This window comes from Miscanthus floridulus, chromosome 8 (assembly GCF_019320115.1).
Source record: "Miscanthus floridulus cultivar M001 chromosome 8, ASM1932011v1, whole genome shotgun sequence".
Taxonomy (NCBI): domain Eukaryota; kingdom Viridiplantae; phylum Streptophyta; class Magnoliopsida; order Poales; family Poaceae; genus Miscanthus; species Miscanthus floridulus.
Window position 1 is genome coordinate 43841552 of NC_089587.1, and position 72089 is coordinate 43913640.

Genomic DNA, 72089 nt, shown 5'->3' on the forward strand with positions numbered 1-72089 from the left:
ATCTTTTTTTAGGAACTTGGGAGGGGAAGCGCCCCTACCTAATTTGAATTAATTTGAAATGCAAGTGGTACATATGCAAAGCCAAAGGTGGCAAAGAAAAGAGAAGGAGAACAATAGACAAAGAGAGGAAAACATGAAGAAGAAAAAGGACTCAAAACTAGAGGAAATGGAAATAAAAATAAAAAAGAAGAAGGAACAAGCTAGGTTGAATATTCAGCTCTTTGTTTATTTGTTCTTATCAACCTGTTGTCTCTCTTGATCTTTCAGCTCTTTGTTCCTAATTTTGTGTTCGTGCTTTGATAGCAATTTTCCTTGATTCCTTCTTGGTTTTATGTTCCCAAAAAAAATTTAATGTTTGCATGCATAGAGTTATCTTTGATTGTTGAACATGAGAGTGTAACATTATTAAAGACTTTTCTCTTTTTTGCCAGCCACATATTCCAGACGACTGCTATGAACAGACATACCTGGTTAGTTAGTTTATTGTTTTTATAATAAATATCAAGTAGAGCGCTACGATATGTTCTAAAGACCAAAGTTGACCCCTCCCTCTCTTTGGTCTACCGTTATACTAGAAGCCAATGATCCTTTCACTAACCCGAGCAAAATCTACCTCTTGCCCACCACAGGATTCCAATTCTTCTCCGGCGTGGGCCATGTTCCAGCAATCCAACTCATGTCCATTCTAGTAACATCTAAATGAAGCGAAGAGCCATAGACAAGATAAGGTTTGTATGGTTCAAGACACATAAGGTTTGTGCGGCTATGTGTTTTGACCGGCATGCACCACACAGTTGGCTACCAACAGTACTATCTTCAAAACTTAGGCCACGTTTGGTACGGCTTTTCCAGTAGTTATATGATCTATTTGAAGCTATTTTGTGCCAAACAGGTGTTTCCCAAACAGTTCTAAAAGTGAACTACCTAAAATTCTACACTCACAGAAGATGAGTACCGGTGGGCCTAAGCACGCACGGGGGCAAATTTTCCCTTAGGTCTGTGTGTGAAGGGACAACTACGCATCTGATTGCGTCGGAGAGGGCACGCGGGCGTGAAGGGTGGGAATTTGGGCATGGAAGGTTTGCTCAGATGAAGAAAGAGCGGCGTCGGGAGATGTGTGGGGAAGAAAGAGTGGCCATGGAGATGAAGGAGATGACAAAAAGATAAAGGATGAAAAGAAAAGATAAAGGTATTATGAGCATTTTATGTTTATCTACTATGAGAACCGATTTATCAAACAGCTTCACACTATGTAAAAAACAGTCATATCCACCAGCGCTACCTACAGACGTCGGACGAAAGCACGTCTGTGATACAAAGTTACAGACACGCGATAATAAACAAGCGTCTGTAGTAACTCGCCGACCGAGGACGCCGGTCAGGCGGGGTCAACACGCGTCTGTAATAACGGGTTGCTACAGATGCGTCTGAAATTATATCACAAACGCGTGTTACAGGAAGTCGTTTGTAGTTTGTCGGCTTATCACAGATGCGTGTTAATCTACAGACGTACTTAGTCAAGACGCGTCTGTAGTATCGCAATTAGCACAGACACGTGTTTAGTTTTAGACGCGTGTTATGAGAACGCGTCTGCAGTAATCATAATTAGAGCAAATTTGTCCTTCATTACACATGTCTGTGATATATGGCTGACGCTTGTTGTGGATGTGCGTCTGTAATATTTTTGGTGCATGCTTAGTAGTTGGCCGGTGCAAGCATTCAATTCATCAATCAATAACTGCGCTCTTCTCGCGCGCCGAGGCTCCTCAGCTCGGTCAAGGCGGTGCGACACGCGCTCCCTGGCCAGTGGCGAGAGATCACTCAGAGAATTCAGCTCATCTCAGGGCGGTGGCCGGCCATGGTGCAGTGCGGTGCGCGCGCAGTCCTCTGAGGCGGGCGGCGCGGGCGGCGGCCGGGGGTGCGCGCGAGCCAGCCGGCAGGCGGTGCTTGGGTGCGCGTGGTGAGGCGGGCGGAGGCCGGTGGCACAGGAGGCACACACGGGCGGCGGCCGGAGGCCCGGCGCACAATATGCGGCCGTGGCGGCCGCGACGCAACGCGACACCCGCGGGCAAGACCCATGCGGTGGCACCAGCGACGGCGGCTGGGGGTAGCCGGGGGCATGCCTAGGCGTGCTAAGGCCATCGACTGGCCATTCCCCTTCAGCTCTGCTCTGCTCTCGATCCATATCCATCCATCGACCATATGGTCTGTCCACCGATGACCATCCTTTCCTCTTTTTGGTCCCCGGCGTGCTCAGCTCAGCTCAGCTCAATCGGGTAGTAGTGACCAAATTCATTCCTAATAACAGCATCAAAATTTTTATGTGAGCATGATCAACTCAACTACCAGATGGAATCCATTTGCTTAATTCTATCTCGATCTCTGCAGCAGGGCGCGCTCGTGCCTACTCTTCTCAATCTCTGTAGTGCTTCGCCATCACCATCTATCCTCCAGCAGTGCTTCACCACCTAGCAGTGGCTAGAGGTGAGCTCAGCAACAACTTGTGCAACTGATTAACTTGCATTCTGAACTTTGATGAGCTTGTGTCAAACTATGATGATGAAACAGCTAATGATTGTGCCAAAAATGTTGTGTTGTGACAATTTTTAGAATTGATCGACTTATTCTTCCATTTTCAATTTTCTTTTTTAGACTATGGAGAATCGAAGCCGCTGGATGTATGTTCGGAACCGTACTTGTGATGACTATTTAGATGGTCTTAAATCTTTCTTAACTGCTGCAGAGACAGATATGTTGAATCGACAGAAGTCATCTGTGTGGTGTCCATGCGTTGACTGTAACAATGAAATGCAATACTCGAATTTGATGATAGTCCATGCCCATCTAATAATGAGAGGACTCATGGATGACTATAGATGTTGGAACAAAAATGGAGAAGAAGGTGTCAATGACCGAGATCAGGCACAGGCTGCTGGTCAGCACGATGGTGACGAAGGCCTCCATGAAACTTATGTCGGTGGCGAGGAAGCACCCTTTGGCGATCAGGAACTCTGTGATGATGATGTAGCAGATATTGCTGCCAACTATGATGTTATCCATCTTGCTGAGAATCTAGAGGAGATGGTGCGTGATGCCTTCGGCTTTGAGGAGTACACTGGTTTAGAGTTTAAGAAGCTAAAACAGTTGTTGAAAGATATGAAGACCCCACTCTATCTGAGTTGCAATGAGAGGCATACAAAGTTGTCCGCTTCGCTAAAGCTTCTCCAATTGAAGGCAGCAAATCATTGGACTGGCAAGGGCTTCAGAGATTTGTTAGAAGTGCTTGTGGATATGTTTCCCCACGGGAATGAGATACCTAGGACTACATATGAGGCCAAGAAGATTGTTTGTCCAATGGGATTGAAGTTTGAGAAAATTCATGCTTGCAAGAATGACTGCATCCTATTCCATGGTGACAATGAAGCTCTAACTAAATGCCCCAAGTGTGGAACCTCTCGTTACAAATGAAGAACTAATGAGGGTGATGACGAGGAGATGTGACATAGAGTTCCTAGGAAGGTCACATGGTACTTCCCTACAATTCCTCGCCTGAAATGGTTGTTTGCATCCTCCAAGGACGCACAACTGTTGAGCTGGCACTCGGATGGACGAACGGTTGATGATTATATATGACACCCAACAGATGGTATTTAGTGACAGGTCATTGATTTTAAGCATAAATCTTTTTCTAATGAGCCAAGGAATCTTTAGTTTGCACTGAGCACAGATGGCATGAACCCATTTGGTAACATGAGTAGCTCACATAGTGTTTGGCCTGTGTTGTTAACTATCTACAACCTTCCACCCTGGCTATGTAACAAGCGGGGAGAGGGTGTCTTGGGGAGAAGCAAAATTACCCAAGATTTAGATGCCTTCGAACGAGCCCACTTTCTAGTGTTACAGCACACAGCAGAAGTGGAACCTTACATCGAAGAGCATATGGAGATGTTGAGGCAACAAAATCCGCACCGGGGCAAAGCAAAATTTTTTATTTTTAACACTTCTTAAAACTATTTTCAAAATTGACACTGTTTATTTTTTATTTTCAAATCTAACACTTTTGGCAGCGCCTATTGCCATGGCATGGCCAAACCACTCTGCCACGCTATGCATGGCGGCGTGGCAGAGGGGGTGATGTGGCAATGGCCTGGGGCCTTAGCGGCTGACGTGGCAGGCGCTGCTGCGCTGCATATCTTTGCGCGGCAGCGCCGTACCACGCTGCATGGCACGACAAGGCCCACGACCTGGCGTCATCCTCTCTCCATTCGTTTCCAACTCTGTTTCATTCAGCCCACCGCTGCCAGCTGCGTCGTGCCTGTCGGTCTCTCCTACCACCGCCATCCGCCCATTGGCCCCTGCCTTGGCTCCTCCACCACCGCCTGTGCCTCTCTATCTACCTCTCTCCCCATTCCCCTATTGATAGGCTGGGGGTCAGCCCCTTGGTCACTCGTGCCCCCTCCCTTGGTGGCTGGCCATTCAGGCACCGCCACCACCGGCGAGGACGCTAGCGGCCCTCTTCATCGTCAGGGCTGACCCCCAGAAGCTCTCCGTGTTGTTGCTAAGGTATTCCCCTCCAAGTCCCTCATTTTGGTGATTAATTTTTTAATCAATTGATTAGGGTTAGTGATTTGGTATAGTTAGGTAGTTAGGTTTTAGGGTATGGTTAGGTAGTTAGCCTTTAGGTTTTTGTTAGTTAGGATTTTGGGTTTAGGGTTTGGTTAGTAATTTAGGGTTCAGGTTTTTGTTAGTTAGGATTTTGGGTTTAGGGTTTAGCTTTTTGTTAGTTAGGACTTTGGGTTTAGGGATTGGTTAGGTAGTTAGGGTTTATTTATTTTCAAGTAGTAATTGTAGTTAGTATAGATACTAGTTTTGAAGTGTTGGTACTTAGTAGTGTGTGATACGATGATTTGGACGACTTGATGAAGTTTCCTCAAATGATTTTGTAGATGGATTGTTGTGTCCATGTTTTTTACGGAGGAAATGTTAGGAAAGAAGATGGTATGTTTGAGGATATGGAAGAAGAATTAGAATGGTTTGATGAACCTCCTAGCTTCAACGACCTTTGTGTCCATTTGAATGCAAAGTTTGGCGGTGATTTCAAACTAAAGGGGAGGTGTGATAGTGGGAAGACTAGGGCACACTATGTCCTGATGCCCTTGCACGACCGTGCTCACTGGTCCCGCTACAATAGGGTGCAAGGTTTCTAGGATGGGCCATCCATTGATGGTGTTGGAGGCAATGAACAAGAATTGGAGGTCAAAAGGGGAAGCAACTCAGGGTAACATGGATTTGGACGGTCAGTTGATGCAGGAGTAGCTTCATTCAACTCCAATGGTAGTCGATGATTCTAGGTGGTTCTCAGTAGGCTGTATAAGCAATGACTTCGATGTGAATGAGTTCGAGCGGAAAGAGGAGGAGCGAAACATAATAGTACATTCGACCAGATCCTTACACGGCACAGAGCTTATGCAACTGAGGTCGATGAACATACCTTTTAGTGTCATTCCAAACTATAGGGATGTCAGCATGACGGATATGGCAGTTTGTGACACTGGTCTACAGATGTGTAGGAAATCATTGTATGACCATGAGAATGTAATCCTTAGCAAGGGGATGATATTCAATACAATGTCAGAGATGAAGCTGTTCCTTTAGGACTATGTTGTCCATCACCATAGGCCGTACACCGTCACACATTCGGACCATGAGTTGAGGTACCATGTGATATGCAAAAATGGTTGTATGTGGAGGTTAAATGCATGAAAGAGATAGAGTGATGGCAAGTGGAGGATAAGTCAAGTGATCCAACCCCACACTTGCCTATCAAATAAGGGGAAGGAAAATCATCAGCAACTCACTGTGTATTACCTTGCCCATCATATATTGGGGTTCATTGATGACAATAACAATATTTTGGTGTCTTCCTTACAATAGTCCATATCTAGATTCGTTAAGTATGATGTGAAGTACGGAAAGGCTTGGCTTGCTAAGCAAATTGCCCTGGCGATTCGTTGGGGTAGTAGGGAGGAAGCGTACAATAGGGTTCTTCGAATATTGTGTGCAATGAGTTACTACAACCTTAGCTTGAAATGGTTTATAGACACCAGAGGGATGTTTTTGTAGAACCCATTGAGGCATGTCCTGTATCGTGTGTTCTGGTCGTTCACGTAGACAGAACATGCATTCAAGTATTGTCGGCTAGTCGTACTTGTTGATGGCACTTTCCTGACCGGAAAGTATAGGGGCACCTTGATGATGGCTGCTGCTATTGATCTAGAGGACCAGATAGTACCCATGGCTTTTGCTTTGGCAGAGGGAGAGAATAATGAATCATGGTCATGGTTCATGCGGAATCTATGTGTACAAGTGCTTGGCCCATCTCGCACTATATGTTTGATCTTAGACCGTCACATAGGGCTTCTTAATGCTGCAGATGAACATATCGATGGGTTCCCGCCTCTAGTGCACAGATGGTGCATGTGACATTTTGCCACTAATTTCTAGCGGCGTTAGAGGAAGAAGGAGGTTTGTGACAAGGTAAAGGCTCTATGTTGTGTACGTATAGAGCACCAGTTCAAGGAGACAAAGAGAGAACTAGACAAGATGCTAAACAAAGCGAGGAAGGCTAGGTTAGAGGAGCAGATGGAGCAGAAGGCTAAGTGGGCGTTAGCATATGATGAGGGCGGTTTCAGGTACGACATCATGACCACCAACTCGTCAGAGTCTTTCAACCATGTATTCAAAGGAGTTTGATCATTGCCTGTGTCTAGAATTGTTGAGTTCTCGTTTCATAAGTGCAACTATTTTGTCAAGAGATGGGAACTTGCGCAGAGGAATCTAGCTGAGCTTGGGCAATTTGGAAAGGCCGAAATGGAACATTTGAAGGAGGCCGAGGAACTGGCCAAGCAGCATACCACCGAGCCATATGGACCTCACTGGCATGTCTTTAGTGTATGGGGGAAGGATGGCACAAGCTTGGGCGGCAAACATTATGGTGGATGAAACTACCGAGTTGATCTTGACAAAGTAGACTGCAGTTGCAATGTCCCTCAGATCATGCATGCCCCTTGCTCTCACATGATCATGGCCTATAGGGTCCATGGATATGGCTTCGAGGGTCTACCATATATGTCACCCTTGTATCTCCGTTCGAACACCATTAGTATTTGGGAGAAGAGCTTCGAGCCATACCTTGACCCGACACAGTGGCTCCCTTATCATGGTTATGACTACATGCCGCATCTAGAGCTAATGAAGGTAGGGAAGGGTATGAGGAAGAAGAAGCGACTCAAGGGGGACATGGACGCTATGAGAGGATAGGGCGAAGACATGTATAGAGGGGGAGACTTCAACAAGACCCGTGGCAGGAATCTTTGCTCTGTTTGCAAAAGAACCTAGTCACAAGGCTAGTAGGCACATAAGACAAGGGCAGCATGTCCATACATAGAACTTGCTTTTTTCTGAGTGGACTTGTTTGATATGCTTGTTAATGTTACTTTCAATATTTACATGTTCTTTCATATTTTGTCCATGTTGCATAGCATGTAGTTTAAAATTTGCAATGCTACATAATGTTAATTTCAATATTGTATTATTCATAATGTTTGTTCTAACACTTTGTTTATCAATTTGAACCATGATGGCTCAACATCGGCTGTACCTTCTTCTTGAGGTGGCCTACGATGAGGAGCACCGAGCTCACAAGTTGACCGACAGCAACGTTGAGGTGGTCTTGATTCCTTTGAGGCCACGCACACACAACAGGGCACACCAGTGGGACAAGCATTACGCGTCATACATACGGCGTGCAAGCTTCCTCGAACTTGTCCTGGTTGTGAACTCTGGTCTTCTGGCTCTTAACCCCGCACTTTTCACTGTAGCTGTTGATAGGTACGAGTCCCTTTATTCTCCGTAAGCATTCTTAAAACAAAATTGAGGTAACTAAGACTCATTCTATTTTCATAATGCAACCTCGTGGGTGGAGGCCTGAGACTCACATGTTCCACCTACCTTGCGACGAGATGACTATCACCATGCAGGACATGAAGGCTACCTTTGGCCTTCGGTTGGGGGGACTTCCAGTGATAGGTATAGTGGACAACGATCACTAGAGAGATCTGGTGGCTAAGTTATGTGGCTTTGTTCCACCGGACGACGAGGATGCTAGAAAAAATAAGTAAGGAATTGAACCATATTTAATACTTACATTACTTTCATGAATCCATTGCGTCCCATTGTGTTTTGTGAATTTTAGGAAAACTTCGGGTGTTTCGTCGTTGTGGATCACAGAGTGCTTTGAGAACTTGCACCCACAAGCTGATGATGCTGAGATCGAGAGGTTCACTAGAGTCTGGTTCTGGCGCTTCCTTGGCGCTTTCCTATTCCCCGATGTGTCAGGCAACACCATTAGCTAGATTTTTCTTAACATACTACACCAGCTGTGGGAGAACATAGCGACATATAGCTAGGGCAGCGCGGTCCTAGCATGTACGTATCGATAGCTTTGTGTTGCCTACCGTCGCACGTCGCCGAACGCGGACCTAGGTGGTTGCTCCTACGCACTCCAGGTTTAGTGTTGGGAAAGATGGCCCATTGGGAGGCCCCTTCTTCATGGTTTGCATGTAAGTACTTCGGTTCACTACTTACTTCAAAGCTGTTACATTTGATGAAATTATGATTGGCTAATTCATTTTTGCACTTCTCAATGCAGCAATGCAACGGCCAGGATACACTACCTACCGGTCTATATATCTAGAAGGAAGCAGAGTTAGTTAGAGGGAATCCACGGTGCAAGTACAAGGAGTACACAGACTTGCTCAACATCCTGACACAGCACCAGGTTACGCTCTATTTGGTTACATACATGTGTGCACTTGTTGAATCTACACTATATCACAAGCTAACTCAATTATGAAATGTTTAGGTGACTTGGTGTCCTTGGGATGCTATGGAGCTCTAGCACTATTTGAGTCATGTCACTAGGCAAGAGACCGACAAGTATCGTTGCAACATCCCTCTTATTTTCTTCTACGTGGTCGAGATCCACTTTCCCATCAGGGTTTGCAGGCAGTTTGGAAGAATTATAGGCTACCCACCACCGCTTTACTCCACCAACCAAAAATTGCACGGGTGCATTATCGATTCATAACAAAGTTACAATTGTGAGGTGTGTGTGGTAGAACTAACTATCATTTTGTTGCAGGTTTGACCGTAGGAAGAGGTACAAGGAGAAGGATTAGCGCGTGAAGCACTACAAGTACATCCAGATGTGGGAGACCAGGGAGCGACGACCGGTCGATGCAGATCCTCCACATGACCAGCACACCTTCAATGAGTACCTCCGGTGGCTTCACAGGTCTACGAGGACACATTCAAGCCCCCCTACACCAAGGACGCATTGACGATGACTCAGAGGAAGATGTCATCGAAGATGTCTACGACATTGCCACTAGGGAGGAGACACAACCAGAGAGAGCCCCACTTCAGAGATACGTGGCAAGATACTCAAATGGTATAATTTGTTATCCATTTGGCATTTAGTAAGTGTACTAAAACGGTCCAACCTCGTTTCTATACCCAAGCCATACAATTGTCAAGGTTGTCCAATGAAGAAGCGTTTTGACTTCATGAGGCTAGAGGGCAGGGGGCAGGTGTTCTATAGGCTTTTGTGGAGGTACACATAAACTTGTCCATTATGAAAATGTTCGTTTACTCTCAATGCGCTTGGGAAATAATTTTTCTTTAACGTCTATTGATGCAGAAAGTGAAGAAGAGTTGCAGGAAGCTAGCTTAGAAGTTGAGCTACATGGATACTCCATGGGAGGAACCCGAGTACCCGGCGCGGTCGAGTGGCATAGCTTTAGCCTCTTTGAGGACACCAGCCGGTTCTTCTGAGCCGATGATAGGTGCGACTTCTACTGTGTGTACACCACCCCACTATAGCGCTGGGAAGGGCCCTATAGACGAGGACGACGAGGACAATGATGCTGAGGAGGACGATGATGAGGCCCTGGGCTTCTGCATACACCACCACCAGAGGGACCCTTGGCAAGCAGATGAGATTGGCATGTCACAGCTAGGTGGTGCCCCGCTTGCTACCCAAGGAGACAAACAGGTACTCCTTTTATACTTTCAGATGTGGCTTGAACTAACAAAGCTTCAGTTTTCAAATGCCTATCCTGTCTTATATGAGCGCGCGTGATGTGATATTTTTACATAGTGTCAGCTAAAGCAAAAAGACTGCTCTATCAGTGAAGCACTACTACAGATAGACTTTGTAGGGGCGGCTCATGGGTATTTGTAGGGGCAGTTTGGCCAGCCGCCCCTACCAAAGTATGGCTACAAATCATCGATTTATAGGAGCGGTTCCCAGACCGCCCCTATAAATCGATTTATAGAGGCGGATGATGTTATAAGCCGCCCCTACAAATCGATTTCTAGAGGCGGCTGGTAACACCAGTCGCCTCTATAAAATCGATTTGTAGGGGCAGCTGTAGTACCAGTCGCCCCTATAATACCTATTTGTAGGGGAGGTTCAGTCTAGAACCGCCCCTACAGTATATTTTTCCGAAAAAAAATTTAAATTTATAATTTAAATTCGACCAGAACATATATATATATATATATATATATATATATATATATATATATATATATATATATATATATATATATATATATATATATATATGTTAAAAATAACTCAGGTTACTACTATCCTGTAGCTGGCTACAAAATAACTTATTCTGTAGCCACTTTGAGTTATGATAATTACTATGTTAATTTACGAGATTATATCAACTCCTTACTAAGTGGTTTACTATAATTTTATGGTAAATATCCCCATGTGTTATAGTAACCTAACTATCGTAAATATGTATTGACATTATCGTAAATTAGTATATAAAATTATCATAAATGGAGGTGGCTACAGAATAACTTATTTTGTAGCTGGCTACTGAATATACTCTCCCTATATATATATATAATTCAAATCTAACCACAAGCATAAGAGCACAAGGTGTTGGTAGTGAGGATTTCTACCAAAGTAAACGTTACAAGTATGTATACAAACATATAAGCTAATAAGGATTATCAATATGTATACGTCTTGACACATGATGCAACTCCTCTGTGTACGGTGTACCAAGAAGTGTGCAACTACTCAATGTAGTGATTGCATCTAACACCCCTAGAGCATTAGACTTTCAGACTGCAATATATTATTTTTCTCAAAATCAAATAACCGTTTTGACTCATGCTGCAAACTCAGGTTACATACTGAAATTAAACACTTAGAGGACTCTGTAGCAACTACTACAAATCAACTTATATCTTAGTTACTAATGCACATATGCAGTAAAATTTCAGGGGTAGTGACATTGTTTGGAGGCCCAACACTAAAGACAGTAGTTGAGCATCAGAAATTTGAGATATCTAAGAAGTCAATTGAGCTTACATTCACTGTTATTAGCTTACTACTTCCCATTCAAATAGGGTCTTGACTCCTAAAGACAGTGGTTCACTAGAAGTTTGGAGCATCCCCTGGGGCCTTATGATGTATTGATGTCCCTCATCAATATTAAGAGCTTGTGATCTAAATAAAATATTATAAGAAAATCTTAGAACATGAGGTAATGAATGTTATAAGAGATATTATTATTCAGATCATGACTTGCTAAATATACAGATTAGTATAATTCACATCAAGACTTGCTAAAAATTCAGATTGCAGCCTAATATATAAGATAGTATATATAAGTCAGATCCAAACATGCTGAAAATTCAGACTACAACTGAAACAATAAGAAAGTATTTGCTGTTAATTTAGCATAAAATAACAATAAGAATTACTACATAAGGTGCATGACAAGCAGGTAACTAGTTCTTAATGGCAAAATTATTTTTGTCAGCAAACTAGTGCTCTCTTCGGTGATGTTTACTGAGAAAACTAATTCATATCTGAGACAAGTATTTTTTTACCTACATTTAGTTCAAAATCGATGATGAAAAAACAGGTAGTAGTAGTACACTTATAAATCAAAGATTAATTTATCTAGTAGTTCACTAAACATTTATCGATATCGAGTCTAGACTTAGCAGCCAGCCATAAACACACATGAGAGATGACGAGATCAAACCATAATTGCATCTATACAAGCAGATAAATTACACAAGGGGAGATGGAGGGCTGTCTCACATTGTAGTGATGTCAGGAGCGCATGTCGTCGTGGGTAGTGGTGGCCGCCGCCGCCGTGGCCTCGTCCTCCTCAGAGCTCGAACCACCAGCTCCTTCCTGAGCGCCTCCTAATGGGCCTGCGCTGCCACATCCCGCGCCGCTGTCGCATCTCGAACCGGCGCCGCTTTCAGCTTATTTACTTCACAAAGTTAAAAGGCAGCCAATCTGGAGAGAAGTGTTGCGGTAGCAGCCACCTGGCCATTTCAGTGGTCAGTAAATCTATACCTAGATATGGATAACATAATGTTTAATAATGAATTCAAGGTACACATAGCTTATCCCCTAGGAGAGTGAGAGACTATGCAGAATAACGTGTATGGAGGGTCGAGACCCTTGGTAATGGTTAGAAACATATTCAGGTTTACATATACCATAGAAATACTTCGTACAGGTCCAATTGAATACTGATTTTGTGAGTTAACATAAAAAAATACAAAATTAACTTATAAAATCAGGATGGAAAATTTTCCGGGCAACAATATTAGTATATTACTACACTGTCATAAATCATGTTGAGGGGGCTCGCTTGAAGCACATGATATATTGTAGAATGAACAGTTACCAAACACATTTCCAGTGACCAATAAAAAGCATTACCGATGCTGACACACTACAGTCTTGTTGCTAAATCAACAGGATCAAACTTGGTAAGAAAATACCAAATTTCACATGCTTGGCATTCTATGGTTGGCAGAATGGCAGGAGATAAACCAATAACCCATAGAACTTTACAACAACAACAACAACAAAGCCTTTTAAGTCCCAAAAAAATTGGGATAGGCTAGAGTTGAAACCCAACAGAAGCAATCAAGGTTCAGGCACGTGAATAGCTGTTTTAACCAATAGAACTGTCTTTCAAAAATGGTAAGCTGGGCACACACATGTGTACCTGTAAAGTAGGGCCTAATCCACCGTTGTCCTGAAGCTGAAAATACAACAACTGAAAAAAGAAGTGTGAACAAACTTGTTTTTCTGCAGCTGCACAATATATCAAGTACTTGGTTTATCTAAACGTTCTATGCTACGACAATATGCACAACTAAAGAGAATTAGGTAAGCATCTAACAATTATTGTAATCTAGTAACAATGGAAGTGAACTAATATTTTCCACTTAAATGGTAGACCTATCCGGTAGATAAAAACCAAATAGGTTGGTTATGGAATACTACAGTTAAAATAAGATGATGCCTATTAGTGAATGGACATAATCAAGATACATCTGCAATTGCACAATATATCAAGTACTTGGTTTATCTAAATGTTCTATGCTGTGACAATATAAACCACTAAAGAGAATCAGGTTAGCATCTAACGATTATCGTAATTTAGTAACAATGTAAGTGAACTAATATTTTCCACTAAAAAGGTAGACCTATCCCGTAGATAAAAACCAAATAGGTGAGCGGACATAATCAAGATACATGGTCAATTTTGTAAGAAGAAAAGAAAAATATGTACCTGTGGAACATGGAATTTAGAACCGAAACACAATAAATGGCAAATAAATCTGCACAAGAACCATAATTCAGCAAGCTAAAATTGGAGCATGCTAACAACAATGGAGCAGGGAGAGCGGCTCTGACCATGGCATCGAGGGCTGGTGTTGCTCCGGCTCATCTCCATCTTGAAACCTCGGCCGCAATAGTCGGCTCATCCACTCCTGTCGAGATCAAATCTGTAACAGAACCGACCAAATCATAAGAACGTAAGTACAAAAACAATCACCGAAGCGATCAAATTCCTGTACTTAAGCTCCCATAATCCCGGTAGTCCGGAAATCACGAAGGATTTCAACCAACTCTCGACATACAAACCAAGACCGTAGTGATTCAACACAACACATCATCTGTTACAACATTTCATAAGTAGCATTCGGATTACATCCATCAGAGTTTAAATAGAATATTACAAACCAAGTTTGAGCGTGCGGAAGCAACATAGTTTGGTACAAAACATCATAGTTTTTTATCACATTGCCAAGTCTGAGTCATGTCCCACAAAAGCATTATCAGGTACGAGAACTAGTAGAGACCGCGCCCAACGGCCTAGTCTTCATCCCCAGCTAGGAGAAGGCAGTACTTGCAGCAACCAAAGTAGAACTGGTCATCTGCAACAGGTGGGAGATAAACCCTGAGTACGAGAAGGTACTCAGCTAGACTTACCCGATAAAAACCAGAAATAAAAGACACCAAGGATCATGCAAGGCTTTTCAGGTGGGCTAGCTTGACACAGTTGCATAAAGAGCTTATGATTATAGTAACCAATTTAAACTTTGCATCAAGCTTATCATTATTTACCTGTCCACTAGATTAGCACCTGTACTAGAGCACTCACTTATTAGGAGCAAACAATATTAACCATAGCAGGTATAATAAGGCTGTCATCATCATATCATCATTTCCGAACCATTAAGTTATTAAGTGTATCTACATTGGAGATAAGCCCGTCAAGTTCTCACTAATCGGGAGAGACGGCGATTCGAATCGAATTACAACTCAGCTGAGGGGGTATTCCTAACTCTCACCCTGGCATACTTTGCAAGGGTAGCCGTGGGTCACCTTTGGAATAACTCAGGAACCAAATTCGTGGGTTCGATCAGCGCCAGCACTCTCAGGGATTACCCTTCTGCCAGGACGATCAGGACTTTTAAATCACCTGCCCTTGGACTCACGCCTACGGCTCCATTCCGAGGCGCACTTTATACTTATCGACTCCCGGCCTGAGGTGAGCTACTCGGCTTCGTGGTCGGTCTCTAGACCCGGCCAACTAAGAGAGAGGCATGCGTTCAACATGAACAGGAAAGGCTCCAAGATTCAGTCCTTAATCGACACAGACGGAGTCACTGCAAACCGGCAAGCCTCCGCCCGATCTTCATTTCAAATTAAGACTGGTTCTTTTCCACGATAGCAAATATAGCCAACCGTGCCACATGTATATTCCTATATCTCGCAGGTGACAGGAAATCACCCGACTTCTACCGCGTTTAAGCAGGGCTAAGCACTACACGAGCCTGAGCTACATAGGATTCAGGGTAACAATATCTGGACAAGGATTGGGTAACTAATGCAGCAATTGTTTGCATCCAACACCTAAACTTAATGCAACAATATATATATAGATATATAATAATAATACTGTAACTGCATTTCGGAAATTAGGAGGCTTAATATGCTCCGGGGCTTGCCTTTCACAAAGTTGCACGGACGGTGATCCGGGCACTCAACGGCGACCTCGTCTGGCACCTCTTCTAAAGGCTGCACCTCCTGAACCTCCGGTGTCGACTGCTGCTGCTCGCTTGGTTCCTCGAATTCTAGCAGAGTTACTCCCTCCGGTACACCTATTGCATGCCGATGCACGAGATAAATATCATGGATACATAAGGAATGACATGATGCTCAATGATGAATGAATCACAGTGAGTGTTTACGAAAGCATCACTGGGCACTCGTTTACCAAGTAATTAGCTCTATTCAAATCACTTTAAGCATGTATCTACTTAACTTAAAGAACAAGATCAACTTACCTAACTTGCATAACCTAAGATAAAGATGCTCATCTTCAGTTAAAGGCCTAACACCTAAGAACATTACCACAAACTTAGAATAGTAAAGGGATACATAATTTAACATTTAAAGTTTCATATGCGTACCAGTAGTCCCTTAATTCAATCACAACTAAAGTTCTACAATTCCAAATGACTTGCATGAGGACATTCTGGAAAGCTTATGAAATTTTCTACAAATCAATGGTAAACAGCAAAGCATGATTCTTATGTTAACCAAATCCATTTCCATTAAACCTAGAATGTGTCCAGGAATGACAGGGTTACTAAATTAATTATTTAATGATGATGCAAAAGCATAATTTGATCAAACCAAGTTTACCAACTTGTTTTTCATACCTAAGTAACATCAGAAAGTATAGTGCCAACTTCTAAATAAATTATTTAATATCATTTTCCAATTTATTTAGTTAATTTGGTGATTTAAGCAATATATAGTAAAACTATTCATAAAAATCTACAAAAATTACAGTAGCTATCTCATGCTTCACATAAACTACCATAAAAATTTCAAAGCCATTGAGCAAGAAGAACTTGCTGTATCCCAAAATAACAAGTGGCATGTCCAATTTTAGCATAATTAGGAAACCTTAATGAAAAGTGTCAAGCAACAGATTTCACATTTTTCCTAGTATCACTCAAGCATAAGAATAGCACTCACCAAAGTTTACCTTTACTGGATCTATAGAAAAATTATGAAAATTCATACCAGATCCATCCATTAATAAAAGGAAATTCTATAACTCAAACACTATACATGCACTAGCTCTGAAATTTTAACCAGAGATTCTACTAAGCAATAATAGATTACCCACAAAATTTCATAATTTTTGGAGCACAGAAACTCAAGATAAAATTCAAACAAATTTGCATGTATCCAAAAACACATTTCAAAGTCCTATTTAATTCATCTAGAATTTCTAAAACATATGCCCATGTAATATTTTTATTAAATACTAGACATTATCATGAACTCAACAAAATTGGAACCATAGCATTTGGATCTACCTACTAGGAGATACATATTTTTGAATATCAACACAAATCTATGAAATAATAAAGCAAAACAAATAAGAAAATAAATCACAGCCGCTGTTGGGCCGGCCCAAAGGAACGGCGGCCCGCGAAGTGCACTGGCGCGGCCCAAGACGCGACGCGGCCCACGCTGGGCTCTCGCCTCAGCTGCGGCGACTGACGGGAGGGGCCCGCGCGTCAGCGAGACAGACAGGGGAGGAAAATAGGGCGGCGGCGTAGATTGTCGCCGGCGACATCTCCAGCGAACTCGACGGCACCGGCGTGTTCCCCACACCCATGCGCATCTAGAGGACCCATCTATTGCAACGATTGCAGCGGCTAGAGGGGGTGGCGACGAGCACGACGGCGCACGGCCGCGGCATGGCCGGCTCCGGCGAGACCCGACCCCGTAGGGTGTGGTTAAGCTAGGGACGAGCTTCCGAAGTTCACTACCAAGCTAACCGAACATAGAGGAGGGGATGGGAAGGCTGCGGTGGTAGTTGGCCGCGTGGAGCGCCAACTCCGGCGAGGTCCCGCCATGGCGGCGGTGGAGGAAATGGCGAATACGCCCTTACCAAGCCCCAAATGACCCGGCTGAGAGGTGGAGGAGGTGGAGAAGAACACGGCGAAGCTACGAATGAGCTAGCCGACGCGTTTTTGCGGTGGTGAGCGCGCACGACGACGGCGACGCGCGGTCGGCAATGGTGGACGGCTGCTGTGGCTTGGCGCAGCGCGCGGGGAAGGAGAAGGAAAAGCAAATGGCATGGCGAGTGCGTCGGGCAGGCGCGCGTGGTGCCCTTGTCACGGCCAGCAGCGCCAGGATGCCCGTGGCGCGTGGCCTGCGCGACCAGAAGGCCGGCGACGGGTGGCACACACGCGGCGCTGGTTTTCTGGACTCGGTCAGTCACTGTAGATCGCATTCAGTCGATTAGATCAGCCTGACAGCGCGACTTCAACGCATTATCCTGACTAATCCGTTGCTCGTTTGCAAAAACAGTGTACATGAAAATTGTAGGCCTACCATCCATCTACAATTTCTCTTCAAGGACCATTCTCTAACTCGCCATGGATCAGCAGTTACATGAAGCCAAAGATTGCTCAATCACACTGAAATTTCAGTCATGACTTAGAATATTTTTCATTGTTGAAATCAGCATGTAAATCTGACTTGTGGGCCATGTTTGAGCATGTTCCACACATTTTCATGAGTTGGTCATAAAACAACTTTTGTTCCTTGATAAATTAGCTACAACTTTTGTAAAGAGTGCACAGCCATGCAAAGTCTCTAAGTTGGACTTTTGAATCAGTCAAATGATGACACTCCAAGGGTCAATTCAAGTCAAACCTCCACTTGAGGGCATTTTGGTCATTTTGATCTACATGAACAATGTCCCAACAAGTAACCTAAGTATAGTTAAGGTGTAGTAGACCATGATCAACCACTTTACAAAATTGTTATACCACTTCTAATGATCACATGTGATACAGCAATTAAAACAAGCAATTCATTCATATGTTTCAATACAATGTTTCACATGTTGCATGACCTTGTTGTTATCCTATACTTGTCACATTACTACCATGTTGCCATGCTTTAAGATATGAGAAATTCATGTTGCATTCATATGTTGCACTACTACCATTTACAAGCAATCAAGTACGAAACAAACAGAATATGCGAATGTTTCATATGTATGTTTCAGGGACAATGGCATGATGACATAGTTGATGCATATGTTTATGAAACGAAATGTAATTAGTAGAAGCCAAACACCTCGGGTGTTACAAAATCCACTCCCAGCAAACCCTAGGTCATGAAAGGGCCAAAAATTTCTCACCTGCTTCCTGTACGGACAAAAGAAGGAGAGAGGGAGAGAGCCAGGTATGAGGGTGGGTCGCCGCCGTCCAGCCCGCGCGTCGGCCATCGCTGCTCGCGCCGTCGACCTGGCCACCGTTCGTGCCGCTGCGACCCGTTGCTTTGCGTCGCGAGGAGGAAGGGGCGTGGTGGAGGAGCAGCAGGAGGAGGAGGAGGACAAGGGAGGCTGCTGCCGCGTGGAGGGCCGGCCACCGCCAAGGTTGCCCCGCACCGTCGCCTTGGTCGCGCCGTGACTCGACCTGGGGAGAGACGAAGAGAGAGCGAGAAAGGGTTTTTTTGTCGATGGATGGAGTGACGGTTCGGGAAGGAGATATTTTCCTCTGGACCACTAGAAGGCTAACACGTGGGCAGGAAACAGTAACGTGATGGTGGGAGGAACCTGAGCCACACGATAATTTGTTATATTTTCCCGTACATTTTATTTTGTAAAATAAAAAAATATATTTAAAAATTTAAAATTTGAATTTGTCGACTTTGAATTGAATTTTAAGACAAAAATGATCTAAAATGAAAATGTTGTAAGCATCAAAGTTGTAGAACTCATCAAGATGTACAACTTATATTTTGGTCATCTTTACATTTGACAAAATTTGAAAAGTTCAAATTTTGAATTTCAATAAATGGAAACTTCAAACAATATTTTGAAAACTTAAATGATTTCAAATAAGAAAGTCATGAACATAAAAGTTGTTGAACACATCATTATCTACAACTTTTATTTGGATCATCTTTTCATTTGACAAAATTTGAACAGTTCAAATTTTGAAATTCAATAAATAGCAACTTCAAACAAGATTTGAAACCTTAAATGATTTCAAATAAGAAAGTCATGAACATAAAAGTTGTTGAACACATCACTATCTACAACTTTTTATTTTGGTCATCTTTTTATTTGATAAAATTTGAACAGTTCAAATTTTGAATTTCAATAAATGACAACTTCAAACAAGATTTTAAAACCTTAAATGATTTCAACTACAAAAGTCGTGAACATAAAATTTGTTGAACTTATCACTATCTACAACTTTTATTTTAGTCACTTCTTCATTTAACAAAGTATTAGTAAACATTGTTCACAAATTCACATATCACTTGTAGTTTCATGAACTATATGAGAGACATGTTGATTTGTGAACAATGTTTACTATCACTTTATCAGAAGAAATAACCAAAATAAAAGTTGTAGATCTTGATAAGTTATGCATCTTTGGTATCCTTCACTTTTTCAGCTGAAATCATTTGGTGTTTCAAAATCTTGTTAGAACTTATTATTTTTTTTAAATTTAAAGATTTGAATTGCTCAAACTTTGTCAAACGAAAAGAATGATCAAATCAACACAGTAACTTGATAGGCCATGATTTTAGAAAATATTAGGAAAAAATCATCACATTTGGAGTTAGTATGAGGGAGAAAGACTAGTTAAAAATTTTATCCAGAGATTAAAAAGAAAAATCACAACTATTCATGATGATAAATGATGAACAAGTGTGATTTCTCTTTTTAATGTGTGGCTGAAACTTGTAACTAGTTTTTCTCCCTCATACCAACTCTAAATGTGATGGTTTTTTTCCTAAAATTTTCTAAAATCATACTCTATCATTTTAGTCTGGTCATCTATCTTTGTCACTAATTTTGGACAATTTAAATTTTGAATTTCAAAAAATGATAACTTCAAACCTGATTTTCAACCACTAAATGATTTCAGCTGTAAAGGTGATGATTATAAAAGTTGTTGAACACATCACTATCTACAACTTTTATTTTGGTCATCTTTTCGTTTGACAAAATTTGAACAGTTCAAATTTTGAATTTCAACAAATAGTAACTTCAAACAAGATTTTGAAACCTTAAATGATTTCAACTACAAAAGTCATGAACATAAAAGTTGTTGAACTCATCACTATCTACAAATTTTATTTTGGTCACTTTTTCATTTGACAAAATATTAGTAAACATTGTTCATAAATTCTCATATCACTCATAGTTTCATGAGCTATATGAGAGACATGTTGATTTGCGAACAATGTTTACTATCACTTTGTCAAATAAAGAAATAACTAAAATAAAAGTTGTAGATCTTGATGAGTTATACATCTTTGATATTCATCACTTTTTTAGCTGAAATCATTTGGTGTTTCAAAATCTTGTTAGAACTTGCTACAGAAAAGCGCGTCGGTGGTATGTTCTTATTACATAAAAGCGCGTCTATAATAAGATCTTGCTACAGATGCGCTGTGATGACGCTGAGCGCGCGTCTGTGATGTGATATATTTTTACATAGTGTCAGCTAAAGCAAAAAGACTGCTCTATCAGTGAAGCGAAGCTATATCAAACGGAGCCTTGGTTAGAGTTATGGTCGCTCAGCGTGCATGCTCCGTTACAATTTTCCACGTGTTTGGTTTGTGATTGTGAGTTGCCGCACCCAGCCAAAATATTGGCCAACCAAACTTCAACTACTAAATCGCCCGCCTAGGATTCTGCCGTGTACCAGCCGCAAAAATAACTACGCTTTGGCCGCACAAGCTCGAGCGTGTGCCAAATTGCAGCGTCGATCGAAACATCACTGATATTTCTTCAGCCAGAGACAAAATTTCGGTCTGCCATGTGCATCGGCTAACATCCAAACAGAACCTTACATACGATATGTTCAGCCTTTAAAAAAAACACTTACTATGGTCTGCATTTAGTCAGTAGTGCGTGCTTTGACCGGCAATTAGGTAGACTAGCTAGGAGTGGGTACGCACGAAAGGATAAATAGCCGTGCCTGCTGCTAGCCCTCTCAGCACCAATCTATCATCTACTACACACTTCAGTACGCAACTGCACGCGGTACGTACTACGTACGTTCCACAATGACTCTCAGGGTCAGGGCAGGCAGGCTAGGCTTGGTGCTGCTGTGCTTCGCCTCTCTCCTCCTCCTCTCGTCGTTAACCTACGGAGCGCATGGTAGACGCCGTACTCTCTCTCTCTACATTCTGGAAGCTCTTATGATGCCAATTCAATTTACAGCGCGCAAAGCGATGGCCATGACCCTGATTCCATATGTTTACGTACGTGCAGCAGGAGGGAGGAGGATGTACACCGTCATCTGTATACCGGGGCCTTGCCCGAGCCCACCGATCCCAACATACGGCGGCGTTCCAACATACGGCGGCGTTCCAACATACGGCCCGCCGGCGCCGTGAATGCCGTAGTTTCCTGCATCAGCGGAGGAGACTGCCAGCGCCATGCACTATATACAAGTAAATAAAATGATCGAAAATCAGCGTTGTGTGCTTGTTTCGATGCACGTATATATAGCTATCACATACGTGCGCGCTTGGCAGCAGGTCGGTCTATACTATTATAACCAAATCATACATACTAGCAAATATATCCGTGTCTTGCAATGAAGAGAACATTTATAACATGTACGGTGTTTGTGCCAGTGATAATACGCTATTTTTTATTGAATTTAATTGAGCTTAACCCGACTTTAAATCAAATAAATTTGGGCCCATAATGAACACTAGCGAAAAAACTACATTCATGTGGAGATGCCAACACAAAAAAAATTTAGATCCGTGCAAACTCGAGGGCAAGAAAAAACTACATTCATTGCCTACACACGGAAAATAATATAGTTTTTGCCCATGGGGATATATAAATAGGTGGTGATTGTGCTAGGACTACTTCAGAGAGCACCTCGGCTCATCAAGTTCTAGGCTGACCACCTTCCATTGGCCATCGCTTGGATATACTCCACATGACCTCTCTTCGTTGGAAGCCCTTTTCACACAAGATGAAATCAAATAAACCATTCTCTCTATGCCAGGAGATAAAGCGCCTGGCCCTGATGGCTTCACTAGGGCATTCTTCAAAGCATGTTGAGAAATCATAAAGGATGACCTCACTGAAGCTTTCAACAGTCTGCTCACGTTGAACTCTCAGGGATTTGACTTGCTAAACTCAGCAGATATCCTCCTCCCGCCGAAGAAGCTTGATGCGCTATGTATGACTGACTTTAGACCAATCAGCTTGATTCATAGCATTGTGAAAATCTTTACAAACCGCGTGCGCTCGCAGCCTCTGCGCACAAGCCGCGGCCACACTGAGCTCCCACCACGTGCGCTCGTAGCCTCCGCGGGCGTCATTTTGCTTCCCCGGAGGAAGATGTCGTTTTTACATTTCCCTATTTAATTTTTAATAATTCATATGACTCCTTTTTGGAGTTGGATCGGAGCTCTCCCAAACTTGTCTGTGGGAGCTTAGATCCACAATGAAGCTGCTCTACGTTGGATCTAGGTGAATCTGGTGCTCTAGATCTATTTTTTTCAGAAGTGGAGCTCTCCCAGACAGGCCCTAAGGAGCATGAAGGTGGCAACGAAGGATCCTCAAAGTCAAACTTTACTTGGTTTTGTATCTTGGATTGTGAATGGACTGTTTTGTCATGATCAAGATAGAATATTCTGTATATCAAGTAGATAGATGGGGGCAAAAGGGTCCATATGCTGTGAATAGTGCTACTATAAACAGTGTGTTCCTATGTACTCATCTGTTCTAAAAAAGTATAAATTTCACTTTCAAGAAATCAACTATTTTCATGTTTGACTGGATTTACAAAAAATAATACCACATGACTAATGTAATGATACTTGTTTGTTGTCATGAATATTAGGGGCTATTTGGATCCATGGAATTGAATCACATTCCATGAATCAGATTCTAGCAATTATATTCCCCAAGAAATAATAAATTACCTAGAACTTGATTCAATTCATTTTTTTTGTTTGTGTGGACATGGAAATTTTGTTTGGTTGTTCATTGTGATCTGGTTGTTCGTGTTCTTCTTGCTCATCTTCAAAGTCATGGTGGAGGCTGCGAGCTTCGCTAATGTCTGGATGCCCTTCTGCAAGAGCTCGGGATCACCGGACTAAGGGCAACCAGCAGCCGGCAAAATCATAGTCAGTGTGGCGAGTCAGGACGTGGGGGAAGGGGGTGGTGAATCGATTTTCATCTATAAATGCATGAATTGATTGCGGGCCTCCATTTCCTAGGCTTTCTACTTGTGTGGAGCCAAACAGATTGGTCTACAAATGGACTCTAGTTCTGCTTAATTCCAATGAGCCAAAGAGGCCCTTAATATATTTTGTATAGATTTGATTAAATTTGAAACTGGTTAACTTATTGGAAAGCAAGATTTATACCTTTTTAGGCCGAAGAGCACATATTTCCTTGAAGGTTTACTTCAACCACCAAGGTATACATATTTCTTTCAAGTTTTACTAGCACCGTCAAGAACATTTTTCTTGGTGGTTTTGTTTTAGACCTCCAGGCAATTTGAATTCAGGTAGTGATGATAACACATTTATTGGTGGAGAATTTCATCAATTTATCATCGACACTTTGTATCTTTCCAAAAGAATTGTTTCTCGTTATCATAGTAGAAGAGATAACCCTTCTATTCTACTCACTCTATTCCAAACTATAAGACATTTTGGCTTTTACGTCTTATAATTTAGAATGTAGACAATACTAGTAGAATCATATTGTTTTATTACTTTAAGATAAAAGACACTTCATTTTAGTCCACATGAATTGGCATGCCCATGTGCAGTGGCGGATCCAAAGGGGGGGCTGGGGGGGCTCCAGCCCCCCCTAATTTCTTGATTTCAATGCTAATTACTGTAGCAAAAGCTTGATTTCACCGTTAAATCTTCGTGCAAATCAACATCTCTGTTGTTTTAGCCCCCCCTTATCCCGCATCCCACATCCGCCACTGCCCATGTGGTATCGATCTCGAGCCTGCCAAACAAGTCCAATATATGATTCGAGTACAATAGTATAGACCGACGTGCTGCCGAACCTGCGAAATAAGCAGCACCTTAACTACCAATCATTTTATTCATTAATATGACTCCGCTAGCGCAGGTATATAACTATGGCAGCCCGTCGTAAGTTTTTCTTAATTCAAACAAGGGTGTTTCTGTCAGGGACCTCATGGGCTATAGGCTAGACCGGCTAATAAAATAGGCTACAGTGCTGGACTTATCTTCGCCCATCAAGGAAGCATAGGACATGCAACAACATACATATACACAAGCAAGGGAAACAGAGAGGGTTTCGAAGGACTAGAACCTAGACAATGGTGGGCTGAGGTTCGAGGCTAGCTGTGGCTAGATTTCCCATTACCTTTCCCCTTCCTCTCATTCTCGTATCCAGAACCTTCTAGTATATTCTAGAAAACCAGTTGCTCCTCGTGTGTGTGATCGTATGAGCATCTAGGTAGGTGACAACTGGTATCAAATCCATATCCAGTTTACCACCACCGTGCTGGAGTTCGTGACCACCATGACGATGGAGGAGATGTTGGCTGAGATTCTAGCTAAGCTGGAGGAGATGAACGCTTAGTGGCACAGTCCCACTGAGCAACTGATGCCTTCGTCTCCTCCTTCGACCCCATCCTCACCATTAACACCGAGGAACAAGAGATCAGCACCTCCACGATCTCGACCAAGCCGTGATGATCCCCTCGGTGTCGCTCATCCCTTCACTGACCTCGGCACCACCGTAGGACGCGGATCTCGGCTTCCTGTCGAGTGTCACCAAGCTCTCCTACATCCACCACCCACCCTTCTTCACCAACAGCGACCTCTACATCCTCTTCGACGCCGATGGCAACTCACCAACCTTTGTGCTCATGCTTGCCCATTTTCAGAGACAGGGAATATCCAATTTAGGTCAACCTATAGGGCATCCGTAGAGAATAGAATACTATAATGATTCCAAAGAGATACAATCACAACCAGTCATCTATCGCAATGGTAAAGACGTTTCATTCCTTAATCCAGGTACCGGGTTTGATCCCTAGGGATTAGACTTTTTTGGAAATTAAACCCCCGCGGTACCCATGGTAAAAGTGACATGCAAGTCGTCAGGTCCCATAGGTAGATGGAGAAAGGACAGCACGGAGACTAATGACAAAGTGCAAGCATCATAGATGAGTAATTATGGGTCCCATAGGTACACGTCGGATGGAGAAAGGACCGCACGGAGACTTATGACGAAGTGTAAGCATCACAAATGAATAATTGCAGGTCCCATAGGTACACGTCGGATGGAGAAAGGACCGTGCGGAGACTTATGATGAAGTGACTTCTGTTACAATTATAAAACCGTTCGTCACAGATGAGTGATTACGGGTCCCACAGGTACACATTGGATGGAGAGGTACACGTCGAATGAAGAACAGACAGTGCGAAGACTTATGACTAAGTGGTGTTCGTTACTGTTGCAAAACTATTCATCACATATGAGTGACTATGGGTCCCATAGGTACACATCAGATGGTGAAAGGATCATGCGAGGATTTATGACAAAATGCCATTTGTTACAATTCAAAAACCATTCGTCACAGATGGGTAATTAGTTTAATGATAGAGTATTGGTCATCACAGTTCTAAAGCAGATCGTCACGGATGAGTAGGAACAGTTACGTGTGTGATATGTGACGAAACCCTATGTCATTCAATGATGATTTTTTCTGATGATATCTAATTTCATCATAAATAGACAGGGCCAGAGGACCGTCACCAATGATCCATGATGATACTAAAAAATTTGTCATAGAAATCGATCTTCTATGACAGAATTCTATTCGTCATTAAGATTTTTGTCATAAATGTGCACATCTGTAGTAGTGTTGCTAATTGCAAACGCCAGGGTCATTGTGCTCAATTCTTCCATGTTATGGAGGATGGTGATAAGTGATGCATATTAGTCATGTGGTAGCACCGAGATGATCTTCCTCACGATGTCTGCATCTTCGAGCATTGTCAAACCTATGGAGTTGAGCTCATTGAAAATTAGATTCAAACGAGAATACATGTCGCTCACAGCTCATTTTCTTTCATTTTAAAAGAGCCATAGGTTTGTTTCATTGGTCAATGATTTTGCTCATGAGCATTGCTTGTACCATCATGGAGCTCATGCAACATTAACCAAATTTCATTTGCTTTAGTTAGTGCGAACACTTAGTTAAAGAGGTCCATACTAAAAGATTCAAACAAGCAATTTTTAGCTCTTGCATTTAAGTGAATTTCTTTTTCATCACTCGCCATGCGTTTTTGGGGATTCTTTGGGAGTTTCATCAAGTGCGTTTTTGGAGACCATGATGCCTAAGAGGAGGGGTTGAATTAGGCAACTTGAAAGCTACTTCTAAAACTATGGCCTCTAATTTCCACCTAGTCAAAACATATCCAATAAGTAGTCTATCTCAATGTGCAACTAAGGTTTTTGTTAGGTGTGTTGCTATCTCTACTGCAAAAGAGTTATACAATTTAGGTTCCAATCCTATCAACTAGCCTATCAAACTAAGTTAGAAAGGTAAAGCACACAACCTATGTATATAATATAAATGACAAAGATTAAGGGTTGTAGAGATGCAGACTCGCATCGATAACTCTAGCATTTTTACTAAGGTATCGAGAAGCTCGTCGCTTTCCCCTAGTCCTCGTTGGAGCCCTTGCAAGGATGCCCTCTCAAGGGCTAAGCTCCGGTTGGGTAACTCTATGGATAGCCCCCGGGACTTCCCCATGCGTAAGTGGGTCCCTGAGATAGCCTCTCTCGGACCGCTCCCTGCCGTCTTCACTATCAAGCTTCTGACTAAAACACCACGGGCCTTGTTCCCTTCACTACATTGGTGGCGACCACACCACAAATGCAGCTAGTGCGAGAACACAAGACTACAAGGCCCTCTGAGTATAACAATGTTGCGCGCAAGCACCAAGTGGTAAGAGCTATGCAAACTCACTAAACACTAGGCCTAAACCTAGGGCAAGCACTAATGCAGTGGTCTAACTAACCCAAGCACTTCGCAAAGCACCTAGCTAATCATCGAGTGAAACACTAAGCACTTTGGTAGCTAAAATAATTAAGGATGAGCCTCAACTCATACTTGAGCCCACACACACTCAAATGCCCAACCAAGGGGGTATATATATAGCCCGCAACCTTGAAACTAGCCGTTGGAATATCGGGTAGATTTCTGAGCACTCACCGAACATGTCTGGTGGGGTCACCAGACAGATTCGGTGCCTCTTCCAACAGCTAGCCGTTGTCGACTATTGGAGTACTATTCATGTCCGGTGCATCACCGAATAGGCCGATGCCTTGTGGTTGACTCTAGCCTTGCTACAACCCCTACTCTGCCACTTTGCTCGGTGCTATCATTGGACAGGTCCAATGAGTCTTCCACCTCTGTCACTAGTTGGCACCTTGCAATTCTGTGCCCCTCAACTTCTTGCACCGGACTGATCCGGTGCTGTCCTTGCAACTGATATGTGAATAGTGTACATGCCTTAGCTTGTCTGGGGCTCCCTCCTGTCTAGCACAGGACAGACCCGGTGCTGCTATGCAGCCATGATTTGGTTTTGTTCCTTTGTGTGTCTTTGTTCAGGCATCTTCTATCTTGTGTTTTGGACTTCTTGCTAGGTCTTTAATATGTCTTCTAATTTCTTTCTTGAGGTGTTCATCATTCGGATCACCATTTTGCATAAGTCCAAGTCCACCTTACATCCATTTGAACTATACCTTATATACTAGCAAACAACATTAGTCCAAATAATCACGTTGTTCACCAAACACTCAAATCAAACCTAATGGTCCAGAGGGTCCTTTTTTTTACTAATACTAGTGGATGGCATGGCATGCTGATGTGGATAACAAAATATATGTTAGCGGATGATGTGCCTCACTAACGTAGATACCATAATTGTATATGCTAGTGGGTTGTAATTATATGTGATGCTGGATTGCTAGTGGATAGCTTGCATATTGAGACAGAAAGCTATGCGCCTAAAAAGAATGTAAATTTTGTTTCTCGAGGAGTTTGACCATATGTTTAGAAAAAAAAGTATTATCAACATTTATATCTCTAATATGTTTATTATGAAGATATATTTCATAATTAGGCCCTGTTTGACCGGGCTCCTTCGACCTCTGTCTCCGAGTTGCACCGGAGGAGCCACAAATCATGATTTCTCTTGGCTTAACATTCATTTTGGCACGAGAGAGAAACACTGCTTTTGTGAAAAATGCTGGTACAATACGATTTGTAGGAGAACCAGAGCCGCAAGAAGCCCTACCAAACACGTTCTTAACGTAGTGATATTTAATATGCATCGTAAGTATTAGTACTTTATTTTCTATACATATTTGGTCAAATCATATGATTTTTGACTTTTCAAAAAGTGAGCCTTTCATATGTTTTAAAAACAGAGAGAGTGGATCAAACATTAAAATTAAAAAACCACAAAGGTCCTAATAACTTTTCAGCCATGTTATCGTGTTTATGAAAAAATTATATTAATAAAAATAAAAAATCTAGAGACATATGCTTTGGGACTGCTTTTTTTACAACTTTTAGTATATAACGTTAAAGCATAGTACACCAGTGTGGGAAAAGAATTCATAGATTACAGAGCACATTCAAGTAAAAGTTACTGCTGATATGCCTGTGTAGACATAGGTGATGCTTCCGTCAGGGGCGCAGGGCCCGTCGGGGCCACAGGACCCATGAGAAGTGGCCACGATAGAAACATCGAGGGTCCTCGTTCTTGCACTCCGATACCACAGCTGGCGCTTACCTCGACTGTCTGATCAGCCTGTGTTTTCGAGGATAAGTATTCTTGAGCCGTTGATAGGATGGAGGCATCACCAGGCTCAAGAAAATGGTTCCACAACCTTCAGTGTCAAATCTGAGGACCTGCATCAATGGTTGTTGGTGGTCAACCTGAACAACAAAAGATGCTTCCCCACTTCCAAATCTGCAGGTAGGCTGAAAAGCAGGTTAATGAAATACATGAAATTGCTCTGGATGCGCATCATGCCATCCAAATTGAAGGATACGGAGGGATAGGAGCCTTCTATCTTCGATGGCACGCGTCGCCATGGGTGGGTCAGCTTCTGCATATAAGACACGTTGCTTTGGTGACCCCCCAAAGCATAGTAGCTGGGCCCCACCATGAAGCGCAGAGCCACCGACGAGGGGGATTTAGAGCGAATCGACCGTCATTGCTTGGAAAATCCCCCGTCGCCACCGAAAACATCAGAGATGACCCAGATGACTCGCACCTTCTAGGGCCACACATCGGCGGATGGCGCCGATGCATCCCTCTCCTTGGATGGCGTTGACTCTAGTGCTACCTCCACTGCACGAGAGGATGAAAGGTCCCTAGTTTGGTTTTTGTAATTGAGTGACAACCTAGGTGGACTAATAAGTGTTTATGTGAGATACACAGGTAATTAGTCCACATGTACATCATGTGTGAGCAACCTATGCCATGGAAGTGAAGATGGCTTGGAAATGTTGCTAGGCTCATAGATGTGATGAAGGAGCTCGTTGCATATGAGACATGACATGGAGTCATGTGACTAGGTGGAGAAGATCAAGATGAGGCTTGGCTTGATGGACCGGTTGCAAGCGTGAAGGGTAAGTTGGAGGCTTTGAAGCGATGGACCGCGTAGCGGTGAAGCTTGAGCAAGACCTGGCGCTGATGGACGAAGGCAATGGTGAAGAGCAAGTGAGGTCAAGATCGATGAACCAATAAGGTCACGTGATGATATGAAGTGGATCATATCATTTGTTGATCGTGTTGGTGCATGTGTTGCATCGACATTGGAGGAAATGGAATGGAATGCGCAAGGCAAATGTATAACCTTAGGACATTTCATTTCTCTAGTCATAGGTGTGTAGTGAAGTTTATGTCTGGGTTTAGGATAGATGTCCGTACTATCAAGAGTGGCAAACTTGTTTGCATTTCGATCATCTAGTACCACTCGAGTGATCTAACTTTGCATCGTTGCTAGGATCGAGTGGCATGGTGAATTGGGTGACTAATACTTTGAAAAATGTTTGTGAAAATGTTGACACACTTGCACTTGGTGGTGTACACTTGGTAGTGTTCGCACATTTGCAAAGGAGAATAAGTTGGAATATCTTTTGGAGTTAGCATCCTTTGGAAAAAAAGGTTTTTCGGTGTGCTCCGAACTGTACGATGGTTCTTCGATTGGAATTATATGTTGATCAATTGTGCTTTGGATCAGATATGCATGTGGGATGTGTAGCCCTTTGCATAAGCTTTTCAAAATGTCCAAGATCATCAAAATCGGACTTCGGAGCTAAGAGTTATAGTCATTCAAGCGATGAACAATCTGTGACAAGAAGCTGCGACCAGAGCTAGCAGAGTTCGGTCAGTAATGACAGCACACGTCCGTTCACTCTAGAACCTCTAAAAGGTCCTAATGGCTAGAAGGGGGTGAATAGCCTATAAAAATTTCTACAAACAACACTTAAGCCAAGTGGTTAGACAATTAAACGACGAAGCGAGTGTTGCACTAGCCTATTAAAAATGCAAGCCACCTAACCACAATTCTAGTTGCTATAGTCTCTATGTCTCACACAAGGCTAGGTCACTACCACTAAGTTAGTGAGCTCTCAAAGACTAATTAAAGAGCCTCACTAACCAAACTAGACAAGACATAAGCTAGCTCTTAAAACTAGTTACACTAAAGAGCTTAGCTACACTAGGAAAGTAAATACACAAGAGAGGTAGTGAATGTTATACCACCGTAGCAAGAGATCAATCACAATATATCAATGAAATCCTCAGAGACAAGATGACACAATGATTTTTCATCTAGGTTCACTTGCTTGCTGGCAAGCTAGTCCCTGTTGTGGCAATTCAGTCACTTGGAGGTTCACACGCTAATAGGCATCCACGCCTAACCCACAATTGGGCGCCGCACAACCAACACAAGATGAGGATCCACAAGCCACGAGTAATCCACTAGAGTACCTTTTGGCCCTCTGCCGGGGAATGGTCAAGAACCCCTCACAATCATGACGATCGGAGCCAGAGACAAACACCTTCCTCCGCTCGACCATCCTCGCTGCACCAAGCCATCTAGGTGGCGGCAACCACCAAGAGTAACAAGAGAATCCCGCGGCGAACCACAATCACCAAGTGTCTCTAGATGCAATCACTCAAACCAATGCACTTGGATGCTCTCGAATCTCACTAGATGATGATCCAATCAAGCAAGGTGAGTTAGAGAGTGTTGGCTATGCTCACTAGAAAGTATTGTCAATAGAAATGGCCAAGAGAGTGAGCAAGAGCTGGCCAAATGATATATATATAGGCACCCCCACGAAATAGAGCCATTAGGGTCAAGGGATGCCCCTGCACACTGACCGGATGCATCGGTCGGGACGATCGGACGTAGCCTGGCCAGCGTTCGGTCACGCATCGCCATCCACATGTCCTCGCGTTCAATGTCGTCCGCGTGATCCCAACGGTCACCAATGCCCGTGCCAATGGTTAAGTCACCACCGAACTTACCCGAGGCCGACCGGATGCGCAACCTAGCCGTCCGATCGCGCATGCGCCTGAGCCGCCACACTACTGACCTGACACGCCACAGAGTGACCGGACGCACCGCTGCCTGGAGTCCGATCAAGGCCAAAAACCACACCGAGAGGTTCCAGGGGTGACTGGACGCGTCAGATCGCCCATGACCGAACACAAAGCAGAGTCCGGTCCTCCTTTGCCTCAGCTAGTAGCCCATGTCAGCGTAAGTCACATGCGATCAGATGTAGGCCCTGCACGTCTGGTCGCATGCCTTCACCAGGGTCCGGTTAGGACCCGAGGCCATGCCTTTCTTCGCCATGATGACCGAATGCACCCGCAGGGTCTGGTCCAGAGTCTAGTCATCTCGAAACACATCCTCCACTTCACAAACTTTGCCACCCATGCTCAAATGTGCCAACCACCAAGTGTATCACCTTGTGCGCGTGTGTTAGCATATTTTCACAAGCATTTTTAAGGGTATTAGCACTCACTAGAATCTAAATGCATATGCAATGAATTAGAACATCTAGTGACACTTTGATAACCGCATTTCACAATGAGTTTCACCCCTCTTAATAGTATGGCTATCGATCCTAAATGTGATCACACTAAGTGTCTCGATCACTAAAACAAAAATCACCTTTGCCTTGAACCCATTTTGTTTTTCTCTTTCTTCTTTTCCAAGTGTAGAGCTTGATCACCATCATCAATTTTCCATCACTACCACCATGTACTACATCTTGCTCCACCACTTGACATGTACTTAACCTATCTCATATTCTCTTAGAGAAAATATGTTAGTACCTAGGGTTTCATCAATTCACCAAAACCAAACTAGACCTTTTTGGTAATTGATGACAACCCTTTCACAAAGATATGAATTGAAATCAAATTAAATCCACGTTGCTTGCCCAAGCATGTTTACCATGTGTAAAGGATTTGAACAAGTTTCATGAACCCAAATTAGTAGCATTAGATTCCCCTACATATGTGCTAAGAGTTTGGATTGAAGCTTGCATATATGCATAGAAAGGAAATTTTGGAAAGTAATGTCTATCAAATGATGCTAAGGTATAAGAGATGGACCTTTGAAGCGTGATACCAATCGGAGTTCACCAGATATACCATCCTTAGCACCATTGCTAGTTAGATACCACTTGCAAAAGCACAAACACTAGATACCTCGTGAGATCAACATTAGAAGCAAGGCTCTAGTACCACTTGTGAAAATAAATGCAGGTCACATCTAACTATCATCCTATGCATCCTATTTTTCATTTCATCATTCAAGCCTACAACTAGCATACACCACACAAGCAAGTATATCCAATTTAAACTTGACAAAAGCAAGCAAGCATATGTAAATGCACATCCAAATGCATCAAACAAGTTCATGAGCTTGCTCCCCCTACTTGTGTGCTCAAAGTTTTAATTGATCCCTTTCATTTGTCATATTTTTCCCCCTATGTCAAAGTTCTCCCTTTTTATCTTTGTTTCTCTCCAAACCTTATCTTTGTACATTACTTCTCCTCCTTTGTCATCAATGACCATAAATGTTCAATTTTAGATTGGTTTAGATTATCAATGTCAATCAATGGGATGAGGATCATTTTCCTAAATTTGGTTCAATCTAGAGCACTTGCCAAAGATATTTAACTCGGTTTGATCCATGAACAAGCTTCTTCACACCTCATTTCAAGGGTTATCTTGACCATGTTGAGTTAAACACTTATAGTTCGTTTTCTAGATCAAACACTAGGTTCACAAGCCCATAAACATGTCATATGCTACCACTAGATTAAGTCAAGCATAGAAGTAATAGTGGTATCATACAAGCATCAAATTCATTTGATTTTTATGAATGAGCCTATAAAACATGAGGAATGACTAGATGCACTAAACATGTCCTTAGCAAATGATGTATGCATGCCAATCAACTTTTACCTTGAGTTACTCGAAGGAGAAGCATGTCATATAAGTGGGGATGCATCAACACATATTTGAGAAATCCAATATGTTCAACTCATTTCTTAGCTTGCAAAACCTCTTCTCATCAAGTGGCTTGGTGAATATGTCAGCAAGTTGATCTTCGGTGCCCACACTCTCAATTGAAATGTCCCCCTTTTGTTGATGATCTCTAATGAAATGGTGGCGTATATCAATGTGCTTTGTTCTTGCATGTTGAACCGGGTTGTTGGTGAGCTTGATAGCACTCTCATTGTCACATAGCAATGGCACTTGTTTGAACTTGATTCCAAAATCATTCAAAGTGGCCTTCATCCAAAGTATTTGTGCACAATAACTGCCGGTGGATATGTATTCGGCTTCGGTGGTTGAAGTGCTGACCACTATAATCAACTTGGAGGATATTAGAGAGAAGATCGCCATGTTCATCATGTCACAGATCATCGACCAAAAAGGCGAGTTTCATTGTCCAAATAAACAATGATGAATAATTGTCCAAATAAACAATAATGATTGAATAAGTTCTGTCCTATGCTGCTGCTTGACACCTGTTTGGAGTTGGGTGTCTAGCTGTTTGTGTGAGTTTATTTTTGAGCTATATGCTGTGAATCTTTGATCTGTGATGTCTGTGTGATGCAAAGCTGTGCACTTTTGATCTTATTAAGTGAACAATTTTGATCATCTGTGTAATGTCATTTGTGTGAGATGCTGATGTGTAAATAATTAATGTCATTTTGATTGATCTGTACAGACGCGTCTATAGTAAGGAAAACAGTACAGACGTGGGAAACTGGACGCGCGTCTGTAGCTTGATCCTTACTGCAGACGGGAGCAGGCTATAGACACGTCTATAGGACACATAAAATCGTACAGACGCGTGACTCTTTACGCGCATTTGTAGCTTGTTTATTACTGCAGACGGGTGATTGTACACACGCGTCTGTAGCTTGTTTATAACTGCAGACGGGTGATTGTACACATGCGTCTGTAGCCTTGTTTATAACTGCAGACGGGTGATTGTACACACACGTCTGTAGTAGGTTAAATAGTACAGACCCGTAGCCCTAAACGCGCGTCTGTAGGTTGATTCATACCGCAGACGCTTTTGATTGACACGCGTATGTAACGGAGCATACTTCAGACGCGCCATCGTTAAAGGCGTCGCTGCTAAGGTTTACTGCAGACACGTCTTCAAGCTGTCAACAAACGTCTGTATGTAACTCTTATTACAGACGGGCTTCGGAAACGTGCTCGGTGGTATGTTCTTATTACAGAAAACGCGTCTGTAATAAGATCTTGCTACAGATGCGCTGTGATGACGCTGAGCGCGCGTCTGTGATGTGATATTTTTACATAGTGTCCGCTAAAGCTAAAAGACTGAAGCTATATCAAACGGAGCCTTGGTTAGAGTTATGGTCGCTCAGCGTGCATGCTCCGTTACAATTTTCCACGTGTTTGGTTTGTGATTGTGAGTTGCCGCACCCAGCCAAAATATTGGCCAACCAAACTTCAACTACTAAATCGCCCGCCTAGGATTCTGCCGTGTACCAGCCGCAAAAATAACTACGCTTTGGCCGCACAAGCTCGAGCGTGTGCCAAATTGCAGCGTCGATCGAAACATCACTGATATTTCTTCAGCCAGAGACAAAATTTCGGTCTGCCATGTGCATCGGCTAACATCCAAACAGAACCTTACATACGATATGTTCAGCCTTTAAAAAAAACACTTACTATGGTCTGCATTTAGTCAGTAGTGCGTGCTTTGACCGGCAATTAGGTAGACTAGCTAGGAGTGGGTACGCACGAAAGGATAAATAGCCGTGCCTGCTGCTAGCCCTCTCAGCACCAATCTATCATCTACTACACACTTCAGTACGCAACTGCACGCGGTACGTACTACGTACGTTCCACAATGACTCTCAGGGTCAGGGCAGGCAGGCTAGGCTTGGTGCTGCTGTGCTTCGCCTCTCTCCTCCTCCTCTCGTCGTTAACCTACGGAGCGCATGGTAGACGCCGTACTCTCTCTCTCTACATTCTGGAAGCTCTTATGATGCCAATTCAATTTACAGCGCGCAAAGCGATGGCCATGACCCTGATTCCATATGTTTACGTACGTGCAGCAGGAGGGAGGAGGATGTACACCGTCATCTGTATACCGGGGCCTTGCCCGAGCCCACCGATCCCAACATACGGCGGCGTTCCAACATACGGCGGCGTTCCAACATACGGCCCGCCGGCGCCGTGAATGCCGTAGTTTCCTGCATCAGCGGAGGAGACTGCCAGCGCCATGCACTATATACAAGTAAATAAAATGATCGAAAATCAGCGTTGTGTGCTTGTTTCGATGCACGTATATATAGCTATCACATACGTGCGCGCTCGGCAGCAGGTCGGTCTATACTATTATAACCAAATCATACATACTAGCAAATATATCCGTGTCATGCAATGAAGAGAACATTTATAACATGTCCGGTGTTTGTGACAGTGATAATACGCTATTTTTATTGAATTTAATTGAGCTTAACCCGACTTTAAATCAAATAAATTTGGGCCCATAATGAACACTAGCGAAAAAACTACATTCATGTACAAGGTAAGGATAGAGTGCAACAAGGTGGCTTATGAGTTAGTAAATTTAGCTAGGCGTAATGTTCACACCGCTACCGCACAGTCCGCGCTACGTGGTTGAGACAAGCACCTGCATGTGTCTTTGATCTCTTGAACGCTGATTGTAATTTCTTGCCTGGCTAATAAAAGCTCTTTTTACCCCCCCCCCCCCCCCCCCCCCCCCCCCCAAAAAAAAAAAGAACGTGTAATTCAGCTTCCGGTGCACCCTGCTCCGATCCGGCCTCCACGGCTCCACATCGCGACGCTGGGTCTGTAGTCAGCGCCTGGTTATAGGCCATGCCGTGCTTCGATTTGTTGTGCCGTCACCTGGTTTGACTAACTTTAGGATTCAAAGCAGCCATGTAGGAGGAATGGGAGGGCGAAAAGGATGCAAAAGGGCGGCGTTCCACGAGTTATGCCTTGGGTCCTTTGCCTTAGTGGGAGCGCTGATTAGCTAGTACAAAATGTTGGGCCATAAAGAGTCCCATATCCGATCCGTCCATGTCGAATCTCGGCTGTCATCTACCAAAGGCAACCGACCTTCAACATGGACAAGTTCAAGCTACATATATAGCTCGCGTATGTGCACTGGCGGAGCCATCGTCCGGCGACCCCGAGATAGCATGCGTCCCCCGAACACTCGCAGCTCGTCAACAAAAGTGCAAACAAAAATTTTCTGGCTCCGCCAGTGCGTGCGTATCGCAATAAGACAATCCCAAATAAAAACAAATATAATCATATATTACCTATGGTTTCCTAGGAGGCAATATGTAACAATAGTCATCTAGATCTATGTGAATGGACGGTTCACATTCTCTCTCTCTCTCTCTCTCTCTCTCTCTCTCTCTCTCTCTCAGGCGTACCATAGAAAATCACTACTGGAAACCGGCAATTTGCCGAGTGGCTGCGGCACTCGGCAAAGCCCGAAATACACTCGGTAAAGGCTTTGCCGAGTGCCGCACTCGGCAAAGAGCAGTCGGCAAAGAACCCGTCGGCAAAGGTTTCTTTACCGAGTGCCACATATCGGGCACTCGGTAAAGCCTTTGCCGAGTGTCACGTCAGCACTCGGCAAAAAAAAACTGACGTCAACTCTGACGGCCTCTTTGTCGAGTGCCATCTCAGCGGCACTCGGCAAAGAATTTTTTCTTTTTTTTTTAAATTCTTTACCGAGTGACATACTCTTGCACTCGGCAAAGAAATTTTTTCTTTTTTAAAAAAAAATCTTTGCCGAGTGCCATGGCTCTGGCACTCGGCAAAGCTGGGAAATTGGGCCTCTGTTTCCCAGCTTTGCCGAGTGCCATGGTCACGGCACTCGGCAAAGCCCTCTTTGCTGAGTGTGGCACTCGGCAAAGAGGGGAAAAATGCTTTTTTTGTTTTGTTTTTTGTTTTCCATCCGCGCAAACAAGGAAATCACATATATATCAACACACAGCACATGATATATCACATACACATCCATATTCTATCACATACACATCTATAACCCATCACATACACATCCACCATCCATAATACATCACATACAAATCCATTGTCCATAATCCATCATACATTCGTATCATCCATGACAATATCCATCACAATATATATATGTCTCTAGTAGTAGTCCAACATAAGGCTAAGTCTAACACAAGTCCATGCAACATGAAAAGAAACAAATAAACGGTACCTACTGCCAGCCTCCCCACCCGGAGTGTGAACTGCCACCTTGAGGAGGGTCAGTTGTCCACCCGGCCTGTGGAGAAGGGCCACCTTGAGGAGTCGGGTTCAAACCCGCCGACTGTTGCTACACAAAGGAGAAGCGAATTCATGAGTATCTACTGGAGGGCCGCACAAGCTAAAGGAATAAACAACCATATATACTCACCGGAGTCCCTACAGGAGGAGGAGGAGCCACAACTGGAGCGAGCAGCGACTGGGGCACGACCACACCTGGCAAGGTCTGAAGGCTCGCCATGAAGCTGAACATGTCCTACAGCCTTTGCGTCTCGGCCGCCCTCTAGGCTTGTACAGCCTCCATCTCCAGCCGATGGGCCTCCGCCTGGGCCGCCTGCTGGGCCTCCAACCTCCGCAAGTCGGCCTGCAACATTCCACCTGCAATGTTTAAACAATGCAAAGGCAATGTAGATGTGTAAAAGCAATGAACGATGAATAAAATAGTACTAACCTGGAGTTCCGCCATCTGCTGCTGTGAGCTCTACTACCGAGAGCGTATGGGGAGGGAGGAGCTCATGCTCCTTGCTCGAATCTCAGCGAGGTTGGGAACAGAGGCGGAGTCGACTGTGCTGTCCGCCATCCAGTACCGGCCGTGCTGCTTCCCTCCTCCCAGCCTCATCAGGAGGTCTGTGTCCAGGGGCTGGGTGGCCGGATCGAAGTCCTCCCCATGGCGCTAGCGGGCCGCCGAGGTGTACTCGCTAAGCTTGCTGTGGACGCTCGCGCTGGTGTACACCTCGGGCCCGTCCGCCAAGTTGTAGGTGACTTCTAGGGCCGTCGCCTTGCCCTTGTGTGCCAGGGCGTACGCCATGAACTCGTTGCATTCCTGGCCTTGGTGCGCCTGGGACTGCGAGGAAAACATAAAGATGATTACAAATAATGAGAATTGAGCGTTAGAATAAATAAATAAAGATGAAAACACAAAGAAGATTACCCATGTCTGGGCGTACGCGCTGAGGCTCCGGTTGCCTTGGTGGTGTGGCGCCCCACCCATCTGCAGGCGGCAGTCCCGACGGATGTTGTGCTTCTCTGCCCACTCCTCTGAGAGCCACCTGTCCACAATGGCCTCCCAGCAGAGGCGGTGCCTGGCGCACCAATCAGGACATTGTTGCATGCCATCAAGTTATTGATATGTCAGAAGATGAAATGAAGCCTACCTATTCTTCATGGAAGGAGTCAGTATTAATGTTTCATACTTACCAAGAGGTACTGCTCCTTGGTGAGCGTCCTGGTCCTGGCATCGACCTTCCTCACCACCTGATCAAGGACGTCGGCGTTGTAGTTGATGATGCACTAGAGCCGTGTCTCGTAGTATAGGTCCGAGAGTCGGGACCTACAGACCTTGTCCTGCACTCGTGCCGCCCGGTCCTCAAACCCTTCGTCGCACCTGAAGAAGTCCTGCATACAGACATCATGTATCGTTTCATTATTTCAAGAACGACCAATGAATGCGTAGTATTGACCAATTTAGTGCGATGAAGACTCACCCAGAACTCGGCCTTGATCCGCGCCGCAACGGTGCCGAACTCGCTGTCCTCGGCGGCGTAGAAGTGGTCCCACGTCTAGGGCGGCGAAGTCACCGAGGCGTAGGTGACCATGCCAGGGTAGTGCTGCCGAATCAGAAGGCCCAGGGTGCCATTGATGTGCCAGCCCGTTCCGGACACAACTTCCCAGTTGCTGCAAGAGTCATTAAGAAGAATTGTGGAGATGCAGTTCGATTTTCAACATGTCAAATGAAATAGTAGTGAAATAATACTTACTTGTCGCCGCTGGGTCGAATCATCGGGCGCCGGTGAAGTGGGATCGGCCGCGCCGGGAGCTGCGAGGGCCCGCGCAAGTAGACTCCCGATGAGGTAGAGCCAGAGGCAGTGCTAGTGGAACCCCCTGGTGTCGCTATCGCCGCCTCCCCGTGGTCCGATGAGTCAGAGGAAGTGCCACCCCCTCCTATGTGCAGGCCCACCGCCTGGTCGTCCTCGTCCACCGATGGGGTGGCAGCCGGCTACACCCTCGTCCTCGGATGGCCGCGGGTGCGGCCGCTCCTCGTCCTCCTCGTCGGTGGCTCTGGCAAGGGGTCCTCCTCAGCGCGGGGTGGTGAGCGCTCCCTCATGTAGAGGGAGTTGACCCCCCGATGGGCCTGCCTTCCGCCCGGCATTTTGTCGAGTGCCTGCAATTTCAAAGAGTAAACCAATTAGCACAGTTAAATTACAAGTACTTATAAAGAGATGCAAAATGAACGAAACATAATTGCAATAATAATAATAATAATAATAATAATAATAATAATAATAATAATAATAATAATAATATAGTATTACATGAATTAGAAATATTCTTCACGATCGGCAGTGGCTGGATCATAGGTGTCATCATCACTATCAATATTGTCGTGTAAATCGGGCTCATCTCCATCTTTGTCATCATTGTCATCGCCTAACTGTAATCGCTCAAGCATTTGTAAGTCCTTAGCATTTTGCACCTCTTCTCCGTCATCCTCATCTCCATCGTCCTAATCAATGTCATTGTCTACTTCCATGCCCATCGGCGAAAACATGTCTATGTCAAACCTCCCATCTAGCCCCTCTGGTTGATAGAACTCCCGTGTGTTTGGGTCAAAGTTGTAATCCTCATCGTTTGGGACAGGCAGTTTACCGTGCGGCGATACCAACTGCACAAGGTACCAACCGATAACATTGGGGTCTTTTTGGCACGCCCATGGGAGATAATAAACTTGCGTGGCCTGTTGAGCCACAATATAGACATCCTCTCCTTGATAGACAGAATCCTGTCGAATTTCGACTTGTCCAATCTCAGGGACTGTTCTCGTGATATTAGGATCGAACCAATGGCATTTGAATACGACTTGATTAGGAGCTTTGTGACACTCAAAATTGAGCTCGTATATTTCTTCTACTATGCCATAGTAGTCGCGCTCATCGGTGTCGGGCGTACGAACTCTGATATTCGTGGTTTTTCGATTGGGCCGACTCCGCTCGTAGTTCCTTGTGTGAAAGCGATAGCCATTCACATCATAAACGGTGAATGACTTGACCTTGTAGGCGAAGCCTTTGGCGAGCCCTTTCAACTCAGCATCCATTTCCGCATCCTTGCGGGCCTGCAAGGTGAGGCCGGATAGATTGTTACATTACTCGCTCGTAGGAGCAAAGTGGGATGTCAAAGATTGAACAAGGTAAATTGGACGGTACCTTCGTATCGAACCAGGATATGAAATCGGGCACACTATCTTTGAGAAGACTATCTTCTTGAGGGGAAGGAGCCATATTCCCTCTCTAGTATTTTTTCAGAAATTCCCTGAAAAAACAAGAGATAAGGGGGTTCGATAGATGGAGGATAGTGACAAGGGCGTATGTAACAAGCTCATTGAGAACTTATTGCACATAAGGCTTCACTTCGTCAAGGTTCAACAACACATACAGCATGATAGTGCGCCACTCATCATGCCGCAAGGTCTTGGTGCTCGATGCGTTTGCCTTTCCGAGTTGCCCTTTGAGAAGGCTGAGGTTCGATGAACTCTCATCCGCGTTGTAATGAGGGGGATGATTGTGCACGCTGGGAAGGCCATCCTTATAGTATGCTATTGTGAAGTTTGACACCTCCTCCAGAATGAATGCCTCTGCCACAGAAGCCTCAATTTTGGCTTTATTTCTACACTTTTTCTGAAGAATCTTTAGACATCTCTCAATTGTATAGCACCAACGGGCCTACATGGGCCCCCCCATTCATGCCTCGTACGGTAGGTGCAAAATCAGATGCTGCATCACCAGGAAGAAGCCGGGTGGGAAGATCTTCTCCAACTTGCAGAGCAACACAGGTGCCACTTTCTCCAAGTCATCAATCACGCCCTGAGATAACTCCTTGGCACAAAGCTGGCGGAAGAAATAGCTCAACTCTGCCAGCACGCGCCACACATGCTCAGGGACGTATCCCTGGGTCATCGTAGGAAGGAGCCGCTCAATCCATATGTGGTAGTCATGACTCTTCATCCCTAAGACTCGCATAGTGGACAAGTTCACTCCCCTACTCAAATTCGCCGCATGCCCATTAGGGAACATTAACGTCTAGATCCACTGCAGTACTTCCTTCCTTTGGTCCTTTTTCAAGACAAAATCGACCGGAGTCCTTCTCCATTTCTTGCCGGGCACGGGAGGCTTCATCACTTGCTTTGGCCTATCGCACATCGTTGCCAGGTCCAGTCTAGCCTTAACGTTGTCCTTTGACTTATCAGGAATGTCCATGAGTGTTGCAAAAAGCGCCTCGGCGATATTCTTTTCTGTGTGCATTACATCAATGTTGTGTGGAACAAGAAGGTCATTGAAATAGGGGAGCCTAGTCAAGCCCGATTTATGAGTCCACTGGTGTTCCTCACCATATCCAATAAAACCACCTTTCTCTTTATCATCTTTGAGAGCCTCTATCTCAGCACGGACCTCGGCACCGGTCATCATCTGAGGTGCAGGGTCGGTGACTTGAACCCCTTTCCTGAAGTTCTTAACATCTCGTCTGAATGGATGGTCAAGAGGGAGGAATTGATGATGTTGGTCAAACGAAGAAAACTTGCCACCCCTCTTTAGCCAAGTGAACCTCACAGCTGTCTTGCATATTGGGCATGGGAACTTCTCGTGAACACACCATGCGCAGAATATGCCATACGCTAGGAAGTCATGCAGGGAGTAGTGGTACCACACATGCATTGTGAAGTTCTTCTTTGTAGCTTGGTCGTATGTCAGTACCCCCTTTTCCCAAGCAAGGATCAATTCATCAATGAGAGGCTCCATGAACAAACCCATCTTGTTCCCCGGGTGTCCAGGAATTATCAGTGACAAGAATACGTTCTTGGGTTGAAACATGACGCCGGGGGGGAGATTGAGGGGGGTCACGAACATGGGCCAACAAGTGTACGGGGCCACCAGCAAACCCATCTGTTGCCAGCGCTACACGTACATTCCGAGCCTCCTTAGCTTTACCATGATGTATGCCATCGAAATGGGTCCATGCATCGCCATCCGATGGGTGTACCATCTTGTTAGCATTGTATCTTTTGCCATGTTTGTGCCATGTCATCTGTTTCGCGGACTCCTCTGTCATGTACAGCCATTGGATCCTCGGTATGACAGGAAGGTATCGTAGGACCTTCGCGGGGATACCAAGCTGTTCCTTCTTGCCATCACTAGTGTTGACCTCCAGATACCTAGAGGATTTGCACTTTGGACAGTGCGTTGCTTTCTCGTGATCTTTCCTAAACAGGACACAACCATTCGGACAAGCATGGATGTGCCCATACGGCATCTTAAGGGCACGAAGAAGTTTCTGTGACTCGTACAAGTTCTTCGACATAATGTGACCCTCCGGAAGCAGGGATCCAACAACTGCCAACATACCATCGAAGTTGTTTCGACTCATGCTACACTGCGACTTGAATGCCATTAGGCGTCTAATGGCATCCAGTTGCGAAACCATTGTCTTTTCGTGAAGGGGCTTCTGTGCCGAAGACAGCATATCGTAGTACGCCTTTGCGGATTCCTCTGGCTTGTCCTCTAATCCTTCACCGAACCGTGCCTCCTGAAAGTCATCCATCTAGTCTGCTACCCCCGCATCTCCATCAAAAGCCTCGAGGCGTGGTCTCACCACCTCCTCTCTAATACGATCGGCTTCACCATGGTGGATCCAGCAGGTATAGTTTGGCGTGAATCCATACTTGCAAAGATCTTCCCCCACGTTCTTCCTATTCTTTCTTACATGGTTGTCACATTTGCTGTAGGGACACGGCATCCGACTCGACCCTCAAGCAGCCTCGCCAAATGAATGCTCCAAGAAAGCATTAGTCTTAGTCATCCATTCTAGGGTCATACTTGCGTGGCCCGTGTACATCCAATCACGGTTCTCCATCCTCTGGCATATACATATATAAGCGAGTAATATAACCAGCAATTGCATCTGCACAGCGTTCCTACCATCTAATAGGTGAGGATAGGTCCTAATCCCACCCGCGGATGCGTAGATGAGGTCAGTTTCAATGCTCCGCTCCTATCCGAGACAGAATTTCGGTAGCACCTCCCCGCTGTTCTCCCGATACACGTCCTGCAAGGGAGAGTGTGTATCCAGAGAACAACAGGGAGGTGATGCCGAAAGTCTATCTCGGACCAGAGCGAACCATGGAAACTAACCTCATCTACGCATCCGTGGGCTGTCTAAAATACGTGGACAATCCGAAAGAGATACGGTCGCGGATATGCAAAGATCTGCATACCTCCGACCGTATCTCTTTCGAATGGGAGACGCCTAACTGGGCTACGTGACCATATAAAACATGCATGCAAAGGAGAAGGGGGTTATACCTAGGGTGGTGGTGGAGTCAGGCTAGTAGGGCAGTGGCGTGTCGGTGTAGTGGCGAGGCGATGCGGTGTAGGTAGACCAACAGTGCCGACGAAGATGATCGGGGTCGCCGAGTCCCTCCCACGGGTCCTTCTCCTACATAAAAAGGCAATAGCTAAGAATCCATTGAAAATTTCGGCAGCACCTCCCCTGCACGGGGAGGTTTCCAAAACCTGCAAGAAACGTAGGCGCGATGGCCAACAACCACATATATACCAAACATAGGCATGAAGGCCAACAAACATATATATACCAAGACGAGCCATGTACTTTAGTTCTCTTTCCATGCAGATGAAAGTATCGAAGTAGTACAACAACAAGTACTACTACCACTACAACTACTACCAACACTAACACTACTACTACTAACACTACTACTATCACTACTTACTACTAACAATACTACTAACACTACTAACTACTAACTACTACTACTTACTAACTACTACTAACACTACTAAGTACTACTACTAACTACTACAGGTGTAGGGCATACCTTCGCGACGAGAATGGCAGCAACGAGGGTCGGCGACGACGGTGGGGACGACCGCAGCGGCGTGAGGGTCGACGAGCCTAGGCCGGCACCTTCCTTCTCCTCTCCTTCTCCTTCTCCTCCTCTCTTCTCCCCTCCTCCTCTCTTCTCCCCTTCTCCTCTCTTCTCCCCTGCCTCCTCCTCCTCTCTTCTACAGTGGCGCGGTGGCTGGGGCGGGGTGGCGCGATGGCCGGGGCAGGGTGGCGTCGGGTGGCGTGGTGACTGGGGCGGGGTGGCGCGGTGGCCGAGGTGGGGAGGCGCGGTGGCCGGGGCGGGGAGGCGCGGTGGCCGGCGGTGGCGGCTGAGGGAGAGAGAGGTGAGAGGGAGAGAGAAATGAGAGAGCGAGACAGAGAGCGCGCCGGCTGGGCGCGGTTGAAGGAAACGGTGGCTTTGCCGAGTGCCAGATCGGCGGCACTCGGCAAAGTCAATTTTCTTTGCCGAGTGTCGTGATCTGGCACTCGGCGAAGTTTTAAAAAAATTTCAGCAGCTCTTTGCCGAGTGCTAGCTGGGCGGCACTCGGCAAAGTTATTACTTTGCCGAGTGCCAATCCAAGACACTCGACAAAATAATTTTTTTTGTTTTTTGCCACCAATTTTTTTTTTGAAGCTTTAGTACACTACCACAAACATGTTCAAATTTGGGACATTTTCATTACCTTTTGGCATATTTCTATAGTTTATTTTGTTTTGTTGAATTTTTTCAGAAAATGTAAGTTTGAACTGCAGGTGCATCGAATAATGGATTACATTCGTTCAAAAAATGTTATCCTTGTTTCTTAGTGTAAATTTAGGCTAAATCCAGGAACTGTCTCGAAATTTTGATCAACGTGCTCACGGGGCAACGCCGCCAACTTGGGTGGGAGTGGTTTTTTAATTGTATAAAATGCGAACGAATTCCGAAAATCATGAAACTTGTCAAGTTGTCGCCGTATCGTATGCGTATGCCGTGGAAAAATTTTGAAAAAGTTTCGAGCACGTTGTCACGTACGATGCTCACAAACCAGAACATCTCCATATGTGAGATGTCCTGGTATGTGAGCATCGTACGTGACAACGTGCTCGAAACTTTTTCAAATTTTTTCCACGGTATACGCATACGATACGGCGACAACTCGACAAGTTTCATGATTTTTGAAATTCGTTCGCATTTTATACAATTAAAAAACCATTCCCACGCAAGTTGGCGGCGTTGCCCCGTGAGCACGTTGATCGAAATTTCGAGACAGTTCCTGGATTTAGCCTAAATTTACACTAAGAAACAAGGATAACATTTTTTGAATGAATGTAATCCATTATTCGATGCACCTGCAATTCAAACTTACCTTTTCTTGAAAAATTCAACAAAACAAAATAAACTATTGAAATATGCCAAAAGGCAATGAAAATATCCCAAATTTAAACATGTTGTTTGTGGTAGTGTACTAAAGCTTCAAAAAAAAATTGGTGGCAAAAAACAACAAAAAAATATTTTGCCGAGTGCCTAGGGTTGGCACTCGGCAACGTAAATTCTTTGCCGAGTGTCAAACAGGGGGCACTCGGCAAAGAGGACGCCACTGGATGCCGTTAAGCCCTACCAATCTTTGCTGAGTGTCTGCCTTTGCCAAGTGCCAGGCATTCGGCAAAGACAGCCTTTGCTGAGTGCAGGTCTTTGCCGAGTGCCGGGCACTCGACAAAGGCCTCTTTGTCGAGTGTCATATTTTGCCGAGTGCAGCGCTCGGCAAAGCAGGTCTTTGCCGAGTGCCCGAAATTTAGCACTCGGCAAAGTTTTTTGCACTCGGCAAATCACGTGTTTCCCGTGGAGATGCCAACACAAAAAAAAAATTAGATCCATGCAAACTCGTGGGCAAGAAAAAACTACATTCATTGCCTACGCACGGAAAATAATATAGTTTTTGCCCATGGGGATAAATAGGTGGTGATTGAGCTAGGACTACTTCAGAGAGCACCTCGGCTCATCAAGTTCTAGGCTGACCACCTTCCATTGGCCATCGCTTGGATATACTCCACATGACCTCTCTTCGTTGGAAGCCCCTTTCACACAAGATGAAATCAAATAAACCATTCTCTCTATGCCAGGAGATAAAGCGCCAGGCCCTGGTGGCTTCACTAGGGCATTCTTCAAAGCATGTTGGGAAATCATAAAGGACGACCTCACTGAAGCTTTCAACAGTCTGCTCACGTTGAACTCTCAGGGATTTGACTTGCTAAACTCAGCAGATATCCTCCTCCCGCCGAAGAAGCTTGATGCGCTACGTATGACTGACTTTAGACCAATCAGCTTGATTCATAGCATTGCGAAAATCTTTACAAACCGCATGCGCGTGCGCTCGTAGCCTCCGCGGGCGTCATTTTGCTTCCCCGGAGGAAGATGTCGTTTTTACATTTCCCTATTTAATTTTTAATAATTCATATGACTCCTTTTTGGAGTTGGATCGGAGCTCTCCCAAACTTGTCTGTGGGAGCTTAGATCCACAATGAAGCTGCTCTACGTTGGGTCTAGGCGAATCTGGTGCTCTAGATCTATTTTTTTCAGAAGTGGAGCTCTCCCAAACAGGCCCTAAGGAGCATGAAGGTGGCAAGGAAGGATCCTCGAAGTCAAACTTTACTTGGTTTTGTATCTTGGATTGTGAATGGACTATTTTGTCATGATCAAGATTGAATATTCTGTATATCAAGTAGATAGATGGGGGCAAAAGGGTCCATAAGCTATGAATAGTGCTACTATAAACAGTGTGTTCCTATGTACTCATCTATTCTAAAAAAGTATAAATTTCACTTTCAAGAAATCAACTATTTTCATGTTTGACTCACTACCCCAGATTTAGACATCACTACCGGCCTCGTCACTGCCAGATTTGTGACAACCGGCAGTGATGTACCTTCACTGCCGGTTATGAGCTTGAAAATGAGAAAATGATTGGGGTTGGGCTAAAACCGACAGTGAAGGACCACATCACTGCCGGTTTGTGGCTTGAGCCGGCTGTGTTTTGGCGGCCACTCATCACTGCCGGTTTAAGCCAAGAGCCGACAGTGATTTGGATCTATCACTGTCGGTTCTAGCTAACAACCGACGGTGATAAGCCTACAGCACAAAAAGGCTGCAGCCATCCTCTTCTTCCTCCTCTCTTTCATCCTGAGAACAGAGGCGCGCGTTTGGGCCCTTCCCTCTATTGTTGCGTCTGCTCTTCACCCTGAAGCTAGCGCTTGGATTTTGAAGAATGGCTTGATCTTTTTGCTTTAAGGTTAGTAACAAACATCCACTCCTTTGATTTTATTGCTTAATTAGCTTTGTTTTGATGGCTACATTGCTTGATTCTCATTCTAGTTCTTTCTCCATTCTATAGAGCACTTTTCTAATTAGACATTTGTGCAAGGCTCAAATTGTGGTAAATCCATCATCCAAAAGGTTGGTGTCTATGAACACATTAAAATTCCTAGCTAATTATTCCATGGTGGTCAAGATCATCATTGTTAGTATGTGATGCTATAATTAGTTCTTAGAAGTAGAGTAGAATAGATGTTATTCATTATTGTGCAATAATTGTTTTTACTACGATTTTCAATTTACAGGGCCGGGGCTACCAATTTCAATTTTCCAATAATTAGTGTACAATAATGTTTTCCAAAAATGGTACTTTCGAGTTACGATTGTTGTTCATGAAGCTTGATTTCTTATTAATTCTTTGTAACTACTGTCTTGGTATTTTTTGTACAGAGATGGATCGAGAGTGGATGCATCTATCTCCAACAGACAAGCGGTACATGCATGGCGTCGGCCAGTTTATCACCGATGGCAAAGCCCATGCTAGGAATGGGAACCCTATCTTCTGCCCATGCAAAGATTGCAAGAATCAAAGGAACTTTCATCAAATTGAGTCTATATGATCGCACTTGATTACCAGGGGGTTCATGCCAAACTATATGATATGGACTATGCATGGCGAGGTTGGTGTGAATGTTCCGTAGGAAAATGATGATGTTGTGGACATGCCTGACGTAGCCATCCACAACGCTGACAAGGAATCCGGTGTCAACACGGAACCAATGGCCATAGTTAATAATGTGTTTAGGAACACGCTAGCTGACGACACTGAGGATAACGATGGCATTTCTCAGCTGCTACGTAATGTAGAGACCGAATGTCTGAGTGAAAGACAGCTGAGAAAGCTAGAGAAAATGAGACAAGATGGCAAAACACCATTGTATAAGAATTGTCCAATGAGCAAATTGGAAGTCGACATCATGCTGTTAGAGTTCAAATCGACAAACGGATTGAGCGATAAAGGCTTTGATCAGTTGTTAGGAATAATAAGGAAAATGCTCCCAGAAAAAAACAAGTTGCCAGAAAAGACATACTTGGCCAAGCAAATGATCCGCCCCATCGGCCTCGAGGTTGAAAAAATCCATGCGTGTTCCAATGATTGCATATTGTACCATGGAGAAAAATACAAAGACTTGGACAAGTGCCCCAAGTGTGAAGCTCCATGGTACAAGGAAGGGCCATCAGATGAGGGTACCAAGACCAGATGAGGTACCGTAAAGATCATTTGGTATTTCCCTATAGCTCCCCGGGTGCATAGGTTGTTTGCATGTGCAAAGTTAGCCAAGTTGTTGCGCTGGCATGGTGAAGAGCATAAGAAAGATACAATGATGAGGCACCCCACCGATGGGCATGACTGGAGGACTGTCAATACTATGTTCTATAAGGACATCGGTGGAGAGGTAAGGCACCTTTGGTTTGTTTTGAGCACAGATGGGATGAATCCTTTCGACCAGGTTAGAAGCAATCATAGAACCTAGCTAGTGACGCTCTGTATATACAACCTTCCACCTTGGGTCTATATGAAGCGGTCGTACATCTAGATGCCACTACTGATCTAAGGGCCAAGACAACCTTGGAATGGCATCGATGTGTTTCGGGAACTAGTGATCGATAAACTAGTGGAGATGTTTGAAAAGGGTGTGCCGGATGTTTGCGATGAGTACAAAAAGGAACATGTCACGATCAAGGGAGTACTTATCGCTACAATCACCGACCTGCTAGGTCGAGGTTTGTTGTCCGGAGAGAAAACAAAAGGCTATACTGGATGTGTCGAGTGCTTGGGCGACACCGATGCGGTAAATCTGCCAAATAACTCAAAGATAGTTTATATGGGACACCGTAGGTTCCTACCTAAGGATCACCCTTACCGCAGGAACAAAAAAGATTTTAACGGTACTATTGAGAAACGCTTAGCTCCAAAATATCGAGACGGGCCTGCGATACTTCGAGAACTCAACAAACTGGAGGTTGTCTTTGGGAAGGGGGACAATGCAGTAGCAGCGCCTAATGGGAGCGTTTGGAAGAAAAATCAGTTTTCTAGAAACTACCTTACTGGCCATTTCTGAGTGTATGCCACTGTCTTGATCCCTTGCACATCACTAAAAACGTGTGCGCTAACACTCTTAACACCTTGATGGACACCGAGGGGACATCGAAGGAGTCACTAGCCACACGCCTGGATATGCAACACTTGGGAATTAGGAAGGTGTTGCATCCCATAGAGCTAGAGAATGGCTAGTTAGAACTTTCGGTTACATCATGGACATTGAAGAAGGAAGAAAAGTGTGCGCTTATTCCTTTCTTCAATGAACTCAAAGTCCCGACGGGCTACTGTGCGTACCCAAAGAGGTTAGTGAACATGAGAGAACTCAAGTTCAACTATGGCCCTATGAAGGCCCATGACTATCATGTCATTATGACTCAGCTGCTCCCTGTTGCCTTGCGTGGTATCCTCCCCCCAAAGGTCCGCGCCCCAATCATAAAGCTTTGCTCGCTCTTCAACGCGATCTCAAAAAAGGTCATTGATATGTCCACGCTAGAGTAGCTATAGCGGGACATAGCCGAAACTCTCATTAGGCTTGAGATGCATTTCTCGCCGACTTACTTTGATATCTCATTGCATCTGCTCATTCATCTTGTTGACCAAATTAGAGCCATTGGCCCAATGTACCTGCATCAGATGTTCCCTTTCGAAAGATTGATGAAAGTTTTCAGGAGGTATGTTAGGAACAAATTTAGGCCAGAAGGGGCATGGTTGAAGGATGGTCAATGGAGGAGGTCATTGAGTTCTGCACATATTATCTAGACATCAAAAGGGTCAGAGTTCCAAAATCTCGTCATGAGGGAAGACTACGTGGCAAAGGAACGATTGGGGAGAAATCTGTTATAGTAGATGACCCTGTTTCTTTCTGACAGGCACACTTCATTGTTCTCCAGCAAGCCGAGGGTGTGATGCCATACATTGACGAGCACAGGCAATCGCTGCAAACTCTATATCCGAGCAAGTCATAGGCTTGGCTGGATAAAAAATATAAGGAGGAATTTGTCAACTGGTTGCGACGTTGCTTGCTTAGAATAAAGTTGGGTAATCAACTGGGTGCCTTAGCCAAGGGGCCTTCGAGTACATATCTTAAGTACCAAGGGTATGAGATCAATGGATTCACATTTTACACAAAAAAGCAAGAGGGAAAGAGCACATACCAAAATTGTGGTGTTCGTTTTAATGCTCACGACAAAAACAGCAACGTGCAAGCGACATACTATGGTTTCATAGAGGAGATATGGGAGCTAGCATATGGTCCATTGAAGGCAGCTCTTTTTCGCTACCAGTGGGTCTAGCTCAAGGAAATCAACACTGACAGCGAAGGGTTCACTACCGTTGATCTCACTAAGACCGCATACAGAGACGACCCCTTCGTCCTTGCAAGAGATGTTATGCAAGTCTTCTATGCAAGGGACAACAAGACAAAAGGAAGGCTAAAAGTAGTCCTAGAAGGGAAAAGGAAGATTGTCGGTGTTGATGGAGTGATGGATGAAGAAGACTATAGGGGCTATTAGGAAATGCCTCCATTCGGGGAGAATGTACCCCTACCTATCCTTCAAGAGGGTGACGAACCTGCTTACGTACGACTTGATCACAATGAGGCCCTCATTGTTGATGCACCTGAAGATAGTTAGATTATTGTTAACCATGTAATCATTATTCGGACATTGTTCACCAACTATGTAATCTAATTTATATTTTGTTGCGCTTCTCTAAAATTAAATAATTGACTATGTAATCAAATATTGAGATGATGTTCAGAAACACTATTATTTGATAATTATAGACCATTAATTAATTATCATGGAATTAAATAATCGAGACACAAATATTTGTATTATTTTACAATAAATTATGTGTATTTACATACACTAAACGAATAAAAGAAAAAACATAACCTAAACTAACATAATCCGCGCAGCGGTTAAGGCCCTATAATCTGGACCTCGAATTAATTAACTCCCATTTAGAGGATAAAACAAAAAAGAAAACATACTTGACGTACTCCCTATCATAGCGCAGCGGTAAAAGCCAGCTACTGTGAAGCCCACGCCCTTGGTTCGAATCCTAGGTGTGGCAAACTTTTTTTATATTTTTACAGAATTAAATGAACCTCAACTTAAACTATAAAAATGATAACAAAACGTTTCCTAACGTAAATCCTTCTTTAACGTAGCGGTCAAGCCACTAATCCCTCTTTCTCGCTCCCTCGGTTTGAAACTCAGGTGGGACAAATTTTTTTTATCCAGAGCCCGCGGTAATGGCTCCGATTTCAAAAAAATAAAAGATGTCGGTTTGTCAGGCCTATCACTGTCGGTTTTTTATTAAAAACCGACAGTGATACATGGAATCACTGCCGGTTCTAAAAACCGGCACTAATGACCCTTATCACCGCTGGTTTTTTAACAAAACCGACAGTAATGAGGCAGTGGCTCTGGTTTCAAAAAAATAAAAGCTGTCGGTTTGTCAGGCCTATCACGACAATGATACATAGAATCACTGCTGGTTCTAAAAACCAGCACTAATAACCCCTATCACTGTAGGTTTTTTAATAAAACTGACAGTGATATGAATATTCCCTTATGGGCCAGCAGTGCTCTCGCTGATCACCATAGCAGGAGCACTGCTCCCACCTACGGTGATAGCTAGCCTATAAAATGGCGCCCTACTAGGGAGCCTCTCCATGCATGTTGGTTTCAGCTAGGGCTTATAAGCCATGATATAGTGTTTTCCTCTCACAACAAACCACAGATATCGTTATGCGTCGTAGTCCACCAAAATGGTGCACACAAGAGGTACTAGAAGAATGCTACTGAAGATAGAGCAATGTCGAACATTGGAGATGCCGCAAGGTTCATAGAGCCATCTGCTGCGGTGCGCATCTGGACTGCACCAAGAAAAAGGCCATGTACAGCAGAGGCATGGATTCATCGATGCCACCTTGTCATCTCCAACCGGTATAGCTTGTAGACCACCTCGGTGCTGCTGTTTGACCCTATTTGGTGCTAGAAGAATGCTACTGAGGTGGTTCAATTATAATGTGTTGATACACATTGATTGTAACATTGACCTGTACACAAATAGGTCTTTGTTATCATATATGGAATTTATTTCTAATATTTTTGTTATTTTTTGATGTATTTCTGTACTATCTAAATAAATATATCATTGTTGTTAAAACTTTTCCACTGTACTATCTAAATAAATATACCGTTGTTGTTAAAACTTTCCCACTGTACTATCTAAATAAATATATCCTTTACATATATGCACTTTCACTGTCGGTTCTATTTACAAACCAGCAGTGATATTCATTTTCACTATCGGTTCTATTTAAAAAACGGTAGTGATATTAACTTTCACTGTCAGCTCTATTTAAAAACCGGCAGTGATGTCCATACCCCCCTATATAAAACAAACCGCCGGCCACATACATCGATCACACCCACCCACGAACTCTCACAGTCTTATTTCTCACGTTTCACTCTCACTTCTCAAGAAATCCACTCTCTCTCTACATGATTTGGTCATGGCTCCTGCATTTTTCAATGGTATTGATATGTTGTCTTCTCCAATATTCTATCTATATTCATTTGATCCATGTTTCTTTGCACTCTATGCTAATTGCAAACGCCAGGGTCATTGTGCTCAATTCTTCCATGTTATGGAGGATGGTGATAAGCGATGCATATTAGTCATGTGGTAGCACCGAGATGATCTTCCTCATGATGTCTGCATCTTTGAGATTTGTCAAACCTATGGAGTTGAGCTCATTGAAAATTAGATTCAAACAAGAATACAAGTCTCTCAAAGCTCATTTTCTATCATTTTAAAAGAGCCATAGGTTTGTTTCGTTGGTCAATGATTTTGCTCATGAGCATTGCTTGTACCATCATGGAGCTCATGCAACATTAACCACATTTCATTTGCTTTAGTTAGTGCGAACACTTAGCTAAAGAGGTCCATACTAAAAGATTCAAACAAGCAATTTTTAGCTCTTGCATTTAAGTGAATTTCTTTTTCGTCACTCGCCATGCGTTTTTGGGGATTCTTTGGGAGTTTCATCAAGTGCGTTTTTGGAGACCATGATGCCTAAGAGGAGGGGTTGAATTAGGCAACTTGAAAGCTACTTCTAAAACTATGGCCTCTAATTTCCACCTAGTCCAAACATATCCAATAAGTAGTCTATCTCAATGTGCAACTAAGGTTTTTGTTAGGTGTGTTGCTATCTCTACTACAAAAAAAGTTATACAATTTAGGTTCCAATCCTATCAACTAGCCTATCAAACTAAGTTAGAAAGGTAAAGCACATAACCTATGTACATAATATAAATGACAAAGATTAAGGGTTGTAGAGATGCAAACTCGCATCGATAACTCTAGCATTTTTACTAAGGTATCGAGAAGCTCATCGCTTTCCCCTAGTCCTCGTTGGAGCCCCTTGCAAGGATGCCCTCTCAAAGGCCAAGTTCCGGTTGGGTAACTCTATGGATAGCCCCCGGGACTTCCCCACGCGCAAGTGGGTCCCTGAGATGGCCTCTCTCGGACCGCTCCCTGCCGTCTTCACTATCAAGCTTCTGACTAAAACACCTCGGGCCTTGTTCCCTTCACTACATTGGTGGCGGCCACACCACAAATGCAGCTAGTGTGAGAACACAAGACTACAAGCCCCTCTAAGTATAACAATGTTGCGCGCAAGCACCAAGTGGTAAAAGCAATGCAAACTCATACTTGAGCACCTAGTAAAGCACTTCGTAAAGCACCTAGCTAATCATCGAGTGAAACACTAAGCACTTTGGTGGCTAAAGTAATTAGAGATGAGCCTCAACTCATACTTGAGCCCACACACACTCAAATGCCCAACCAAGGGGGTATATATATAGCCCGCAACCTTGAAACTAGCCGTTGGAATATAGGGTAGATTTCTTAGCACTCACCAAACATGTCCAGTGGGGTCACCAGACAGATTTGGTGCCTCTTCCAACAGCTAGCCGTTGTCGACTGTTGGAGTACTATTCATGTCTGGTGCATCACCGAACAGGCCCGATGCCTTGTGGTTGACTCCAGCCTTGCTGCAACCCCTACTCTACCGCTTTGCTCGGTGCTATCATCGGACAGGTCCAATGAGTCTTCCACCTCTGTCACTAGTTGGCACCTTGCAATTTTGTGCCCCTCAACTTCTTGCACCGGACAGATTCGGTGCTGTCCCTGCAACTGATATGTGAATAGTGTACATGCCTTAGCTTGTCCGGTGCTCCCTCCTATCTACCACTGGACAGACCCGGTGCTGCTATGCAGCCATGATTTGGTTTTGTTCCTTTGCGTGTCTTCGTTCGAGCATCTTCTATCTTGTGTTTTGGACTTCTTGCTAGGTCTTTAATATGTCTTCTAATTTCTTTCTTGAGGTGTTCATCATTCGGATCACCATTTTGCATAAGTCCAAGTCCACCTTACATCCATTTGAACTATACCTTATATACTAGCAAACAACATTAGTCCAAATGATCATGTTGTTCACCAAACACTCAAATCAAACCTAATGGTCCAGAGGGTCCATTTTTTTACAAATACTAGTGGATGGCATGGCAAGCTGATGTGGATAACAAAATATATGATCCTTGGAGTCACCTTATTTTTGGTTTATGATGGGTAAGTCTAGCTGAGTACCTTCTCGTACTCAGGGTTTATTTTTCCACTTGTTGCAGATGGCACTGTGTATCATGGCTATTGCAAGAATTGCTTCTCTCCAGCGGTGGACGAGGAGTGAGTCCGTGGACACGGCCCTTCCATGTTGTCTTACCTATGATGCTTTTGTCAGACTTGATCATGAACTGGCTTATATTAAACAATGGTGTGAGATGTTGGTTTTCAAACTACTTTGCTTTCGCTATTACTACTTTATTTGGAACTTGGGTTGTAATAACTTTAATCGTACTTTGATGTAAGATAATGTATTTGTGAACTCTATGTAACATATGACATGTATGTTGAACCATGTATGATCTTGGTTGTATATTGGCGATGAATCGAGACCCGTCGTGGTACTCGACGGACTACCGGGTTTATATGACCTCAAGTATGAAAGTGCGACCGTTCGTGGGCTGCCATTGTACTTGTGCTCTTATAAATTGGACGGTTCTGTTACAATGCTCTGGGGCTTGCCTGCGTTGTAGAGAAGGTTAGTTCCACAGAGGATCACAGGAGTTAGACTTGGCACCGACACCACTGATGGATGGAGCTTCTCTAAAACTTGATCAACACGAATCTTCTCACTCTCATACGCTACATGGAACAAATGATGTATGCTTAACATGATGGAATGCATGCCATGGTGCATGATGAAGGACACACAAGTACATAACAAAACTTAAACTAATCTAAGAAAGTTTAGTACAACTTTCCTTCACCAAAGAACTAGGGTTATTATTATAAAAGGCATTTTCACTATTAATTAACAAATCAATTAGTTGTTTATTATAAAAGAATTACATTAACATGGACCAGCAAGTGTTTAACATTTTCCTTAACCCATAAACATTATAAGAAACTCATAAAACTAATTATTAAGCCATTTTAATTATTATATAAACAAGTTGATTATAAGCATATCAAGAAACGAATTAAGTTACTAAGGAACAACGGGGGGTTGGGTGTTCCAAGGTCCACAATCAAAGTATAAAACACACCCAAGTTATCTAAGCATTTTCTTAATTTATTTTAGTATTTATTAATTAAGGAAAACACATTTAAACACACTTAAATTAATTAACCAAGTTAGAGTTATCAAAATAGTACCGTACATTTTATGAGGGCAGGTATTAGCACAAGACATTTACATAAAAAGTATCAGCATCACAAGATTAATATTTTTGTCTACAAAAATTACACAAGGATCATTTTTCTATTAAAAGGTGGAATTTTTAAGCATACCATCATATTTTTCCATGGTAGAGCATCTCATAACAAAGCTACACAACAAATTTCACATTTTTATCATGTCCCAAGAATTAGTTATGAATTTTACAAGAATCAACACATATTAGCATGTTCTGAAAAAAGAATAAATCATTTCCTACGCCAAAACTTTTCTCACCCACCCTCTCCATACCCACGGCCACTGACACACGGGGCCAAGGTCAAACCCGACCCTACCCGCCTTTGATCGCTGGCACGCCGATGAGTCGACTACGCAGCTTGCCGGTGGCGAGCTCTCCGGCGATAGGGAGGACATCCACATAACCCCTATGATCTAGCGGACCTAACCACGTTGACTGTTGAACGAATTAGGGCTCCGTGCATGCTCGGCCATGGCCATGGCGACACGGCAGCAGACCGGCTACTTTGGCGTGGTAGAGGTTCGGCTAAGGACTCAAGCATGACCAGCAGCTCACCGTGACTCTATTGCGCTGCTTGGTTGAATTGAGGACGAGGCGGAGCTAGATGGACGATGGTGATGGCGCGTGCGGCGGTGCGAACCAGTGGCAAGGACGGCATTCCGGTGGCTCCGGCGGGCGCCTGGCAAAACCAACAGGTCATGAGCATCATAGGATAGCGAGGAAGCCAAAACAAGATACAGGAGAGAGGGACATGTAGCAGCGTGAGCTGGCCACAACGAGGTGGCCATGGCGGCACGGCCGCGGCGGCAAATGGCGCCGAGGGTGATTCCGGTGGAGTGAGCTGGCGCGAGCTGGTCAGGTGATGCTCCAGGGCGATGCGGAGCTGCGGGCGCAAGCTATTGGGTTGGGGCGGAGCAGGCACGGTGAATTTCATAGGTGGCCAAGGAGCTCGGCGGCGACGGGAAGAAAGAAGACGACGGCCGGCTTTGGGCAATATCGGCGCGAGCGAAACTTCTAGCCGAGCCAGAAGATGCTTGAGCGTGTCACCGCAAAGCAGGTGCGCATCACGCGTGGGGACGGCGGCGCATGCAGTCGGCGGCAAGTAGCTGCTGCCACCGAGGCTACTGTTCCCCGACTGAAACTCCATCTTTAGCTCACACGTTCTCTCGATTTTGCAAAGCGACTTGATGAGCAGCCTTAAGCAAAGTTGTTCATCTACATGAGATCTCCAATATTGCTTACAGGCTCATCATCCAAAACTTGATGGTTTAAGAGATTTTGAATTTCAAATATGGGTACTTCGAACTGGGAAACTGAATTCAGTTAGGGTTTCTCAAAAGCAGTTTTGATTAGCAAACTTTGGGATTTTATTAATGAACAACCATCTATCAAACACATCAACCAATTACACAGTATCATAGCTCAAACATTCTACCAATCAAAGGAACAAAGCTGGACAAATTTTATTTATGAAAATGCATTTAATAATTCACCAAAGTTTGACTTAAACATTGTTTTTCAGAGACAGGCAAAAATGATGTGTGGAAAATAGTGATTGAATTCAATCTTTGAACTCAAATTTAAACATGTTTGACTTGATAACACAACAAACTTTTGATCCTACATTAAATCACACACTTTGTACTACAAAGTTTATTTGAGCATATTCTCAAGTGTTTAAGCAAATTATTAAACTATAAAATTACAAAGAACCTTAATCACTATAATTGATATCACTTCATGTAACATATGAAACACCATATATGCAACATATAAATGCTATAACTGCAACTTGAAATGCATAAATGACACAATACTTGGTGATTATGCTGGATGATGCTCATGATCAAAAATTTTAATAGCCTCTTAATATCTAGGATGTTACACTAGTCCGCCGTCTCAGCACTATAGAGGAGCGAGCCGGACACAGCCGGCACCGGGCGTGGCCGGGGTTGAAGGTGTTGAGGATGTCGTGGAAGGGTCGCAACAATCAGGGCCCCGTAACGGCTTAGGTCAGCGCCGCTATCAGCCCTTTGGCTGATGAGAAGACCGGCGCAACCTCCACCACCCGGGAGATGCAGCCGACCCCAGCCTCCTTGGGCGCAGGCGCTGGGCTAGGAGGCCACAGCCGTCACCACCACCGGCCCGAGGGGACTCATCCATGCGAGCCGCTGCACACCAGGCGCTCGAGCGAACACGGGCCATAGAGCAACCGGCCGCCGCCGCCACGCCAGCACAAGGGCCCAAGCCCGACCTATCCCGTCCAGCCGCTTCATCTTGGTGATGCAGGTGACATTTGGCGCCACTACTGTGGAAGTTGTTGCAGACCACGCCTCGGCCTTGGCTCAAGATGGGTGGGAGCGGCACCATGCCGCCCACACAGCCATGGAGCAAGAAAGGAGGAAGCACGGGAAAGGAAGAGGGCTTTATTATAGTACTCGCCTCGTCGATTTGGAGGAAGCCACCGTCAGCCACCATGACCGTGGCAAGCTTGCCCACCTCCAAGAAGACGACGGTGAGGAGGACAAGAGTCCTCCAAACACCCATCTAGGGCACTTATTGCACTGGGGAACTCTACAGGGAGAGAGAGAGAGAGAGAGGGGAAGGGAAGGGGCCGACGGCTGGGTGCCACTAGGGGCTCTCACTCACTCAGTAGCTCTCGGGAGGAAGAGGAAGTGAGCCCAACCCGAATCTCATCAGTTGACAGAGGTTCGGGGGAAGCAACATAGGTGCTATACTACTTGAGAAATTTCAAGATTTGACCCTTGGTTCGTGCGCCACTCAAGATTTGACACCCAATTCGATCGCGAGCCTTTCGAAATATAAGCCTGGTCATGCAAATTCTTTCAATACGAGGGTTTTCTCTCTTTTCTTATTTCCACTAGTTGAGTGCCCGTGCGTCGCTACGAGAACAAAAAAAAAAAAAAACTATATGACGTCCACAAATATGACACAAACTCTTATATTTATTTACAAGCTTCACATCACAGAAACAAGCTCTTACATTTACAACGACAGTATTGCGCATCTGACTCATACTAAACACAAAGGCAATCACTTAACTAATGCCATTGCCAATCAAGGGGCTCACATCTAAACAATTATCGATAGAAGTATGCCTTTAAGTGAATTTATGTTATATAAATGACTTCATAAATGTCATAAGATTTACCCAACGGGCAATATTTGTGATGCTGTCAACATATTCAAATTACACCCTTAGCTCATCACAAACTTTGAATTATGCAATCTTATTCTTACTTTCAACAAGGCTATCCGGCATGCCAGCTCAAGTGCCTGAGCAGCTTCATTGAATCAAATGTAATTCCGTTTAGCTTTTTCGGAGGTGCACCAGTCAATGTTGTCACTTGTCAGCACAGCATCTGTGTTTTTCAGTACATCAGTTACTGCAAGCTGCTGTTATTTTCTCTCCACTTTTGCAAGGGTTTTGAGCTCTTTCCTGATGTCCTGTTTAGTGTTCCTATCTTAGCCTTCAGCAATTTGCTATTGAGCACCTACAAGAGAGAGGACACGTATCAAGAAAAACCTAACCACAAAGAATAAAGAAACCGAAGTAACAATTATAAGAGCTTCGTCAGTAGTTTGTTGTGATTTTCTTCCTTCCTTTTGAAACCAAGTTGGATTGGCTTTTGAAAATCACAACCAACTTGGTAGAAAGAAAGGAAGTTTGGAACCAGTTTGAATTTGAAACACTTGACCTATCAGAAAATATAGCATTTTGTCTGGAATTATGTGGTGGTTCCAAGTGCAAGTTAACCAGGAATTGCTCATAGGGAGCAAACCTGAAAGTGCTGTTGCAAGGAAGAAGTGGTAAAAAGGAAGATTGGTTGCATCCTATGCATTTCCTTCTAGTAGGCTATGTACTTTTTCCAGCTCCGAGTAACCATGATTTTCTGGTTTAGAGTTTTCACCGAGTAGCAGTATGTTCTTGTGCTATTTTTCAATTGCTACAGTTCATTGCTTCCAGGTTATGTTTTCTGCAATTAGCAGTAGGCTCTGTACTAAACAGTTAGCAGGTTGATGCTTGCTATTCAGGATTGCATATTTACTACAGTAGCAGACTACATATCAATGCTAGATGGTTCTACGAGGCAAACAGGTAGGGGAACAGAAAAATAAATTGAAAAGTGAGAAGGGTTGCTTCACATTAGACCTGAGCACACAGAATCTAAATGACTTCACTGCAGCTGTTCTTCCCACTTAAAATAACCTTCTTGGCATTCACCTTTGTACAACAGCAGAACAGAACGAAACACACATTATATTAGCACACCGGTTCATAAACATCTAACAATCCAATGAAGATTCAAGTTCAGAAATTTCAGATGCTAGGCCTTGGCCGGCCAATGGACAAATACATACACCTTTTATGTCATGCCAACATATATATTGAAAGGTAAAATGATTGAAAATGCAGTGATTAGCTGGTAATTGCTTTACATTAGGGAGCTACTCATGTTGCTAAAGTACTGTGAAACTCAAAAACTCTGTAGCTTCTCATGTTGCAACCCTGAAACTAATTTTTTGAAACTACTAAAATTAATGCAAATTTGTACCCAGTTTCAGGTTTGTAAAAGGATATTATGTTTTCGTTACTAAGCATAGAACTTTTCATCGAAACTATCCAGAAATGAAACACCATATAGTGATGCCAACAGAGAAATTATCTCTAACACCAAACTGAACAATTTTCGGAAAGCAAGATTTCCAGATTAAAAAAAAGATTATAACAGTTTTCCAAATGAATTTGTCTAACACCATACTAAAGTTATTACAAACTGCCTTAGTTATGTTCTTTTTTCTGATTCCTCTTTCAGGGCAGAGCTTGTAGAAATTTAATTTGTTCATTTATGATGCATGTGCTAACACCAAGTGCAAAGATTGACATTAGTTACTATTTTGCAGACATTTGGAGATGAACTTTTCCTTGTGACCAGTTGACAGAGGGGATTCACTGTACTTTGCTAGACAGTTCAGTGCTTCCTCAAGGCCAACTCTCACTTGTCTAACTACAGTTTTTTTTTTTCTTTTGTTCTGTTTAACAGGTGGCTAGCTGCTCTTTTTCAGCCACCAGAGTTCCTAACTGTATAGACTACAGTAGCAGCTCCAACTGGGCACAATTGGGCTACAGTTGGCCCAAGCCTGCAAATCGCATGGCAGGGTTTGGGATTACTGCAGTGTTTGCCGAGAATGAACATCAGCCTTGTGTATGCAGGATTTTTTTTTATGGATTTTGTAGTCATTGTGCTTCAGATTCTAAAATGGTGCAATAAATATGTTCTGAAATGCAGGACCTTGACATGGTGTCAGATCAAAAGAGATTGCCGTGGACTGTTTGATCACCAAACAAAATTGAGTTGTTGAAATTGCAGGCCCATTTTAATGAGATCCCTCAGGGAAGACACCGTTGTGTGGTATAAAAAATTAATGTTCAGACAACGTGATTCCATGATGATGTTTGGTTTTAGAATACACCAGCAAACTATTTTTCTTCTTGATTTTTCTCAAAGAGCATTGGAAAGAAGGATGATGACAAGGATGGGGTTGAATAATGAATAAACCAGCACATTAATAGGCATCAATTCTGTAGACCACCTCATCAGAAGAAAGTACGCTTTAAAAAATTGAGTTGTGTAATTGAAACCCAAGTTGCCAATGGAGATGCTGATCTGAATTTAGTATCACTTTTCTTATTGGCATGGGGAATAGCATGCATGATGGAATTCCTCACTTATTTGTCAGTAACAACGCTAGATGCATGTTGCATGTGTCATAGGACTAAGAAGCCATTTTGAATATGATATGGTTGTACACACACATGCTTTACCAATTCATTTTTTTCACTCAAAAAAGATTAACAGGTAACCTAAACCTAGCTTCTTTCCGTGCAGGTCAGTTGGTAATCCTTGAAGCAATCTTCAGGTTAGTCCCCAACTGCGTGCATTCAGATTGAACCATGTTAAAGTGGGTGAGTCCTCCATTAAGATGGATCCATTTTCATGCTTTTGTGCATTCTATAATGCATGAGAGTGAGCTATGTTGAGGATGGCTGGTGAAAGCTGGGCAAGGGGGAGAATGTGAAACCATTGACTACGTCCATGTCCGGGCCAAGAGAAGTAGGTTACTGACAGCCAAAGCCTTGCATAGATGGTATAATTCTGAGAATTTCACTAATATGCTGCCTCCCAGCTTGTCAAATCTGATTTGTGATCTTAAGGTAGTGAGATCACCTTCTACAAATCTCCAATGATCGTAAGGTAGTGAGATCACCTTCTACAAAGTTTGTGATCTTATAGTTGATACTATTGCCTTGCTTACGGGTCCATAAAAGCAACTAACATGAATTAGTAGCTGATCTCGCCTGATGTTTTTGAGTAAAACTTCATCCATTGCATAATAAAAATTGGGATGAAGATATTAACATTCACACATCTTCAGATACTTCGGAGGGGTAGTTACCATGGAGCTTGAAAATTGATATCTAAATAGGATGAGGATTAGTATATTCCCTATAGTGTGCAATAGATTTTTTAGCATTGATACTCAACATTCATATTCTGAGATGGATCTCTTATCAAAATTGGATACACTGCAAGTATCCCCTGAAATTGTTTGGTAAAATGCAAAAAATTGCGTTTTCACAGAAATCGTTTAGCATGTGGATTATAATTTTTGGAGGAGATTTATTTCAAGGATTTGAAAGTTTCACAACACAAGAACCTGCACTCACTTCATACATTCTGCTCTGTATAGCACCAGGTTTCAACAAAGACAAAGCAACAAAAACAGAGTTTGAGCCTATCAGAGTTCAGGTTTCTGCTACTACTTTTGTTTCCTCCAATTAAGTCATTTCAGTATCCAAATCTTAAAGTTCCTTGACTGAATGAAAACAGAAAAATCTGAATGTTTTAGGAAAAGGAAACTTCTAAAGTTTCAGAAGTGTAAATATGAAGTGAACCTCTAGACAAGGAGATGGGTGTGCACATGTACGCATGATAATCTTTGGAAGGGCTCGAAGTTAGCAGGCATAATACATGTACACACATGTAATTACATCAGATCGGAGTATAAATAGCCAATTATCTTAAGTTAGGGTTGGGATGAGAAGGGGTTGGCACACCTGGTGGCGGCAGCGAGCGAGGGTGTACTTGAAGAAGTTGCGGTCCGCCGTTGCAGAGTGCGAGGGCGAGCTCAAGTTGCTGCTCGCCGTTGGGGCGGCGGCTCGCGTCGGGGTTGGCCTGCCGCGGCGTTATGCGACGGCGTGGGGCGTCGGGGCTAGGCCGGAACATTTGGGGAGGATTGACGGCTCACCGTGGGCCACGACGCAGGTAAGGTGCTCGACGCAGGGAGAGTAGCTGCCTTGAGCTGCTTGGTTTGGGAACGGCTTCGACGTCGCGGTGATCCCTCAGTTCCTGCTCACCGACGACGTGCAGGCGGCTCACCGTCGACGCACGGCGCCGGTGCTTCCCCCGACGACGTCGTCTTCCTCGCCGGTGAGAGGAAGACGTGGCGGCAGCGGCGCGGGATGAGAAAGACGCGGCGGCGGCAGCGCGGGATGAGGAAGACGCGGCGGCGGCGGTGCGAGATGAGGACGTCGCAAAGCGTGCTAGCCGGCGTCGGTGCTGGCGCTGACGACGGCGTGCAGGGGCTCAGTGCGCCGTGGGATTGTGTGTGTGCCGTGCGGGATGGGACAGAGGCGGGCGTCGGTGGCGACGTGGGAGGCGTGGGAGCGGATGCGGGTCGTAGGCGATAGAGGAGCGCTCCAGTTTTTTGCCGAAGGCTGCGGTGTAGCACGTGTACTCGTTCTGCCGAGGTAGACGCGGGGTCGCACGACCTATTGCCGGGTAGATGTTCGCCGTACGAAATTTTTTAGTTGTAGAGATAGAGAAGAGAAAAGAAGAGATTCTGTGCATGGAGAAAGACCATAGTGCTCCTCCCTGGAAACGCTTGGTTCGCTTCTTGTTCCTGATAAACAGGAAGACACCGAAGCAGGCTTCCAAGCAGGTGAGCAGCATGACGCCGATGCCCCTCACCAGGGTGCACACCGGCCATGATGGGCGTGGAGAACCCCGAGCCGGAGGCCAGCGACACTGTGACAGCGAGGCCAAAGCCGCCGTGGCACCATCGTCGTGATCAGCACGGCCACCACCGTCGTCCAGTTGATGGCGTTGTTCAGCCCTTCCCCGTGCAGCTTGTTGATGCGCATGCGCTTTGTGATGCCCTGCATGCGCAAGCGCCGCGCGTCTGCTCTAGCTGCGATGAGTGCACCTCGTGCTTGATGTCGCTCACCTGCTGCTTCAGCTCGCGCGCCTGCTTGTTGCCGCCGCCGCCCGGGCTGATGGCACGCGCCCTTGGCGGCCATGTGCAGCGCGTCTGGCCCTTCTTGTCGTGCGCAGCACAATGCTGGGCTCCGCCTTCAGCAGCGCGCGCACCACCTCCACGTGCCCGTTCCGCGCCACCGAGTTCATCCCCGTCTTGCCGTACTCGGCGGCCACGGATAGCGGCATCTCCCCGACCTGGTTCTGTCTGGACTCTGGACAGCAGCGCCACGAGCTCCTTGGCGTCCTTGCCGGACATCATCTCCCGCATGGCCGTGCTCGTCCTGGGTGCGCGCCGGGTGGGGTCGGCGGCTAGCTGCTCGAGCGGTGGGTGGGGGCCGGCGGCGGACGGTGGACCGGCGCTGGAGTAGCCAGGACCGGGCGGCGGCTGGAGCGGCCCGTGCTTTGCGAGTCACGACCCCGTGACTGGTGTTCGAGAACAAACCAAGCGAAGCCTCCGACTCCGAGTCTTCTTGTCCAGGGAGGGGCATTATGATCTTTTCCCATGTTCAGAATAGTGAAAGAAATATAATGAAAATAAGAAAAGATAGGAAAAGAGAGAAAATCCTCAGATTGAAAGAATTCATGTGACCAGGATTATATTTTGAATAACTCACAAATTAGATGTCAAATCTTGATACGCACGAATTGAGTGTTAAATATTAAAATTTCTCATACTGCTTTTGGTCTCTGGGACTGCCCTTAACCACTGCCCAGCGCCTCAGGCTCTTCCGTCCCTACACCGAGTCCACCCATCGGCCCGTGCACCGTCTCCTTCCCCTTCCTACACCCCCACGCCGCACCCCACTCCCAGATCCCACTGCTCCCCAGATCCGTGCCCGAGCCCTAGTCCCCAGATCCGCCGCGGCGCCGGAGCACTCCTCCTCGCATTGGCGTCCGCGGCGCCATGGCGTGCCTCGCGATCTCCCTGCAGCCGGTGAACGGCCCGGACATCCTACTGCAAACGCGGTCCTGGCTCCCCGTCTCCCGCGCCCTCGCCGCCGTCTCCGCCTTTCGCCTCGCGCGCCTCCACCTCGCACGCGGCAAGCAACAGTCCTCCTCATCCTCCGCCTCCTCGGCCTCGCTCGACGCCATCGGCGACGACCCGCTCGCCGCCGCGTCGGGGCAGCTCGTTGTCGGCGTCGAGTCACAGTACCGCGTGGTGTACCGCCTCGTCAACTCCATCTACGTGCTGGGGGTCACCACCGCAGGCTCCGACCATGCCGCCCCCGCTGTCAACGCCTTCGCCGTCGCCGACGCCGTCAACCAGGCCGTCTCCGTCGTCGTCGCAGCCTGCCGTGGCGTCGACGTCACCCCCGAGAAGGTGCACCGCAAGTACCCCGAGGTCTATCTCGCTCTCGACCTCGTCCTCCACGGCGTTGGCTCCGTCCGCCTCTCCCAGATCCTTGCCACCATCCATGGCGACAACCTCGCGCGCATGGTCAACTCCTCCCCCGACGCCGAAGCCCGGGCCCGCGGCGCGGATCCCTGGCCCGCCGTCGAGCACCTCGCGCAGGACCGCCACGCTGCGAGGGAGGGCTTCTCGGGTGCCTCTTTCGAGCTTCCCCAGGAGACGCTCGCGGCTGGTGACGAATTCTCGTCTAACATCGCCCCTGCAACCACTGTTGCTACTGGGGACGAGCCACCACCTGAGGAGGCAGCACCTGTGGAGAAGGATCCCTTCGCAGCCAGTGACCTGATTAACAACAAGCCGGAGGAGGCATTGGTGGGTGGATTCAAGAAGAACAAGGAGACTGCCCTTGTGGTTGCTGATCCTGCAGCTGCACTAGCTGGATTGGAGGTCACGACTTTACCACCAGCTGAGGCAACTAAGCCGACATTTATTGGAGTTGAAGGGTTTGAGGGTGATTATGGTGGCATTGAGTTTGGCAATGATGAGGCTTCACTTGCTGAGGCGTTTGAAGGGCTCAATGCGCCATTTGGTGGTGGGCTGGATGCTTCTGAGTTTGTTACAACAACAAAGAAGGATCACAAGGACAGGACCGTCACTGGTCTTGAGCTGCTAGTAACAAGTGGGAAGCCACCAAATGCAGCTGCTGGTACTCCATTGGAAAATCTGTTGGTGACCAAGCGTACAGAAATGACTGCTCCTGAGTTATTTATTGCTGAGGAGATCAATGCAGAATTCAAGGAGTCTATTCTTGTGCGTGTTGGCTTGAAGGGTACAATCTTCCTGCGGACCTTGCCACTGAATAAGGCAGCGGGCAAGGAGACTGAGTTCTCATTTCGTCTTGAGGGCACATCAGGAATGAAGAGGGCTGCATTGCAGAGTAATGTGTTGAGTAACCTACAGAATGGATTGTTCCATGTCAGGACTGTGTCGAAAGAGGAGCCCATTTCCCTCATGAAGTACAGCTTCCTGCCGAAGCACTCGCCTCTCCCTTTGAGGATGCGCCTAGTGAAGCGCCACAGTGGGACGTTACTCTCAGTGATGATACAGTACGCATCCAATCCAATGCTACCCCAGCCTCTGAGCAATGTTACATTCATTGTTAAGCTTCCTGTGGATCCCACTCTGCTCAATGTTTCACCCAAGGCTGTGCTAAACCGGGCAGAGAGGGAGCTTAGATGGCATATTTCAGAAATTCCCCTGAAAGGTCCAGCCGGAAGGCTCAGGGCACGGATGCCTGTTGACCAAGACTCCAAAGATGGTGAGCTAGAGGTTGTTGGGATGGTGAAGTTTGCTTACCAAGGTCCATTCACATTGTCTGGCATTAAACTACGCCCAGCCACTGATGGAATTGCCCAATTTAATGAAGTTGGCCATACCTTCTCCAGTGGGATTTACCTGTGCATCTGATAGGTACCTTCTTGTACTGTAGGTGCTTCTTCACCTGTTTTATGTTTGTTTGTTTCTACAGCAGGGTGTGAAAATCCTATTGTATGTAGCAAAGTGTGTTTCTTTCTGTGAGGCTGAAATTCTATCACGTTTTTGAGTTGTCTGTTTCTTGATATGTCATTTGTGATTACTCATGAAGGCTACTTTATACATCAAGTTTATCATTCATACGAAGAAACAATGTACTGCTCTATTTGATTGCTATTTTATTGCTTCTCTTTTTTCTTAGCATGCATTACTTAGAGATGTTATTGGCTCTGTTCAAAAGAGAATGCCACTGTAATTAGCTAGTATTAGATGATATCTAGTTATTCATGCAGGGCAACTGATTGATTTTTATTACGAAAAGATTGACACGACTGCATTCTCTGTTTTTGTTGTATGATATCCCTGTTCATCAAGTTAAAGTTAGGAAGATTGCACTAATAGGTTACTCCCCACTTCCCTCTGATTGCTAATGTAACTTGCTTAGGGACATTGACATAGTCTACAAGGTGGAATTTTTATTGCCAATTTGTATGAAAGATATATAGCTAAAATAAAAAAGAATCATGTCTTGAAACTATTTTTTATGATATAAGTGTACCAGCATCAATCTTACATTCTCAATCTATCTAGGTGTTCTTATTGTGATGTTCAAAGTTGAAAATAGGAATCCTAAAGTGACTTGTATTATGAGGAAATACCTGTTTAGCAATTAGGATCAAGTTTCAATTTCAGTTTCATATAAAATCCACTGTAGAGCTTTCTCTGGAAAGAAAGAAATCCCTACTGATGCAAGTTAACAGTCTTGGCAATGATTAATATACTCCGCTGTATGTATGGCACATTGATATTTCGGCAAATAACCAAAGAGATAGACAACTGACAAGAGTATTGGTCAACATATGCTCAAGTGCAATCTTGAGTGTTGGATCTAATCTGATTGGCCCAAGTGAAGGGTTGGAGTTCCCTCATAATTGGGCTGACTTATGCCCAATTAGATTTAGTGAAATTAAAACTTAAAATTTGTAAGAGGTAATTAGTGAGTCAAATTAAAAGTGATAAGAGGTATGGGGGATTTCCCACTTCTCACTTTTGGGCCACTCAGATTAGATCCAATACACAAGATTGAGTTTGTGCATATATACTCTTATACACTTTATATTTCCTCATAATTAAATTACGGGCAAGCTGAGCATGTTCATGATTACTGTGCTCCCCAGCCTGTTTGGGACACCAAACTGGTTTGAACACCTATTGGTTTCCTGTCTGATTATTAGTGAATGAAAATGGTAGTGTATAAACGTTCAATCATTAACCTCAAGTGTCACTCATTTGATACTGAGAAACCTGTGTTTCGTTTTTTTACTCTTAAGTAAATTCCTAAACTCCTAATAAGAGTATAAGACGCCATATCCTAATATTGCAATACTAATTCCCTTGCACCCATTGATTCGTTGAAGTTCAAGTTTAACGGAGATCTTGTGCAAGTCATCATTGCAGTCACATATTGCTTGTGTCAATACTGGTTAATATGAAAGTTTATACTGCCTGTAGTGAGCATGGTCTTATCTTGTTGTTCAGATTTGTTTGTGCTGGCACATTAGATGAATATTGGTACCCTGAACAGATTATTGCTTCTAAATTGGAGTGAAAGAAACTGTCTCGGCTTTATCATGGACAGTAGAAGTCCATTTAGTACAATGGTAAATAAAGAAGTGATGTCCTCAAATGTGTAATCAAAAGTTTGTGTGGTGTCCAATACCTGCATGATCATGTAAATTGTTTACTTAAAAATGACATGAATTTAATATGTTCATCAGAAAATGTCTTCAGAGTATCTATCATTTTATATATGTATATATATTGCTATAGAAATTAATGGCTGAACTTTTGTCTGGTAACCCGAGGTGTGTGGTGTGGTGTGAGTATGTATTGGGTATTTGAGCCTTTCTTTTCCCTATCTTAATGCAATGATACGCAGCTCTCCTGTGTATTCCAGAAAAAAACTTTTAGTTCAGAATATATTGACTGGAAGTAGTAGCTGCTGCTTCCCTTCATTTCTGAAGTAACCCAACTAATGTCACATTTTCACTGAAGGTTTTTAATGCTATGGTTATTTCTCAAATTGATGCTTACATTTAGCTGTCTTATATTGGCCTTGGGAAAAGCAATGCCTTGTGATTATGAAGAACTTGTTTTCTAGTTTGTTTGAATCATTTGGAACTAAATAAGATGTTTTACTTGGTTTAAGCTGCTTGCATTATTCTTGCATGATGGAATTATTGTTCTTATATAGTTCTACTAAAATTTTATGCATCCTCAGAAACATCCTGAAAAGTATACTTGTTTGCACTACTTGACCCCATCCGCAGCCCACAGAAACTTGGTTTTATTTTTTAGACAACTTATGCTCCCATCCTGGACACATAGAGGGCACAAACCCGCTGGGTTTTTGCCATCCGAAACCCATACCCATGAACAAAAAATCTACCCATCAGAAAACCCATGACCCATCACGGGTTTAATTTTATGCCCAAACCCATGCCCGTGATAACAAGCACACCAACTTTTCTATGTTTTATTAGCAACTGCCTGTGATAACAAGCACGCCAACTTTTATATGTTTTATTAGCAACAAGCATGCCTTTTTGGGAAAAAAAATATTTATTACTATATTTCTCTAATACAAAGTACATAGAGCAGTACGGGAAAAAATTCACAATGACACATGTATTCAATGCTTACGCACAAAGCCACCAATGTTGCCTTGTTGTGAATTGTGAAGTGTCCAACGTCCATGTGCTTATATATATAAGAGTTTGGTACTGGTCTTCTTGTTTGAATAGACGAGGTGGGACTATTTCTTCTCTCAGTGAGTAAAGCTAGCAGGCAAACATCACTGCTGTTGTAGAGTGCCAACAAGCCACTATGCTAAATGGGCCGGCCCAGAATTAGACAGGTCTCATGTGCTCTCAAAGTCTCATGCGTGTGAGTGTTATTTTTTTTTTCAAAACTCCTACTGTGTAGTGCCGTGTATTCTTTTTTCCTTTTATTTTTTCTCTACAGTTATATACTTTCAGGAAAATTTAAACATACTCAATTATTGACATAATACATGATAGATCGGGTTTAAAAAACCCATGGGTTTATGGGTTTGGGTACTATATCCCCAAACCCACACCCACGAACCCGCTGGGTCTGGCTTTTTACTCATTAACCATGGGTAGAGAAGTTGACCCATGCCCTTGCCCTAATAGGGTAAAACCCATCGGGCTTCGGGTACCCATTGCCATCTCTACACACATGCTTGGTTTTGGCTTTTCAAACCATCTGTATTGATTGAAAATTGGAATTTCTTCCATCAGTTTATCTTATTTGGGAGTGAAGTATTCTAGGCGCAAACAAAAGGCCCGC

At 44.3% G+C, this 72089-nt stretch overlaps 1 protein-coding gene and 3 long non-coding RNA genes across 5 annotated transcripts; 3 read left to right on the forward strand and 1 right to left on the reverse strand.

Annotated features, from left to right (window-relative positions):
• The first annotated feature begins 21478 nt into the window (after positions 1-21478).
• Positions 21479-22119, forward strand: LOC136471805 (uncharacterized). The gene is made up of 2 exons (XR_010762120.1): positions 21479-21638; positions 21753-22119. It is a non-coding gene; the product is annotated as an uncharacterized lncRNA (long non-coding RNA).
• A 13771-nt stretch (positions 22120-35890) lies between these two features.
• On the forward strand, positions 35891-36512 carry LOC136471806 (uncharacterized). The gene is made up of 2 exons (XR_010762121.1): positions 35891-36051; positions 36166-36512. It is a non-coding gene; the product is annotated as an uncharacterized lncRNA (long non-coding RNA).
• Positions 36513-60439: 23927 nt separating this feature from the next.
• LOC136471807 (uncharacterized) lies at positions 60440-65298 on the reverse strand. 2 transcript variants are annotated; one of them, XR_010762122.1, is made up of 3 exons: positions 64633-65298; positions 61666-61737; positions 60440-61006 (listed from the first exon to the last, which is right to left on the reverse strand). It is a non-coding gene; the product is annotated as an uncharacterized lncRNA (long non-coding RNA). The 2 variants fall into 2 exon arrangements; XR_010762123.1 differs by lacking the exon at positions 61666-61737.
• Positions 65299-66578: 1280 nt separating this feature from the next.
• On the forward strand, positions 66579-68810 carry LOC136471808 (uncharacterized). Its single transcript, XM_066469554.1, has one exon. The coding sequence runs from the start codon at positions 66738-66740 to the stop codon at positions 68649-68651; it is 1914 nt and encodes a 637-aa protein (XP_066325651.1). The 5' UTR covers positions 66579-66737; the 3' UTR covers positions 68652-68810.
• The last annotated feature ends 3279 nt before the right edge of the window (positions 68811-72089 follow it).

Excerpts from the sequence above, each read along its gene's own strand:
- LOC136471808 (XM_066469554.1), top strand. The coding sequence starts at position 66,738 with ATGGCGTGCCTCGCGATCTCCCTGCAGCCGGTGAACGGCCCGGACATC.